At 54.0% G+C, this 65,423-nt stretch overlaps 3 long non-coding RNA genes across 3 annotated transcripts; 2 read left to right on the top strand and 1 right to left on the bottom strand.

The window, feature by feature from the left end:
* Positions 1 to 16,217: 16,217 nt before the first annotated feature.
* Positions 16,218 to 39,110, bottom strand: LOC110341715. Its single transcript, XR_005871658.1, has 2 exons — positions 38,892 to 39,110; positions 16,218 to 16,591 (listed from the first exon to the last, which is right to left on the bottom strand). It is a non-coding gene; the product is annotated as an uncharacterized LOC110341715 (long non-coding RNA).
* LOC110341716 lies at positions 36,586 to 40,266 on the top strand. Its single transcript, XR_005871657.1, has 2 exons — positions 36,586 to 36,826; positions 39,355 to 40,266. It is a non-coding gene; the product is annotated as an uncharacterized LOC110341716 (long non-coding RNA).
* Positions 40,267 to 50,017: 9,751 nt separating this feature from the next.
* Positions 50,018 to 54,734, top strand: LOC110341714. Its single transcript, XR_005871604.1, has 2 exons — positions 50,018 to 50,588; positions 52,162 to 54,734. It is a non-coding gene; the product is annotated as an uncharacterized LOC110341714 (long non-coding RNA).
* Positions 54,735 to 65,423: the final 10,689 nt, after the last annotated feature.

The following is a 65,423-nucleotide window of genomic DNA, read 5'->3' as shown; positions in this document are numbered from 1 at the left end:
TCAGGGTTCAAAAGATACAGCTCACCCCTCCCCCAGCTCTTATTCCATCCAACAGCAGGTGAACAAACCAGGCGACTTCCTACTAGTCTGTGCTATTAATACGCACGAGGGAAACACAGTGAGGGCCTGCTCAGCTGGGGTGGGGGTGGGGCGACAGTACCCAGGGGGGTGATGGAGGTCTGGGCAGCAGACTCAGGGAGAGGAAAGGCCCTGGGGGAGCTGTGAGTGGAGTCTGGAGAGGGAGCTGGGGGCACAGAACACGTACAACGGTGGTTCTCAATCCGTGGGTGGAGCCCTTTCACAGGGGTCACACATCAGACATCCTACATATCAAATATTTACATTACAGTCCGTAACAGCAGCGAAATCACAGTTATGAAGTAGCACTGAGAATAATTTTATGGTTGGGGTCACCACAGCATGAGGAACTGTATTAAGGGGTCACAGCATCAGGAAGGTTGAGAACCATTAATCTAGGGCCTTGAGTACTGACCCAGAGGGCAGAGTGGAAGGTTCGACACAGGGTCCTGTGTCTCTCTAGTCCAAGCATCGGCTGGCTTCCGGGTCCTAGGTGTTTGGGGATGGCTGGGTACAGTCACATCTATGCTTACCTGCAAAAACCTGGATCTCAGGCTGGGGCTTAAGTTGTCATGGGAAAGTAAAGAATGGGGACAGATGGGGGTGGCCCACCTAGGGTCATTCTTGACCACTGTGTCCCACAGGGATCTCCTGGGCCCTGAACAGAACACGAACAACCTCTAAGTTATTCTCACCAGGGAGCAGGGACCGGATGGGACAGAGCCAGTCTCCATCAAACTCTTGGCTATCAGGTGGTCACAACCTTTACCCCAAGCTGGGTCTGGACACCAGCGACTCTCACCGAGCTACTGTACCGGCATTCATTCCGTTGTGGTCATGTTGGGAAGAGGACAAAGAGATGCAGCAAATGGCCTGCCCTGAGGACGCTGACACTCAGTCACTGACTGCGCGTCCTGTGTGGACGCACCAAACCCGCAACAGAAAGACAGGAGGCCATTAGACCCTGGAACAGGGCTGATGCGTGGAGGGACACAGCTACCATGACATGGCCATCCCTAGGTAAGCAAGGGAAACAGCCCTTTAGAGTGGCCAGCAAACCCTCTTGCATTTTTATTTTATTTTTGAAGATTTATTTATTATATATGCCTCCAGTCCAGAAGAGGGCACCAGATCCCAATACCGATGGTTGTGAGCCACCATGTGGTTGCTGGGAATTGAACTCTGGACCTCTGCAAGAGCAGCCAGCAGTGCTCTAAACCGCTGAGCCATCTCTCCAGCCCCACCCCCTCTTGTATTTTTAGTCAACTCCCAGCATTCCTCAGCCAGGCAGCTTTTGCTGTACTTTCTTGGGATGTGTGTTGCCGGGATAGAAGATTCTGGAAACTTGCCCTACTGACCCAGGAATCTGGGGCTTGCCACATCCTGGGAACTTGGGCAGGAGAGGTGAAGGAGTTTCTCTAGGAAGCAGCTTCTGCCGCGGTCAGCGGTCCTTTATCAGCGCTGGGCCCTCTCCACAGCCTGGCGTGGGCCCTGCATTCCAGGGGCAAAAGGCCTGTCTGGCTTCCAGCTGGAACTGCCTGGGGGCGGATGGTACTGTGCTCTGCGCCCACCCAGTGGAAATGGGCCTGGCTGGGGACAGGCAGAGTCTGTGGCACCCTGGGAATGTGTCCCTTACCTCCTCGAGGGGGAGGCTGTGGAGACTTGCTTCAGAGATGGGCAGGGCGGACGGTCCTTCGATGAGAATGTGGCTGAGGGGCAGAGGGTAAGCAACGGGAGAGAGTAGAACGAAGCCCCACTTTCCCTAGGGCCCAGCAGCACCCCTACAAGCACCCCTCAACCCCACGTTCCTGGGGCACAGACACGCACAGCCCTGTTGGTAGGCAGGGCCAGGTCTTCCCTCGCTGTCCTGAGCATGGGATAGAATCATCCACCACGATGCAAGGTGTCCTTTCCTAAACAGGACATTCCTGAGTACCTCCATCACTCCCCCAGGGACGCTGTGCCATCTCTGCTCAGCCCACGGCATTGGGCTCACGGTGGTTTGCTGTGTAACCACGGTCACAGACCTGGGTGAGCCTTCCCCACCAAGGTTGCTGGCAAACAGAGTTAAACTGGTGTGTACGGCACGAGCCGCAGCCCAGCTCTCTGATTCCCAGGCAGGAGGCAGGGGAGAGGCTGCAAGCAGCACCTTTGGCCACCAACACCCTGTGCTGTGAACTCCTTCCCGGGTGAGAGGTCCTCTCCCTGGGAAGTCTGTTGGCAAGGGACTCAGTGTCTCAGCACAGTGTCTGTGAGAGGGGTGTGACCATAGCGCGGGTGTTCTGAGCAGGCCTGGGCTCTTATATGAGATTCTAACACTGCATTCTTAACAACGACCCAGGCCAAAATGAAGGTTGGGGTCAGTACTGCCCAGGCCTTAAGAGACATGCTGTCCCCAGATCATGAATCCCAGCAGACTTCTTGGGGCCACATGGGCTAGAGCGGGGACTCAGGCTTATCTGGCATCGATCACTGTGCAGACTGCCATGGGAGAGCTGATTTGTTGATCACAAATCAGGGTTCAGTTTCTAAATCAGGAGACGATTCACACTCTCCCCCTCCCTCAGCTGACATGCAGCACCAGGCTCTGTGCCGGCTCAAGCCCCCTGCTCTGGTTGTCGCCGTCTGAGATGGGCAGTTTGACGTCCAGAGAAAGTTGATAATTCGTGTATCCCTGGCTCACCTAGCCAATGTGGGAGATGTGGATTCTAATGCTGGGGTGGGGTGGGGGGGAGGAGGAGGGGACGACACTCGCACTCAGCACCCCTAGACAGGGTTGCCTGGGACTTGGATGTTCAGCGTGTCCCTGTCAGGGTAGGGTCAGACCCCCAGAGAAAAGAGGGTGGGATAGTCACAAGCACTGTTTGGGCTGTAGACAAGGAACTCATTCCTTGTTAATCTGCAATTTAAATCCAGCTGTATCCTGTCTCCCTCTCCTCCCCTGCTCGGCTCCCCTCCCTGTAGTGTGCCCCCTCCTCTTCCTTTATCGGTGGCTATACATAGGCCCTGATACCTGCTAGACAAGCCTTCTACCACCACATAAATCTCCCACCCCAGGACCTAGTCTCCCAGCTTCAGCCTGGCCAGGGTGTCCCCCCCAGGCCTCCTATCCCTAATGCCCCCATGCCATTCTCTGCCCCTCCCCCGCCCCTGTTTTTCAAGAAAGACTGTCCTGAAGCTTGCTCTGTAGACCAGGCTAGCCTGGAACTCACAGAGATCCACTTGATCTCTGCCCCCTGAGTGCTGGGATTGAAGGTGTGCGCCACCACCGCCCAGATATGGTTGTCCTTTTTGTGTCTCCCACCCCTTTTATTTTGAGATCAGGTCTTGTTAGTTGGCCAGGCTGGCCTTGGACTTGCTACGTACCCTAGGCAGGCCTTGAACTTTTGTCCCTGGCCCAGCATCTTATACTGTCATTTGCTGAAGTTGACCTCCCCACAGGAGTTTGGGGCAGGACTGTGTGGGCAGGTGCGTGTACATGTGTGTGGGCAGGTGCATGTACATGTGTGTGCGCAGGTACATGCACATGTGTGTGGGAGGCAAGTATGCCTGTGTGTTGTGCAGGTGAACGTGTGTGCATGTGTGTGGGCAGGTGCATGTACATGTGTGTGGGCAGGTACATGCACATGTGTGTGGGAGGCGAGTATGCCTGTGTGTTGTGCAGGTGCCCGTGTGTGCACGTGCTTGTGGAGGCCAGAGGTCGGCACTGGGTGTGTTCCTCTATCTTTCTCCACCTTAATTTTTGTGATAGCGACTCTCACTGAATCCACTGGGCTAGGCTGCTGGCTAGGGAGCTCCAGGGCTTTGTCTGTGTCCTAGTTAGGTTTCTATTGCTGTGATAAACTCCACAACCAAAAGCAGCAAGAGGGGGAAAGGCTTTATTTCAACTCTCAGGTCATAGTCCGTCACGGAAGGCGGGGCAGGACCCTGGAGGCAGGAGCTGCCGCAGAGGCCGTGGAGGGACCCTGCTCCTCCTGACTTGCTCAGTCTGCTCTCTTAGTCCACCCGGGACCACCTGCCCAGCATTGGCTTCTCCCACAGTGGGCTGGGCTCTCCCATATCAATCGCTAGTTAGGAAAATGCCCCCACAGACTTGCCCACAGACTAATCCTATGGAGGCATTTTCTCAGTTAAGCCAGCCCCAGCACAGTGCCACCAGCTGGAACACAGTTATTCAAAACACGAGCCCATGGGACACTTCAGACCCAACCCTTAATGGCCTGGCAGTCCGCCCTGTGCTTAAGCGGAAGTAGAAATGAAGTTTCTGTGGGAAATACTTTAATCTGTGACACTGGCTAAGATTGAATGGAGATGCCCTGTGGGTGAGAGGAAGCTGCTGGTCAGCTTGGCCCCCGTGTATTCCCCCCCACGCCCCCCTTTCCATCTCTTCCTCCCCCTTTTCCTCCCTGCTCCTTCTTCTTCCATTTCCTCCTCTCTCTTTCTCCTCCCTCTCCTCCCATCTCCTCCCCTCATCTCTCCTCCTCCCATCTCCTCCCCTCTCCTCCTCCCCTCTCCTCCTCCCCTCTCTCCTCCTCCCCTCTCCTCCTCTCCATCTCTCCTCCTCCCCTCTCCTCCCCTTTCCTCCCCATCTCTCCTCCTCCCCATCTCCTCCCATCTCTCCTCCTCCCCTCCCCTCCTTCCCTCTCCTCCTCCCCATCTCTCCTCCTCCCCTCTCTCCTCTCCTCCTCCTTTCTTTTCTTGTTTCTCATCTTCAGTTAAATCACGCAAAGATTTGGACTTCAGTTCCATTTTCAACGCTGTGTAGAGTGAGGACCTTGGGAGGGATGTTCTCCTCTTGGGCCTCAGTTTCCCATCTGAGAGAGCAGCAGTTTGGTTGGAGCTCTGGATATAATGCCAGGGATTTCCAAGCCACAGGAAGGTGCGTGTCCCCGGTGAGCTTTGTAAATAGGACAGTGACCAGGGTTTCCCCTTGTCCTGGGTCCACTGCAAACCCTGACCAGGGATTGGGGTGAAATTCTCAATAAATCTCCCACACCAGGGCCCGACCTCAGCCTCAGCTTGGCCAGGGCTGTCCCTCTCAAAACCCCGTCCCTGGCCCTGATCTCTGCCACCTAAAAGTCTCTACAAGAACTGGCTCCCTGTCTGGAGTGTCCTTTTCTCAGAGGCCCAGGAGCAGCTTCCTTGTCGTTCATGTGGGAGGTCATGTCACCCCAACCAGAGGCTCTGTGTGCCCTAGATGACATCCTCTACCAACCCTTAGGAACACTCAGTCAACCGTGAGCTATGCCCACCTCCAGTTTGCTCCCCGTCTCCCATTTCCTGTGCGGGACAGAGGGGTCCCACAGCTGCTCCAGCCGGGCACCTTGCACCCAGCCAAGTACAGAGCAGGCTTAATGCATGCTTATACCAGGACACGGGAACTGAGGGATGGGTGGAGCCTGCAGAAGCACCCTGGGGAGTCAGCATCCTCTCAATCCATGTCACCTGGTGGACTAGCTGGCACTTAGCCTCCGCCTCTGATGTTTCGCTCCCGGGGAGACACCTCTGTGGTTTCAGGGTCCCCAGCATCAGACCCTCACTTCATTTCTTACCAGTGGGGCCCTTCAATTCCTTGTTTCTTGCCACCACAGGCCTGCTCAGGCCTTTGAGTAGCGCACCATTCCTTCTCCCCGGCACCTGCCATTGTTGGGTGGGGGGGTGGCAGGCAGGGTGCACAGGTCACCTTCGGTGCAGGGCCAAGGCTGTGGTGAGGCGGTGCCTCACAGTGGAGGAGGGGCAGCGGTAACTGCCTGGGTTCATTACCATTTGACTTTGACTTAAGTTTGGTCATCACATGTTCAGAAACACTTCACTGTTGCTGGATTTCCCACAATCCCACACGGGGTTATGTGGCACCATGTGGGGTCAGGGCCCACAATGTAAGAAGGCGGCCCTGGGATTCTGCAGAATCTCCGCTGGGATTATCAGAAGACCACAGAGTAGGGGCCACTCACCTGAGGCTGCACAGCAGGGACGTGGCAGGGCTGGCTGCAAACTCTAGGTACACAGATCCTGACCTCAGCTCACTTCCCAGAAGTCCTTGCTGGAGGCAATGCCAGGACGCTGAGCGTCATAACTCTGTGTCTTTAGTGTGGAGCCCTTCTGCCTCCTCAGGACCCAGAACATGTTGAAAATGAAGAGGACCAGTTCCCGTGCCCGGCAAGATCGAATCCTAGCTTTGTGCAGCCTAAGGAAAATTCCCCAGTGTCTCTGAGATTCCGTTTCCCAGACATTCATGAGTTCTAGACACATCAGTGGGGCTGCAGGCTCCAGAAGGAGGGTCAATGTCTGGCCCTTCACGGAGGATGGAGCTCTGCTGCATTGAGGTGGGGGTCTCCAGAGTCACCTGTGTTAGGTACCAATTGTAAGGTTGGTTCTTGGTTCAAATCCTGATGCTACTGTTGGCAACTGGGTGAACTCAGCAGGATCACTTCCTTAGTACCATTTCAGATTATTTTCTCATTAGTTCATCAAATAATGAACATGTATGCTTGGCTCTGCTTCTTATCAGGCCATTTGTAGATGCTGGAGACTCGCTGGATGGACAAGGTCCTCCCTCTTCTGAGGACAGCCCAGGCCCTTCTCCACAACTCCAGCACCCAGAAATGGCTGATAATGGGTGACAGCTGAGGAGATGGGTCAGAGGGCAAGGGGCTTGCCGAGAGCCTTTGTAGAAAGTGAGCCCAGCACCAGAGAGGCGGAGACAGGAGGGTCCTGGTGCTCCGCTTGCTGGCAGCAGCTTAGCCTACTTGGCACATTCCAGACACGTGAGACACACTATCTCAATAAACAATGTGGATGGTGCCGGAGGAAGGACACCCAAGGCCGGCCTCCGGCTCCCACATGTTCATGCACACACATGCATGAGTATCCTCTTGCTCAGGGGGTCTAAGGGAATCTAAGTCCCTCCCATGGTCATGTTTAACCCAGTCTGCTGTAATCCTGATGGCACTTGTCCTCCTGCTTACAGCCCATTCTCCCTACCAGACTCTGGTGGCCTGGTTTGGCACCCAGCAGGGCTGGCTCTGTCCATCTTGCTGCTAGGTCTGAAACACTGAGGACAGTGCACATAGTAGGTGCTCAGAAAATACTTTTCATACTACGTGGTCAGGAAATCCTCGACTGGGAATTTGTGAATGGTCTATTCTGAATGTCCATCCATTCTTGGCAATGAAATAGAGGTTCGTGGAGAGGCAGTCCTACGCTCTTGGTGCCCAGTCTGCCCTGTCCTTAGCCTGTGCTGGAAGCCCAGTTCCCATGAGGGACAGACGACAAGGCACCCTATGTTCTTGGCAAAGACTTTCAGATTGGAGAATGCAGGGTCCTTTAGCTGCGGACTAGGCAGCGGGGCCTTATGGTGAAGAGCTGGAAGCCGGACATGGAGTGAACTCTCAGGCAAGTGGCACCCTCTCCCTGGGTCTCAGTTTCCACAGTCGTGAAGGGGACATTGTAATGGAATTCACTTCCTAGCTGAGTTCTCAACCTTGGCATTCCAATGTTGGGGGCTGGGGGGCTGTCTGTGGTGGGGCATCCCGTGTATTGTAAGGTGCTATGTGTGACCTGACCTGTGCCCTTGAGTTCCACAACATCTCCATAGCAGGGACCACCCAAACTGTTCCAGAGACAGTCAACAGTCTTGGAGGGCAAGATCAGCCCTGACGACACTGCAGCTATGTGGGAACATCGTCATGGCACATGGTGGGACTCGGCCAGCACTCGGGCTGTTTGAGGGACACTGCAGGCAGTTGGTTGCAACTCAATCTGAGAAACTGCATACATACTGGCAGCTCACTCAGCACACAGTAGGAACTCAGTAAAAGGGCGTTCTGAGGAGTAAGAGGAAGAGAGCAAAGGCTTATGGGGCAGTGTGAAAGCAGCAGAGTGACCTTTGCAAGTCCCCCATCTGTAGAGGATGTTCAGACACTTGGGAGGAGCCAGCTCCAATCCTCAGCCCTCTGGATTTAATAACTAAGCTGTGTAAGGGCGATGTGGCTGGAAGGCCAGAAGTGACCAGGCCTGGCCTTGTCTGGCTTTGGTGACGTGGTGGCCTTGAGATTGTGACCTTATTGAGCACATAAGCAGGGGGTTGTATGCCCCAAGACAGGTCAGACAGGCCAAGGTCTGCACCATGGCCTCAAGCTGAAGCCACATGGTCAGAAGAGCCGCTCCCCACCCTGCCGCCATGGGAAATCAGGGCCGTAGAAGGCACCACATTCCCCAAGTGGCCATTGTGCCCCTTTATCCCACAGCCTGTTCTTTATTGAACACCTGCTGTATGCAGGACCCTGCCAAAGCCTTTTCCATGGTGCCTCCCTCCTCATCACGACAGGGGCTCTGTCCCCTATCCAGATGCGAGAGGCTGTGCCACTGTCATCCGCAGGCCTGGACAAGGCTCCCAGCGGTGAACCACAGGCCACAGGGACACAGCTAGATAGAGTGTGGGGACTGTGGTCTCTCGGTTGTCCCGTCTTCCCTCTGTGCCCTCTGGGTTTCTCTGCTGTGCTGCTTGTGTTCTCAGTCTGGTTCTGCTGTCTCCCCGCCCCCCCCCCCCCACTGTCACCCACACTGTCTCTGCCTTCTTGTCTCTCAGCCCATTTCTTCTTCTGCCCCCGCCCCCTTGCTGGCTCCCTGGATGGCCCCACCTCTGCCTCTGCACTCAGCCTTTGTCCCCACGCCAGCACATTATGTCCCTGGTCAGAGCCTGACGTCAGGCAGGGCCTGGCCAGCATCCACGGAAGGACGCTGCCCGGCAGGTGGGCGGAGGAGCTCAGCTTCTGGGCCCCCCCAGCTGATTGTCCACCTTAGCCCCTGCCAGCCCTGGAGGGGCAGTGCTTAAAGGCTGCCTTGCCTGTAAGTGGAGCTTCAGGCTACTGGCTGCTGGCTTTTTCTTTCTGTTCTTGGCTGCTGCCAGGCCCACCAAGTTAGACTACACAGAGCCTGGTCCTGGCTGTGTGGCACTGGACAAGTCACACAGCCTCTCTGAGCCTCACTTCTGTGTAAAATGAGACTGTCAAGGCTCCTGCAGGGCAAGGTTGCTCTCACCAAGTGTCCTGCAGATCCTGAAGGCCTGGCAAGGAGGGGTTCAAAACCCTCCCTGTCTAAGCCTCGCTTCTCCAGGAGAACTAGGATAGGCTGGAGTCATAGTGACAAGATGCAGCTGGCCATTGGTCATTTGCCATTCGTGCATGCCTCAGGGGACCCAGGCAGAAGGGGCCCCTTTCCAAACTCCAAATAGTGTCCTGCTGAATGGGAAACCCTCCCAAGTCCAGCCTCTGGTCTCAGCCCTCCATAGGCTAAGTAAGTGGGGCCTTTATAAAGCCTTGTTCTTAAATTGTCTGTGTGTGTTTGTGTGTGTGCATGTGTGTGTCTGTGTGTGTGCATTCTGTTTGTGTGCGTGCGTGTGCATGTATGTGCATACATGCACAGTGAGCACAGAGGCCTGAAGAGCCCAGAAGAGGGCGTTGGGTCCCAGGAATGGAGGTGTAAGCCGTTGTGAGTCCCTGACCTGGGTCTGGGAACTGAACTTGGGTCCTCTGGAGGAGCCAGAAGCACTTTTAACTGTTGAGCCATCTCTCTGCCCCCAAATAAGTGCTTTTACAATGCAGTGATTCTTGCTCAGATCTCCATGCGTTTCCAAGGCAGCTGAGGTTCTACTGAAGACCACTCAGGGCCCCTGGACTTCCTCTTGGTAAAGTGGGCATCAGGCTCGGATTTGGGTGAAACCCAGCCAGTGGCTTTTTTTTCCAGCTCTGCCAGGGCGTGGGCACAGTGGGGGTGGAAAGGGAGCATGCAGCTGGGGGAGGGACAGAGCCGTGCTCTCCAAAGGCCCAGGTCTTAGTGTGGTTGGCCCGTGTACGCTGTAGACTTCCTTCCTCTGTCTTATTCTTATTTGAAGCATGAGAGAAACAAACAAGTCTCAGAAGACAACCTGGGCAGCTTAGAAACACACTGTGGTTTTCATGGAAATGTGGTTTAGTGATGTATATGTGCACATGCATTTGTGTGCTGTGTGTGTGTGTATGTACATGTGTGTGTTTATGAATATGTGAGTGTGTGTATATGTATGTGTGTACATGTGTGTGTGTTTATGTATTGTGGGTATATGTGTATGTATGAGTGTATGTATGTGTATACATGTGTGTATGTATGTACATTGTGTGTACATGTGTGTATGTGGATGTGAATGTATGTATGTGTAATATGTATGTATATATGTACGGGCAGGTGTTTATGTGTGTATATGTGTGCATGGTATGTGAGCATTTATGTGTGGGCTTTCCTGTGCACACCTGCCCAGAGACCAGAGAAGGACCTTGGGCATCCTGTTTAATCCCGTTCCACTTTGTTCCCTCTGGAGCAGGGCCTCCCATGTCCCACGGTGCCAGGACTAGAGGCAAGTGCATAGTCATGCCTTTTGCTTAACCTAGGTTCTGGAGATTTGAACTCAGGTCCTCGAGCTTGTTCAGCAAGTGCTTTTACCCATTGAGCCATGGAGTCAGCCCTCGGCTAGTGTTTTTCTTTGAGATGGTCCTGCAGTGTTCATTTGCATTTTTGATGACAGCAGAGCCTGGCTGGCTGCCTGTTAGCAGTCTTCCCTGAAACGCCTTTGCCTGCTGGTATTATTTGAGCTTGGTCAGGGGTCTGAAGGCTGTCCTGTGAGAGCTGTGTCTCCACCTGCCCGACTCTGTGTTTCCTTCTCACCAGTGAACAGTTCTCGGGTTCTTTCCCGGCTTCTACGTCATTGTCAGACACGTGATCTCCAGGATTCGACTCCATATTGCTGCTGTTTCTGAGGCCCTCCATGTGACAGTATAAAACCAAGAGGAGCATGGAGAGCACAGATCAGCTGTAGTCTTACTGTCCTTCCGCACGCTGGAGCTCACCCTGGCACGCCCCTTCCCTCACTAGATGAGGACATGTGATGTTTGTGTTTGGTGCAGTTGTTGTAGTCACAGGAGGCAGGGACGGCCACGACGCTGCCCACAGACACAACGGGTCCATAACAAGTGTTTTCTGAAGAAAGGAATGGATGGACGGGTACATTTTCTAAAGACACCCCCAACCTACAACTCTCTCAGCGCCCTGGCGTGGGTGCATCTTTCTGCATCTCTGCCCAGTGAGCTGCCTCTAGCCTCCCATTCTGATGCCCACGCTGGGGCCACCACAATAAACATCTCTTTGAAGTCGGCAGAGCCTCTTCTGCCCCACACTGGGAAGTGCCTTTTCAAACACAGACTGTTAATAAGTTCCTTATGGTCCTCTGTGCCCCAGCCTCCGGCCAGCTTGACAGTTTCCCCTGCTTCCACCGCCCATTGTTCCCTGGGACAAGATTTACTGTTAGGCTTGACATCATGTTTTTCCACAGAAGTCTGAGTAAAGAGCAGCCCTCCCACCCCAGCCCGGTTCATGGGAGTCTTGAACCTGTGTAGAACCCTGGCTGCCCCATCAAGGATGGCATGTGCCACACCTGTTCCTACCGCAGGGCCTTTGCACTGGCTGACCCGTTTGCCCAGAGCCTACTTCCGCTGGAGTGCTGCTGGGCTCACACCCTAACCTTCTCTGGGCCTTTCCTCAAATGCTACCTTCTCAGAGCGGATTTACCAGTCACTGTTCCAAATGGGCATCTTGGCATCTTCGGTTTGGTTATAGATATTCCTTCTGCCTGACCTTATAGCACAGGACGCTATAGTATGTTAATATTTGGGGACTTTTCTTTCTTTCTTTCATTTATTTTATTTTTGAGACAGGGTTTCTCTGTGTAACAGCCCTAGCTGTCCTGGAACTCACTCTGTAGACCAGGCTGGCCTTGAACTCACAGAGATCCGCCAGCCCCTGCCTGGGATTAAAGGCCTGTGCCACCACTACACCCAGCTGGGGACTTCCTTTGTATCCTGCCCTTTTCTCTCCTATGGAAGGAAGACCCAACAGACAAGGGCCAATCCTGGAGCCTTGAGGGAGATGCAAGTGGACTTCGGAAGGGAAATGGCCTCTGTCCACCTGCTTTAACTCCTGGGCGCCCATGCAGGCCAAGGCTCCTGCTGATTGAAGGCTGCCAACTGGTCCAGGCCCTGTCCCCTTAGCCTTGCAGTGCTAGGTGAACCATGAGGGTGACACAGACACGTCCCCCCCTCTCAGCACTGTCTCTGACTGCAGTGCAAGAGAGGTAACACTGGATGTTCAGGTACAGGGAAGGAGCTGGAACCTTCCCCAAATTCCTCTGCAGGCCCAGCCAGGCCTTTACCTGGAGACCTGACCTTTGCCCCACTTCCTGGCCTCCAGCACCTGGCCCACGCTAAGGGAGTTTCCCCAACCCCGAGAGATGCCAAAATACTCACTTTCCCAGCTGCTCTTGTGGCATGGGTACAGCGAGTCCTCTCACCAGAGACCCCAGCTATAGGAGGGTGGCAGAGAGGCCACCCAGCCCAGGGGGATGTGGGCTAAGTCTGGAGGCTGTGACCTGCCTTAACAGGACAATTCCAGAGAGAATCATAGTGAGAAGCAGCTAATTCAGTTTGGCCACATTGGGAAGAGCAAAAGTTTCAGAGGCCCAGGGGCCCCCAAATCCTCTCTGGGATCCCAGCCGGCCCGTCATTTACTTGTTTTCCTTCTAAGACAGGGTCTCCTGTAGTTCAGGCTGGCGTCATACTCGGCCTGCAGTTGAGGACAACCTTGGACTTCTTTCTGACCCTCCTCCTTGGTGCTGGCTTGAGGGTCGGAACCCTGCTGTCTGAGGTCGTGCTGGGCTTCCCTGTTCAGTCCGTCCAGGCTCTGCCCCCTCGGGCAGCCATTGTTTGGCTCCAGGCTCTGTGGTAAGTGGTCCTGACAAGTTGTCAGGACTGTGTGAACTTTCTCAGAGTCAAGCTTCCCTCATGCTGGCACCAGGGCCTCTCCCTCCACTGCGTGGGGTTCCTGGAAGTTCCAGCTGCCCTGAGACCTCTGCCTTGGGAGGGGAGTGACACAGCAACCCTATTTAGATCACATCCTCTCCCACTTGGACAATTACAGGAGCAGAAGACAGGACCCTGTGCCCCGTTGCTGGAGGTGTTCATGGCATGACCTCCCCGCGACCTGGCCTGGTAGCTGAGGCTCCTCAGGTAAGGGTGATGGCTTTTATCGCCTCTGAGGTGCTGACAGACACTGGGCCGTCATGGGAAGTGACTTCCCACGGAGGATCCTATATTCAGGAATTACTGAGAAGTGTACGCTGTGAGAGCTCACAGGAGACGGGAATCCATGTAAACTGAGGTCCCCTGACCGTCCGTGCTGGGAGCCTGGGTGCAAGGTGAACCGCCGTGGGTGCCGCTGGGGACAGGCGTGACAGCCTTGAGATGTCTGTGTCCTCTGGCTACCAGTCCTTCCGGGGTCCTGAGCAGAGGAAGTAATCGCTAAGGGCGATGATGATCACAGTGGAATTAATTAGAGCGGCCTGCCCACACCACACAGGAAACTGTTATGTTAAAGCCAAGTCTTCACAAATGTCAGCAGTAAAACAATTAGGATTGAGGTCACCACTCAGTCAGAAAACCCCAAATAACCAGATGTCATGTTCCCCGAACACGGCTCCTCCCTTACATAAAGTGGAGAAGTGGTTCCGGGGCTGGCAGAATAGCTTCCTGAGGTCATTAGGGAATGATGGCCCTTTTTCCTATTGTTCCTCCTTGGCCCAAGATAGCCACACAGACTCTAGTCATCACATTTGCCTTCCAGACAGCCAGAAGGAGGTGGCGAGGAAGAGACACCTCCTTTCTAAGGACAGGGCGTGGCAGTTATTCATAGTCTATTGGCTAGAACACAGTCACGAGTTCACTCATAGCTGCAAGGGAGGCTGGGAAGTGTAGTTTTTTTCTGGACTGTCCCATAGTCTAGCAAAAGCTTGGGATTCCTAGTGTGAAGGGAGACCAGAGCAACAGAGGCCTTGACACAACCAGTGACAATTAAAATGTCTACGAAGATCCTAATCACATGGCACCACTGTATATTTTGGGGAACAAAAGGGCTTGGGGGGTTCGTATAAATATGGTTGCAGCTTTCTAATACAATTTCAAAATGGGATCTGGAGAGCCGATGGCTCTGTCAGCAAGAGCATGAGCTGCTGCTCTAGCAGAGGACCCAGGTTCACTTCCCAGCACCCGCTTTGCAGATCCCAAACTGTCTGTAACTCCAGCTCCAGGGGATCAGAGCCCTCTTCTGTCCTCTGCAGACGCGAGATCCTCGTGCAGCGTGCAGACATGCAGACATGCAGCGCGCAGACAGGCATGCTGGTAAAACACCCAAAAACATAAAGAGAAGCTTTTAAATGATTCAAAATTCAAAAAGTGACCAAAGGGAAAACTGGCCTTTAAGGTGACACAATATTTGTTTTTCTTTCTGCTCCTGACTTTACAATCCTTCTTTTAATGATTTATAGGTTATTCTTTGGTGATGTTATAGACTTTCCCTAATCGGGTAAACTTAATTTCCCAAAGGAAAGGACTCACTGCCTCAAAAAAGAAAGGAAGAGAGATGGGGGTGGGCGACGGAGGGGAGGAAGGAAAGGAGGGAGGGAGGAAGAAATGGCAGGCAGTGATACGTCCTCTTAGATGTAGTTCACGATGTGAGCTCAGCCCTGCAGTGAGCCGAGACAGCCGTGTGGGAAAGGCAGAAATGGCATATCCTCCAGTCACAGACAGCAGGGTGTGGGTGTGCAGAGGCCCGCAGAAGGCGCTTAGGACGCCCCACAGGTCCCATCACTCTGTGACCCTGCCGCTCCTGTGGACTAGTGTCTGTGGCAGATGCTGGAAAGGCCTCCCCTCCCAGGAGCTGCTACTGGGGGTGGCACGTGCCAGCTGCGGCAGCCGCGCCCGGCACAGAGTGAGCTCTAAACCCAAGGGCTGAGCCTGGGCTGTTTTCTTCTCAGGGATCTTAGGCAATGTCTGGAGACCGAACTGGTCCACACTGGGTGAACCAGGGACGTTGCTGAGTGGCAGGGCAGACACTCCCTGGGCCAGGACCCCACAGGTGAGAGTGTGAGGTGGAACCCTGCTCAGACAGTGCTCTGGGCACGTTGCCCTCATCGTCGAGGTGGTCCATGTCTGAGAATGCATGTGGGCACTCCCTCAGGGTAGCATATCTGCTCTCGTCTTGCCTCTACAAACTGGCATAGACTCTGGCCTGTGGCCTTGTCCCCCTTGCCATCGCAGCCCTGTGTCAGAAGGCGAGGACTAGTCTCTGTCTGCACCAGGGAGCGGGAGGAAGTCTGGCCATGCGGGCTCTGCACCGAGTAGGTCCACTCACTTGGTGACAGTGATATTGCCATCTCTGGGTCAGAGGTGAGGAGAGGGGCCTAGAACCAACTGGAGACTGATCAGCCAGTCCCCAGCAACCTCCCTTGCTTCCCAAAATGGTCAGAGTCAGGGGGGAGCCAGATTCCCTGAACCCCGGAGTCACTGGGGAGACAGACTCCCTGAACTACAGATTCTGGACTCACACTGAGCTTGGGTGCAATCTTGCCCCCTCTTCCTCTGTTGTGTGACCTAGGCTCAGTGACTTTATGAGCTCTGTGAAAGGGTGGTGGCATTGGTCCCCACCACAGAGGATGGCCATGGAGAGGCTCAGAGCAGGCCCTGGGCATGGGGTACTCATTAGGTGTCTGTTGATTTATCTGAGTCCATAGAGGGACAATCCCAGCTGCTGAATCCTGAACACAGCAGCAGTCTGACCAAGGAAGCTTCTAGAGGTAGGGCCCAGTTCAAACCAAGTGATGAGCTAGGTCTGTTCTGCATCCCATTCCACCCCCAGGGTCCCTAGGCCCCTCTCTCCACCTCTGCAAGACAGGACAGTCCTGGTTCAGGGGCCCTACTGATCTACCAGTCCTGGGGAGGAGGGGGCAGGGCGTCGAGACCAGAACCCAGGACAAGGCCTGGGCAGTTGCCTGCCGGCCTTGGAGACTGTCCCACAGTGACCAAGGTCCACTGGTGACATTGAGGTTGTTTATGTGACTATGTTCCGTTTGTCTTGACAGTGCTGCTGACCATGAAAACAAGTCAGTGACATGACTTATGACCCTGGCTGAGGACGCCCGGGCACGGCAGGGGCCCTGGCTGGGGCCTGGACGCAGACTTGAAGGACAACATCGAGCACTTGAACCTCATGTAGACAGGTGAAAACATGATTCAGATCCTACAGATCTGTGCTCTTTCGTTTATTCACCCACTCATTGTTCATTCATTCATTCCCTGTGGCAGTGTTTCTGCCAGGCACTGAGGAAACAGGAGACACAACAGACTCATCATGCCTTCCTGGGACCAGAGGGGACGCAGACCCTAACTCACACAGTCACTCCATCTTGGAACACAGATAGCTGTGAGCTCCAGCATTCACCGAGTGCCCCTGTGTACCAGGGACGGTGCCGGTTGAGCATGGTGGTGTGGTGTCTCCCCCTAAGAGGTGGATGCCCAGGAGAGGAGGTGGAGCTTCGGATAGATGGTGGCTCTGAGAGCGGAGAGTGTGGTCCTTAGCAGGCAGGGAGGGCTTCCTGGAGGAGGAGGAATGATCAGGAGCTGGTTAAGTGAATGCCCTGGGTGAAAATCAGGACGCAGTCAGGGGGGTGTTAGGAGGAAGGGCTGAAGCCTTGGAGGGAGGAGGGGCTGAAGGAGACAAGGCTGCAGGGGTAGCCTGGGCAGCAGGGTACGGTGGGCTGCTCTATCATTTCTGCCCCTGTCTCTTGCTCTCTGCCTCTCTGTCAGCATCTGCCCACCTCTCGGTGGAGCCTCTTCCCTTGCCGGTTTCCTACTCCATTCTCCGGTGGGTGAGGTGTCAGCAAGTGGCACGGTACTGGGAAAGCCCAGGGCAGCAGGCAGGAAGCGAGGTCAGGCCACAAGGGCGGCGGAGCCCGGGGACAGGCCGTAACTGAATGTTCTGTTTTGGAAAGACAGGACTGGTCAGGGGCGAAGGTGGCTGACCAGGAAACCTGACACCCTGGCAGGGCTCTGCCCGCCCGGCCACCGCGCTGGCCCTCTGCCCTCTGCCCTCCCGAATCTTACCAGGAGAGGCGAGGGGGCGACAGAGGGAAGGAAGGGAAGCCGGTGGGACTGCACACTGTGGCCGGAACAGGAAAACCCTGCCTATCTCCAGAGGTTTCTCTATGCTGTCTCTCACCAACCAGTAAGCACTTAGTGAATGAATGCCTGACAGGGCGTATTGTGATTTAAAACCAAAGCTTCAGCCGGTCTACCCAAGGTAGGGGCAGCTTTTCAGACCCCTGGCTCCAGCGGCCTTGTTCAGGATCTCTGCCTCTCTATGTCTGAGGGGGAGAGACATAACCCCTCCCGCTTGGGTAAAGATTAATGATGTTTAATACTTGCATTATCTCAAACCATTCCAACACACAGGCAGTGCTCAATAAAACACAAGCCCGGGCTACTAGCAGTAGAGCAGGATCAGCCCAGGATCCTGGCTGTGACCTTGGTTAGGAGTGACTGGTACCTCACCGAGTGCCACTCTTTGTCCAGGCCTGGAAGTGACTCTAGTCTAGAAGTGAGCTGTGCAGAGGCAGAGTCCTCCGTCTTACAACAGCTTTCTTGGAGGGGAAACTGAGGCCCAGGGAGAGAAGGGGTCTCGGGGTCACCAGGGCCATACGCACTTTCTCCTTTGAGCTGGTCTTGTATCCCAGCACCCCGCCCCCCAGAAGAGCCAATGGCAGCCCCAGCCTTTATGAACTTTTGGTCTTTCTCTTGTCTTGGGCTAGGCAGCTGGAAGAAAAGGCCACATGGCTCTTGCCTTGAGTGTCCCCAACATGGTGGATGATCTCTTTAATCATTCATTCTTTCATGGAGGAGTGGACCACAGACAATTCAGGAAGTATGGAGAGGACCTGCAGGAGGGTTCTGGGCCCCCAAACCCAAATGCTCTGACTGTGTGACATAGCTGTGTGACAGTAAGCATGTAATCCCCCTCCCTGAGTTTTGGTTCCCACCTGCAGAGTCCACGCTGGGTTGTGTGCAGAACTCAGGGGCCAGATCTGGGCTGGGCGGGCGCTCAGAGTTCAGAGTGGCTGCTAGCATGGGGAAAAGACTCGAAGCCCCCTCCTATCCAAGACCACAGCCCACCCAGGCTCTGCAAGGCCAAGAGGGGCTCCTCCTAGTCAGTGTGGCGCTAGGAGCTTGAAGGACAGATCTGTGCCGTCTTTGTACTACAAAGTCCTAGACAGGTCTCCACGGCATTTTTCTTTTGTCCCTCAGTGGGGCACGGACAGGATCACCACTTGCCTGTGTGATCATGACTCCATGAGTGTCAGAGGCCAGGGTCCCTCCAGGTACTGTGGTGAGGCCTATGGACAGGTGTGCTGCTATCCAGGAACTAAGAAGGGATTGCTGGCTCAGTCACAGACTGACACATTTACAAGGGGCATTTACAAGGCCAGGGACAGGATGGGGGGCGGAGTCTCGACCTAAACCTGGAGGGAGTGTCAGGAAGTCAGGCCACAGGCTACCGTGGCTGTACAGGTCCTGGGAGGTGGAGAAAGAATTCTGGGCACCCCCTCTGCTCGGGCTGCTTGGCAAGATGAAGGCTCCCAGGCTGGTGAAATGCCTCAGTGGGTCAAGGTGCTTGCTGTATAAGCTTGGCAGACTGAGTGTGGTCCCAGGAACCCACAGGGTGGAAGGAGAGAACCAGCTCCTCAGAGTTATCCCCCACAAGGGTGCTGTGAAACACATGCACACACATCATACACACAGGCATTGTGCACACACATCATACACACACACACACACACACGCGCGCGCGCGCGCGCACACACACACACGCGCACACACACACATGCCATGGGCATACCATCTGTGCATATATATCATTCACACATACATCATGCGTGCACATGCACGTACTCTTGTTCTCTCTCTCACACTCACACACCCTTTCCCACACTAACGATCGAGTGCTCTTAGATGCCTTTTCAAGATGGAGGCTTCCCCAGTACTCCTCAGAACTGTGGAGCCGCCTAGGTTTCTTGGTTTCTGTCACCTGTGGCCCAGAAGCAAGTGACAGGTGACCCTGTGCCTGACTCCAGCCCTAACCTTGCCTTCTTCATATGCACTAGAGAGCTGCCTTCAGAAACCAGGTCAAGCCATACCTCACTCTGCCCAGAACTCCCCCTGGCTCCCCGCTACCGCAGAGACAGGACCCATGCTATGGGAAGGCTCTTACCCCTACCTCCCTTCTCCTGTGCACACGGCCCCTCTACAGCTGAGCTCCTCTCACTCCACCCCTCCCTAGAATTGCCTTCCCCCAGCAGGCTTTGCTGTCTGAAGCAGGAGGGATCTAGTTCACCTCCTCAGACATGTATCACCTTAGGTGCCAATGTCCCCAGCGGATGTCCCCATAGGCACAGGTGAGCACTGGAGGCCAGGAACAGAGGCAGCACTGCTCCTGAGTCTCAGTTTCCCCATTTGGGACAGTTCCCCTCCCCCCAAGGCCATTACAGTCCCATGAGCTCATGCTTCTGAAGTGCATGGCACCCAGTGGGAGCTGGGTCAGTTCTGGCTCCTTCCAAACCCAACTGCAGGCTTGCTGTCCCCACTGGTTATTTTTAACTATGACTCTGGGTGGCTGGGCACACTCTGGCTCCTAAGGCTACATGGCTAGGAGGCCTCTCAGCTCTGGCACCCTATGCTATGGGACTTTGGTTTGGGGACTGCAGGGAGGTCCAGCACCAGACCTGACTGCTGGCTTTGATTCGTTTCAGACCATGTCACCGCTGCTGCTTCTATGCTGGGTACTGGCGTATCCCAGACAGACTGGTCCCAACACCAGCTGGTGTCTGTGGAACTGGACTGGGCACTGTCCATGCCAGTCTGAGCCCTGAGTGTCACCTCCCAGACTCCACAGTATTTTTAAACGCCAGCCTTGGTTATCCTTGCCACATTCCAGCCGGGACTGGGTTGGGCTGCACCAGTTACTGTAGCCATGAGAACTCAGCCTAGTGAGCAGCAGGCATCTAATGGAATCCCAGGACCTGCAGGCCTACTGTGTGCTGGCGTCATGTGGAAGAAAGGCCCCCAGAGTCTGTCCCCAAGGCACTCACTCACTGTCTGACAGGGACAGTGTCCAGCCTGGAGACACGGGGTGAGATAACACCAACTGTCCACGTGGCTTCTTGACTTCTGCGATTGAGGGGACCATCATGAGACTCCAGGGAAGGTGGAGACTGTGGCAACTACCAGTTTCTGCCTGATTAACAGGCAGTAGTGGGCTGTGGCTGGAAGGTACTGGACCCAAAGCCCAGAGAATCTGCAAGCCTAGACCTGTGGTAGGGGGGTGTTTATTGCTTCTTTTCTTTTTCTTTTCATTTTTTGAGATAGTATCTTGCTAAGTTGCTGGGCTATCCTGGAACTCATGGTCCTCCTGCATCAGCCTCCCCAGTTCTGTGACTGCAGACACACACCACCATGCCTAGTTTAGGAGAGTTTGTGCAAAATGACCCTCTTGACTTTTAAATGCTGGGGCCTTCTTAAAAATGTTAACTCGTTTTTCATTTTTATCTGAAGTTTATATACATGAGCGGTTTGCCTGCATATATGTCTGTGTACTACATGCACACATGTTACCCAGGGAGGCCAGAAGAAGCTGTTGCATTCTCTGGAACCCGGGTCAGAGACAGTTGTGAGCCACCATGCTGGTTCTGGGAATTGAACCTGTTCTCTGGAAAATCAGCCAGTGCTCTTAACTGCCAAGCCCTCTCTCTGGCCACCTTTTCAAATGGTTAAAAAAAGAAAAAAGAAAAGACATCGCTGCTTGGGAATGCCACAGGAGAAGATAGAAACACCTCAGAGTGAGGCTCCAGCTCCCACTGGAGACTGTCCCCCTAGAGTTCCAACTGCCGGGCTCATGGCCACTCAGTTCCCCAGGCCCAAGGTTTCTGCCGGGGCAGAAGCTCCCTCCAGCCACCCACAGGACCAGTAGCTGCAGGCAGAGGGATTCATTTCTGCCTCAGTCACCAGAGACCTGTGACTCTAGTCTCCAGCCCTGCTCCTGTTGCTGATACACAGACCAACTCCATAGGGAGTGTGTGTGTGTGTGAGTGTGTGTGTGCGTGTGTGTGTGAGTGTGTGTGTGCGTGTGTGTGAGTGTGTGTGTGCGTGTGTGTGAGTGTGTGTGTGCGTGTGTGTGAGTGTGTGTGTGTGCGTGTGTGAGTGTGTGTGCGTGTGTGTGAGTGTGTGTGCGCGCATGTACCTCTGTGCTAGCTAGCACCCCCAGAACATGGAGAGCTTTGAGCTGTGACACTTGGTGATTCTCCACTGCAATCCTGCTGCTTTGGGGACTTCAGACTTCTTTCATCTGTAGCCTGCCTGGCAAACCCATTTTACCTCATGACCTCTCTAAAGGTTGCAAGTCCCCAACCAACAAGGATTCACCTGTATGTAAAATAGAGAAAATACATCTTTTACATGTTATTTAAAGTAGGAAGCACGTGTGTGCGTGTGCTTGTGTGTGCATGCGTGTGTGTGTGTGTGTGTCTGTGTGTGTGTGTAATGTGAATGGGGGGATGTGTCGTGTGTGTGTGTGTGTGTGTGCATGCTTGTGCGCCAGGGTGCGTTTGCGTGTGCATACACACACACACACACACACACACACACACACACACACACGCCGGGCAGAGGGCAACCTTGTGGAGTCAGTTCTTTCCTTCCACGGGGGATGAAGCCCAGAGTTTCTCTGTATTGTTTTGGAGGCTGTCCTGGAACTCGCTCTGTAGATCACGCTGGTCTGGAACTCACAGAGATCCTCCTGCTTCTGCCTCCCAAGTGCTGAGATTAAAGGAGTGCACCACCAACGCCAGGCTGAAACCCAGGTCTTTGACTTGTGTAGCAAGAGCCTTTATCTGATGATCCATGTAGCTACTCTCTCTCTCTCTCTCTCTCTCTCTCTCTCTCTCTCTCTCTCTCTCTGGTCTCATATGGGCCAGGCCTGCTTCAGACTCCCTATGTAACTAAGGTTGACCTTGAACCCCTGATCTCTGATCCTTCAGCCTCCACCTGAGGGTTGTGTACACCTCCACACCCCATTGAGCTGATGCTCAGGATGCTAGACAACACTCTATCAACAGAGCTACAGTCCCAGCCTTAATACTTGAGATGCTCTGAGAGGCGAGCAAGGTTCATGTGTGAAGTGGGCTTAGCCCAGAGTCTTATCCTGCACTCAGATTCTGTGCACCCTTTCACTCCTTTCTGGGACTTGGGAAATCGAGTGAAAAAACTAGACAGAGGCCTTAGTCCGTGCCTCAGGTCCAGGGGCCTCCGGAACCTCTACTTCTAGCCTGAGGGGTCTGCAAGCTGGTTGTCACACACAGCACTCAGGAACACAGTGCTTTCTGCCCTTAACATTAAATAAACCATAGTTAAAAACATGGATACCACTCCACAAACCCATCACATTCTTTTCTTTCAAAGTCTCTTGTTTTGTTTTGTTTTGTTTTGGAGACAGGGTTTCTCTGTGTAGCCCTGGCTGTCCTGGATCTCACTCTGTAGACCAAACTGGCTTCAAACTCAGAGATCAGCCTGCCTCTGCCTCCTGAGTGCAGGGATCAAAGGCGAGTGTCACCACTACCTGGCTCTTTCGGCTCCCTTAAGTTCCAGGCTGGGCTTGAATACACGGTCCTCCGGCAGCCCTGAGGGCGGGGTTCCACGTGAGCACCTCCTCTTCCCTTCTTTCCCGCTTCCTTCTGATCTATCTATTCCCACCACTGCTGTTCTTACCCACCCTCCCTAGACCCTTGAGTAATCCACATTTCCTGTTTTGTTCTATCAGGTGGAAACAACAGATTATTTTCATCACAGAAATCAGTAAATGTAAAATCCAGGGCACCCCTTGCCAAGACCAGTTGTTAAATGTTTAGCCACAAACCAGACGAAGACATTATGCAGAGAAACATGCAATGTGCCAACCAGTAGAAACTGACCACAGAGGAGAACAAAGCAAGGGAACGGGGGGGGGGGGGGGAGCCTTAGGGCAGCACTGAAGACCGGAAGGTCCTAGAAGGGGGAAAGGGACCTGGGCAAACAGTGGCAGAAGACTGAGGACAAAGGATAGCAAGAAGCTAGCCTGTTGGTTCCAGAACTGGAAGGATTTGGGTGGCCGGGCAGAGTGAGTGATGGGTGGGTAGCGCCGAGGAGGGGGAGGTGGGTTAGGGTTAGTTCATACAAGGTCTCACAGGCCACTGAGAGGAGCAGGATTGTTTTTTGTTTGTCTGAAATGGGGTGGGGACTCCTGCAGGGTTTGGAGCCAGTAGTGAGATGGCTTGACTTGTCTTTTCAAACATTTGTCCCCACTGTAGGTACAGTGGAGCAGAGCTAGAAGCCAGGGTGCCAGGCTTGAAGCCAACTGCCAGAACCTGAGCAGATAAGAAAACTGGGAAGCTGGCGTTGGTGCCGTGGTGGCTGTGAAGGTGGCAATGCCATGTAGGCTCAGGTTGTACTCCTCAGTCTGTGGAGATAAAGTCCTCAGATGCCTAAGTCCTTATGGGAGATCTGTTCTTCCTCCCAACACGCTAGAGGCTTCCACTCCAGATACAATGTAAACCCGCTACATTGTGTCACTTCCTCAATATCAAAGCAGAGTTGCTAGAGGTCCTTGCACAAGACACCCTCTTTCTGAATATTTCCATCCCTGGTTGGTGCGTGCGTGCGTGCATGCGTGTGTGCGTGCGTGCATACGTGCGTGCATGAGTGTAGTTATCTCACCCACTGGGGCCTGAGCACCTGCCTGGACATTAAGGAAAGGGCAAGACCTTGGGGTTCAGGAGCATCTGGGGACACAGGTGGAGACTGGGTCAGCTAGCCAGGTGTGCATTATGGGCTGGGGGCACAAGGTAGTTTATATTGCCATGGCAACGGGGGGGGCTATTCTTCTGGGAGGGGCTGTTGCAAGAAGGGATCCTGGAGTGTAAAGAGAAGCATCAGCATTGAAAACTGAGAGGGCAAAGACTCAGGAAATGGGGGAAAGCGTGATCTTTTGGAGGATGTTTTTGGGGTGTGCACACTAAGCACAGGCTCTTCTACTGATTTCTGCCTTGATCAGCCCAAGGGGGTGGACTATTTGGAGAAGAAAAACTTCAGGGCAGATCACCAAAGGTTACTTTGCTCAGCTAAGGAGGCCAGAGGGTGAGCTGGGCAAGCACAAGCGCCCCCTTGCCCTGCCTGCTGAGCGCCAGCCCCTCATCCATAGGTCGCCTCTTCACCCACAGTCCCTCGCAGCTTCCTAGAGACTTTCTGTTGATGAGCCAGGGAGACAAAGGTGGTGGTGGGTGTGTGGGGTACCGGGGTACCCTGCAACACTTGTTTGTCCTCGAGACTGCAAGGCCCAAGAATCTCATCCCGGGAGCCAGAGCTGGTAAACATGGCATGAACTCTAGTGCTCATAGAGCCAGTAGTCAGGTCTCGTGGGTTCAAAGTTCTGTGACCTGGCCCGGGAATGAGTACCTGCCTGGTCCCCCTAGAGAGCCTGAGCTCAAAGGCAGGTCCCTCACTCCGTGGCTGCTGTGTGACTGACTGAGGGCAGCCCTTTTCCTCTCCAAGCCTTAATTTTAAAAACGTGTGTGTGTGCTCAAGCACCACAGTGAGTGTACAAATGTCAAACGACAACTTGCGGGAGTCAGTTCTCTCCTTCCACAACACAGGTTCTGGGGTTTGAACTCAGGTCATCAGGTAGCATAGCGAGCTCCCTTATTCAAGGAGCCATCTTGCTGGCCCTCCAAGCCTTAAGTTTTTCTTTATTTTTGCTTTTGTTTTTTATTTTGTTTTGAGACGGAGTCTCACATGGCTGGCCATGAAACCATGATGTAGCCAAGTTAAGATTTTGATCCTGCTGATGCCAGGATTAGAGGCATGTGCCACCACCTCTGGTTTCCATGGTACTGGGAATAGAACCCAGGACTTCTGCAGGCTAGCTATAAGCACTGATTGAGCTACATCCCCAGCCCGAGTCTCAATTTCATCCCTGTGCAAAACGATAGCAATGGTACCTGTGAGACTGTGTCTCTGCCCCCTGGATGGCTAGGGGTGGAGAGACGGGAAAACCCATCAGTGCTGGCCAGGGTTGGCCCATGCTAAGCTCTCAACAGATGCTGTCAGCCAGGGCTCGCAGAGTGAATCTTAGTATTTGAACATTTGCTGTGTGCCAGGCTGAAATCTGTGTGCTAATCCAAGTCTTGTTCCCTCTTTATGAGTGAGGGAAACCAAGTCTCTGTGGGCTGATATAACATGCCGTGGTGAATCGCTAAGAGCAGACACAGTCGCCCAAGTTTGAAAGCTATTCTTATTATGTCTTATGTTCTGCTGGCTAGTTGGTGAGTCAAACTCCAGAATTTTGGGATGCAGTTGTCTGTGTGAACCTGTGCCTGTATGTATGGGTGAAACCCCAGCTCCCTTGGGTCATCCAGTTTAGGCTTCAGCCTCTGCATGGGCTGTAGACAGAGAATTCACAGTAGCTGCTCATTGGGAGGGAAGGGCATCGAGGCATAGCCAACCTGGGCCAGTTCCGGGCCCTCCTCTTGATTTGAGAGTCCAGCTGGGCACCATGTCCCATCCATAAACGTGCCCAAAATAGCTCACTGGGTCCCGCCAGGCAGGAGGACCAGGACATCCTGTTCCCCTCAACCCTGGCCAGAGTGACCGTGTACTTGGCATTCCTAGTCCAGGGTGCTGGAAGGGAGGGCAGAGCTCACACTGCCCAAGCCTGGCGGGAAGGAACCAGGTTCCCAGGCACCAGCAGCTGGCCCTCTGAGCTTGCTGCTGGTTGGGCACATGACTGTGGTGAACCCAGAAGCCTCCAGGGAGGTAGAAAGCAAGGCTCCAGAGTCAGGCAGGTATGAGTTCAAATCCCAGTTTAGGCTGGCATGGTGGACCTTGTTTTTATCTCTTGGGAGATAGAGGCAGGCAGATTGCTGTGGGTTTGAGGCCAGCCTGGGCTACATAGCAAGTTTCAGACCAAACAGAAACCAAAAACAAACAAACCCAAATCTCTCTCTCTCTCTCTCTCTCTCTCTCTCTCTCTGTCTGTCTTTCTGTCTCTGTCTCTGTCTCTCTCTGTCTTTCTGTCTCTGTCTCTCTCTGTCTTTCTGTCTCTGTCTGTCTCTCTCTGTCTTTCTGTCTCTGTCTCTGTCTCTCTCTGTCTCTCTGTCTCTGTCTCTCTGTCTCTCTCTCTGTCTCTGTCTCTGTCTCTCTCTGTCTCTGTCTCTCTCTCTCTGTCTGTCTGTCTGTCTGTCTCTCTCTGTCTTTCTGTCTCTGTCTCTGTCTCTCTCTGTCTTTCTGTCTCTGTCTCTGTCTCTCTCTGTCTTTCTGTCTCTGTCTCTCTCTGTCTTTCTGTCTCTGTCTCTCTCTGTCTTTCTGTCTCTGTCTCTCTGTCTCTCTCTCTGTCTCTGTCTCTGTCTCTCTCTGTCTCTCTCTCTCTCTCTGTCTCTCTGTCTCTCTCTCTCTCTCTCTCTCTCACACACACACACACACCAGATAAATGAAGAATGGCAAAGCCCAGCTTGGACATTCTCTAACTCAGTGACTTTTGGAAGGTCACTTGCCCTCTCTGAGTCTTGTTTTTCTCACCTCCCAAGAAAGTGGAGAAAGATTCCTGAGTTGGTGGCTGTGAGTGGGTGACTACATGTTCGAGAGACGGATGGAGATTTTGTGGGGTTTTGCTCCTTTCTGCCCACCCCCAAAGGTGAGCGTGTCATGGTGGATTCCAATGCCCAGGGGACATGAGAGGTGTTCTTGGGACATGTGAATGAAGGAAAGCATGAGTGAGAAACGCCAGTGGGTTTGAAAAGAGAAATTCCAGATGGCGTACGTCAAGATGGGGAAGAAGTTCAAGCAGGCAGGCGTTGAGGGCAAGGTTCAGACAGTGAAGAGGGTAATGAGAACCCTCTCTGGACATGGCAGGCACTACTTGGACCCCAAGAGCATGACAGCACGAGGAAATCCCATGGGCCCAAAGGGGTTGTGAGGGTGGGCTGAGGTCTCACAGTCGAGCGGCCGAGCCTGGGCTGCCCAGCTAAGTTCTACGGTGCACTCTCTCCTCAGCCCAAGCCACATCCATTGTTCCCTCCGGGGAATGTCCCAGGCTCTCCACCTTGCCCAGCATTTCCCTGTAGGCAACTCCTCCTCAGTCTCTGCTTGGATGGCCCTCCTCAGGCAGCCTCCCTGCTTCCCCCTGGCCCCTACCAGCTTATATTGTCCCTTACTGGTGTGCCAGTTTTCACCCCCCCATCTGTCACTATGCTTTTAGGGACAGGAGAGTGGTCTGTTCTTGGATACTTTGGGTATGTGAGGCAAAGCTAACCTCTGTCTTCAGAGAACAAGCCTGGGCCTGGAGACAGGCTTGCTTCCTGAGAGCTGGGAGTGGCTACACGTCTTGGCCCATCCAATACCTTCTTCAGCCTTCTGTGGCTGGCGGCTTCCATGCACTGAGCACCAGCTGGCCGCTTGGTTTGTTGTGGATACAGGGTCTCAAGCATTCCAGCCTGACCTTGAACTCACTATGCAACCTAAAATGACCTTCTGATCTCCCAGCATCTACCTCCTAGAGCTGGGATTGCAGGTACAAATCACTACACTCCAGGAATATGGACTGGGAGTGAAACCCAGGGGCTTTAGGCTTGCCAGGAAAGCAACCCACCCCCACCCCCAGCCCTCCCACCCCCGTCAAAGGAGCCACACTCCCAGCCCAAGCTGCTCCTAGAATGGTCCCAATTCATGGGTGGAAACGCTGAGGCTGGGATTCACAGTGTACATAGAGCTGAGAGAGCCCCACCCCCACGCCCCCAGGACTCCCCCACCCCAAGCCCCTGCCCATGCCTCTAGATGTCAATAGCCCCTTGAGGATCAGAGCACTCAGCCAGGCTCACAACTCCTACCCCGGCGGGTAGGTGAAGGATGTGCCTTCTGCTCCCACTGAACTCTGCCCTGAACTTACCACCTCTTGCCCTGAACCAGGCGGCTTCCTGACCTCACGCACCGCAGGGCCCTGGGTGCCCTCAGCAACAGCGTCTTCCTGGACTCCAGGCCCAGGCATGTCTGACTCCCCTCCTGAGGCTGCCCCGGGGCTCCCTGTGCTGTGGAGGGTGCACATGCCTACTGTGCACCAGGCCTCACTAGCAAGGCCCCGTTTACCCCTCAGGAACCCCGTGGGAGACACTGAGACAGTTGCGGGTGTGAGGGTGGTCAGAGTCAAAGGTACAGCTGGTAGGGCCGGAGCCAACACTGCCATGGTGCTTCTGGGTGCAGAAATGGCCTCCGTTGTAACCTCCTACCGGCTGAGTTTCTGACACACTCCTGCCTCCAGAAGCCCCACGCCAGGAATTCCTGTGGGGCTGGGTGCCCAGTTGCCCCTTTCCAAGTCCTGTGTGTTCTCTTTGGGTGGGCTTCCTGAGGAGGACATTTTCCCTTTCTCCTCCTGCCTTGGGTCTTTGCTGATAGGAAAACCAAAAAAAAGAAATTGAAGGCCCAGTTTAGGAGTCTGAGACTCTGGCTGGGATGAAGCTGGGCTAGAGGGTGGATTTAACTGGCTCTTGTCAGAGCCACCAGGGCCTGCAGGCAGGCGAGGAGGCTGGTGGGTGCCCTTTCTCCCTCCTCTGTGACCAAAGCAGATCAAAGGTCGGGCAGCCATCTGCTCACACACCTCCTTTCCACTCTCTTTCCTTTGCCTACGAGGAAGCTCATCCGAGCCCTGAGTGAGCAGGATGTCTGCCCACCACAGAGGAGGCTGGCCGTACAAGTCCTTCTCCCCAGCTCTGAGTCCCTGGTTCCTAGGCGTCATCTGACTCCTCAATGGGTTGGAATGAGGTCAAGGAGTTACAGTGACCAGGCTGCAGGAGAGCTGCAGGTGTCAGGGGGAGCTGGAAACGAGACGGATTGTACAACCCTTGAAAGGCCCCAGACTCAGCCACTGCCACCTTCAAACTGAGGGACTCTTAGGCAAGGATTTGGGGGCCACGTCAGACCGCCAGACAGTTTCACGTTGAATCTCTGCATGTTTTGTTTTGTTTACTGAGGTGGGGTCTTATGTAGCCCAGGCTGGTTCCCAACTTGATATACAGCCAAGGATGACCTTGAGCTATGAACTATCCATCTTCCCGTATCTTTTCCCTGCTGTCCTGCCTCCTGCTCCCCGCCCGGGCTGGAATTTTTGTTTTCAGTATACGAAGAGGATGGGCCCTATTCTTTCTTTAATTATCTATATTTTGGCTTTTTGAAACAGGACTTTTCTGTGTAACAGCCCTGGCTGTTCTGGAACTCGCTCTGTACACCAGGCTGGCCTCAAACTCACAGAGACCCACCTGCCTCTGCCTCCTGAGTGCTGGGTTAGAGGTGTGTGCCACCACCGCCCAGATTGTAGTTATTTTGAAATACAGCCTCTCTGTGTAGCTCTGGCTGACCTGTAACTCACTACATAGATCAGGTTGCCCTTGGACTCACAGAGATCCACCTGTCTCTGCCTCCCAAGTGCTGGGATCAAAGGTGTGCATACCACAGTTGACTCTAACTTTTTAAAAATGACTTAAAATTCTAAGCTGTTGGACCATGGGGGTTGGATACCATCCCACCTCCAATGGGCTGTGTTTGGCCAGGGCTTCCTTGGGGCACCCTGTGGTCAGAGTCCCTCCCCCATGAAGGAGCCTGCTATTGAAAGATAACCTGTCCCAGGCAGGGAGGTCTTGGCAGCCAGAAGCCACAGGGCAGACCAGGCTGCGAACCTAGAGGGTTCCGGGCTTGACCACGCTGTGGGGAGCAGGGTGCCCACTTCCTGCACACCAGGCCAGATAAGCCAGGCTGGCCTTCCTGCAGAGGCCCTGACCAGCTGTCTCAGTGATCAGGCATTCCAAAGAGCCCAAGGGGCTGCTGTCTAACAAGCGAAGTGAATTTTACAAAGAAGTTCACAATTGCTTGATAGAGGACCATCCATCAAGACCTGCCGGAGCTGAGCTGGGGAGCCGGGTTCCCACCCGCCACGATCTTAAACTCAAGGGACCAGAAGTGAAATTCACAAAGTTCATCCAGATGACATCAGTGTGACAAGGAGAAGGCAGGTGAGGGGTAGAGGGGTTTGGCAGGTGGTTCGGTTGGCAGAGTGTTTGCCTAGCATCCAAGAAGCCCTGGGTTCCATCCCCGTACCGTACAAATAGGCAGAGTGACTCACACCTGTTAACACAGGCAGAGGGGTCACGGGTTATCCTCAGCTACAAAGCCAAATGGATGCCACCCTGGACTTTACAGGCCACTGTCTCAAGTAGGATTGGGGGAAGAGGGCTGGAAGACTCTGAGAAGGTCTTGGAGAATCTTAGAACTCTCTACAAATCAGCCTAGGGTTTCTCTACCTCAGTTTCCCTTCTCTATGGTAGTGCTTAGTTTGCTCGTGTGTGTGTGTGTGTGTGTGTGTGTGTGTGTGTGTGTGTGTAACCCTTATCTGATGTCACAGGTTTTCAGACTGAAACCACAGACATAAATAAGCTATTCTTTGGAGGATGAGATAAGTGACCCAGGCAGGGGTCACAGCAAGATCCGGCATGAATACAGCCACTTGGCTCTGCAGAGGTAAAAGGACCAGGGTCCTTCTCTGATCCACAGTTGTCAGCACCCCATCCCCAGCCACAGAGCACACCCCCAGACGGCAAGCACTGGGCACAGGGCGGGGCAGTCATAAGCCCCATCAGCACCCCTGTCAACACCCATGATGCTGTGGGGAGGCGGCAGCCGGGAACCAGGAACCAGGGAAGGACCTGGCACCTTCTGCCTCTGCTTAACCTGAAAATCCTGTTTGGTTTTCCTGAGCTTTTTGAGACTGTCAGTCAACCTTGAGTCCTCTCTGTGAAGGGAGTGTCAAGAACCCTACTTCCTGCTTCTGGTCTACCTGGCACATAGCCTGCTATCCATGTCAGCCAGAGGGACTCTGTGGGAGCCTGTCGGGACACGTTGTCCCTGCGGCTCAAAGCCGTACCCCCGGCATGCCCTCCTCCGTCCTGCACACATCTTTCTCGAGCCCTCCCTGCCTCAGGGCCTTTGTACTTTCTCCCATCTGACTGCATTGCAGTCCTCCTCCTCCTCCTCCTCCTCTTCCTCTTCCTCCTTCTCCTCATCTGTGCGTGCGTTCATATGGTGAGTATGCTCGCCTGTGTGGACATGTGTGCCCCATGGCGTGTGTGTGGTCAGGGGACAGCTTCGGTGTCTGGCCTCACTTTCCACCTCATTTGAGACACGTTCTTTTGTTGTTCTCCAGGTTGACAGGCCCGAGAGTTTGTTGTTGTTGCTGTTTTGGGGGGGGTTCTCCTGTCTCTGACTCCCATCTTCCTGTAGGAGTGCTGGGATTACAGGGGTGCACCACCGTGCCTGGCTGTATATAGGTTCTTGGGATTTGAATTCAGGTCCTCAGACTTGCTCAGTGAACACTTCTCCCTCTGAGTCGTCTCCCCATCCCATAATACCGTCTAACCAGAGACCAGCTCTGATTTTCAAATAGCACAGTGGCGCTGTGCTGGAGGCTGCTGGCTCGCCTTGCTTTGTTCCTCTGAAGCATTTCTCCCACCACACTTTCAATATTTGTTTATTGCCTTTGCGCCCAATTCCCAGGGACTCAGGTTTCTCTGTACCCGGGGCCACCTGGCACACCATGTGAACACAGCCAGGCTGTCTGTTGCAGAGCTCAGCGCCCAGCACCAGGCTCAGGGCAATGAGAATCGTGAAGTATCTCACACTGAGGACTTAGGACGTCGACCAGCCAGCTTAGTGACAGTCACCTGGCTTCTGAGAGACATCACATACTGTAGGCAAGGTACACAGTCTTGATGCCGTGTCCCCTGAGGTGATTCTGGAAGTTGGATATGTAACACTTGGGCCCTGGGTTTGGCTCACGGTTAGTGTTTAGCCAAGGTCATTACTAATGACCACAGTAGCATGAGGGGACCATAAAGACCAGGGCACTTAGTGGCATCTGGTGTCTAGACCCAGAAGCCCCTTAGATGAGTGTGCTCATCCCTGGGAACTCAAAAGGAGGACTGAGGCTAAGACCTTGGGGGTCAGAATGGGAGAAAGGTTTGGGTTTTGTGGGGTACCCAGATGGACCCTGGGTAAATCTGATCAGCAGTTAGCCTCAGCAGCCTGGCTGGAGTGGGGCATGCGGTTCTGAGGACTGACGGGGCTAAGCGGTAGCTGAATAGTGGGGAATGGCTAAGGCACTCTGAAACCAAAGACTGAGAAAGGTTAGGGTGAGAGAGATTAGTGGGGAGCAAGACACCAGGACCCCATTGTGTGCAGAGAGAAGCCAGACACAGAAGATGCCATGGTGGTGACATCAGCTCTACACTCAGGCTCTGAGGTCCTTTCTCTGTAGAAGGGGACAGTGTCACTCACTCAGCCAGGCAGTTCACTCCTGGCCTAGAGTCCGTGCAATGCCATGCTCCGTGTCTCCTGCTGCCCCACCACAGACAGATGTGTCCACGGCACACGAGCCATTGGAGAAGGATGAGAAGCCCCTCGGAGCAAAGTCAAGCCCACCATACCCCGGCAACTGCTGGCTTCAGAATGGACAGTGAATAGAGGGGCGGAGCTCCTCAGGTGTGTGCTGAGGTTCACTTCATCTGCAGGAGAACCGAGGGTTGGGGGGGGCGGGGACTTATGGCAACGTCCTGCAGCCAGAGATGACGGGCATGCCTGGGAAGATGGAGATAGGCTGGTGGCAAGTGCAGGAGGGACTTGGGTGAATGGAGCTCTGTCGCACAGTGTGGCCTGCCTGCAGCCGTCCAGCTCAGAGTGTACCTCCAAGGGCAACACCTCCTCTGTTTGAGTCTGGTGTGGTGGTGCACGCCTTTAATCCCAGCACTCAGGAGGCAGAGGCACGAGGATCTCTGTGAGTTTGAGACCAGCCTGGTCTATAAGAGCAGCCTCCAAAGCCACAGAGAAACTCTGTCTCGAAAATGTTGGCTCCTGGTTCAAGGAAGGGACCGACAAGGTCAGGAGAGAAGCCCCGTGGGAGGATGGTGGGACGGAAGAGGAAGATAAAGGTCTGCAATGCCTGCATTGAGCTGCTCTCCCAGGAGCCCTAGCCCCGCACCTGTGCGGCAAGCTTAGGCCCACCAGCACACCTTCCTTCGGCCCTCTTGGATTTGGGGTGGTTGCATGGGTGATCTCAGCTGGGAGTGGTTATGATCCAGGCAGGGCCGGGAAGGCTTCCTGATGAGGAGACAAGTGTGGCAGGCCCATTGCTGCCCCTCACCTTTCTCCAAACTCTGACCAGGGTGGGGAATGACGGAAGGAAGTGCAGCACGGAGTTTCCCTGAGGGCAGAAGCCACACAGCGGGTTGACTGAGCCAAAGCTGGGGCAGACTGAGCAACTGCAGCCTCCACTCACCTGAAAGCCCCACACGCCTGTCCCTGAAGCTAGGGACAGTAGCACACGTGTTGGCAGCCAGGGTCTGTGTCCCCCACAACTGACAACTGAGGACTCTGGAAAGAGAAACCCTTCCTCCATGACAAAGCCATTTTGACTTGAAGTTTTCCTATGTAGCACTTGGCAGTTTCCAAGAACAGTGGAGTCCTGTGATGAACCAGCTTCCAGACATTGAATCAGCTGGACTTGGGCTTGAGAGACGCTGGGGAAGTTCCCTTCCTTCTGCTCTGAGAAATACACTAAGAGAGCCAAGCAGAGCCGGGCGGTGGTAGCGCATGGCTTTAGTCCTAGCACTTGGGAGGCAGAGGCAGGCGGATCTCTGTGAGTTTGTGTCAACTTAGTCTACAAAGCTACATAGAGAAACCCTGTCTCAGAAAGCCAGAGAGAGAGACAGAGAGATAGATAGAGAGAGAGAGAGAGAGAGGGAGAGAGGGATGGAGGGAGAGAGAGAGAGAGAGGAAGGGAGGGAGGGAGGGAGGGAGGGAGAGAGAGACAGAGACAGAGACAGAGAGAGAGAGAGAGAGAGAGAGAGAGAGAGAGAGAGAGAGAGAGAGAGGGAGGGAGGGAGGGAGGGAGGGAGAGGTCTGCTTTTGTTCCCTGTGAGGGGTTCCTGACTCACAGAGTTCTTAAGCATGTTTATTTTGCTGGAAGTTTCAGGGAGGAGGAAATGGGACCCGGGGCTGCTTGGCTCTGGGACGAGATTCTCTGTCTCATTTGTAGGTGGGTAAGGTTACTCAAAAGTCAAAGCTTTTCAAAAATCCCGCCTTAAGGTAAGCCAGCCCATTCTATCAGATGCCACCTGGTGTCTGAGCAGCAGAACAATAGGAAGAAGGTGACTGCATGAAGCAGGCCTCTCCTGCGGCAGGCATCTCTAGGCTGTTTGGAAATCACTGAGTCCAAGCAGGGCATTGCCGGCCTTACAGACAGACAGAGAGTGGTGGATACAGGCCCAGAACGAGAGAGCTGGAACTGGTGTCCCAGAGTGTTGGGGACAAAGAGAAAGTTCAGTAGCCACCTCTGCTTATCCTGCCACCAGGCCAGGGTCTTCCTACAGATGTCTGGGCATCATCAGAGGCAGTTTCCATGCGCACCATTGTCCTAGTTACTTTTCTATTACTGTGGCAAAGGGCCATGACCGAGGCAACTTATAAATGAGTTTGTTACTTTAGTCTCAGGCAGATTCTTAGGACATGGGCTGGAAACAGTCACATTCTTTGCCAAAATATAATGAGAATGGTCTCCACGGCCCACATTGCTCTAGTGCTGTAGTCTTCCAAGCTCCTACTAGAATGGCCCCTTAGTCTCTGCTTGTAGAGTTCAGCCTCTTTCCTGCTCCAAAGTCTTCCTCCCCAAAGCAACACGGCCAGGCCTGTCACAGCAACAGCCCACTCCCAGGCACCAACTTCTATTACTTATTGCTGGGGAAAGATGCCATGAGCAAAGCCACTTAAAGAAACAAGAATTTATTTGGGACTTATGGTTTCAAGGGTTAAAGTTCATGTGGCAGAGCAAAGGCATGGTGATAGGAACAGCTGAGAGCTCACATGTTGTTCTGAAAGCAGGAGGCAGAGAGCACACGGGAACGATGGCTTTTGAAACCCAAAGGCAGCCTCCAGTGACACACCTCCTCTAACAAGGCCACACCCCTAGCCCTTCCCAAACAGTTCCACCAACAGGGGACTACGTATTCAAACGCGTGAGCCTATGGGAGCCACTCTCATTCAAACCACCACACCCAGGCACACTCACACACACCCAGGCACACTCACACACACCCAGGCACACTCACACACCCAGGCACACTCACACACACCCAGGCACACTCACACACACCCAGGCACACTCACACACCCAGGCACACTCACACACCCAGGCACACTCACACACCCAGGCACACTCACACACACCCAGGCACACTCACACACCCAGGCACACTCACACACCCAGGCACACTCACACACCCAGGCACACTCACACACCCAGGCACACTCACACACCCAGGCACACTCAGACACTCCCAGGCACACTCACACCCAGGCATACTCACACACCCAGGCACACTCACACACACCCAGGCACACTCAGACACTTCCAGGCACACTCACACACACCCAGGCACACTCACACACACCCAGGCACACTCACACACCCAGGCACACTCAGACACTCCCAGGCACACTCACACACCCAGGCACACTCAGACACTCCCAGGCACACTCACACACCCAGGCACACTCACACACACCCAGGCACACTCACACCCCCAGGCACACTCACACACACCCAGGCACACTCAGACATTCCCAGGCACACTCTCACACACCCAGGCACACTCAGGTGTAATCAGACTTTCCTTTGGGCCACCAGCCCACAAATAATGACACAGAGACTTATTATTAATTATGAAAGCTCAGCCTTAGCTTAGGTTTGTCCCACTAGCTTTTATAACTTAAATTAACCCGTATTTTTATTAATCTACATTCTACCGTGTGGCGTCCTTTCTGCGTCCTACTCGTTCTGCTTCTCATGGTGTCTCCTGGCATCTCTCGAATGCTTAGATTCATCTCCTAGTTCTTCTCTGCCCATACTTCCTGCCTAGCTATTGACCATGCAGGTCTTTATTAAAACAATCACGGCAATACATCTTCATATAGTGTACAAATATCTCACAACACCCAGGCACACCCAGGAACATCTGGGCACATCCGGGCACACACGCACATAGTCACAGCTGCATCTCTCATCTCTTCTCATCTCTGACGAGTATCCTGCTTTCCCAGACAATATTTCAGCTTGGCCGCACCAGATTGGTACAGGGACTAACCTCAGTCTTCAATGACTATAAAAATGGAGACATCATTTATCTTAAACCATGGGGAGGGGGCTGTCCTGGGGTCTCTGCCTGTGACTGATGTGTCTCTGTGTCACCGAGTTTGGGTGACAGCCCTAGTTCATCAGGGCCCTGGCCCTTCCTCCCACCCACCCCCACGCCTGCAGCATGCTTTTTCTTTTGCCATCACTTAAAAATTTTTTTTGCCAATTTGCATTTTTCAAATACTTCTTCTGTGAACACGCTGTGTTTGTATCATAACTGAGAGAGTGTTTGCAGGGCCAGCACTCAGGCTCTGGCCAAGTTAGATAAACAGCCTCACGCACAGCACAAGCAGAATAAAAACTTCCGCCTCCGCTGCCCAGGCCTGCTTGGCCAGGAGGCGTCATTTCTGGAAAACTGTGGGCTGAGGCCCAGCCCCTGGCAGCAGCCATGTGTCCTGGGGCACAGGGCCAGCATCTCCGTCCGGCCAGAGGTTGGAATTATCCCCCCCACCTCTCACACGAAGGATGAAGGGTAAGTGGAAGGAGCCTCTGGCCCCTCCCAGCCTCTTCCCCCCTCCCACCCCACACTTCTACCATGGGCCTTTGCACACTGCTCAGGACCCCGATTCCTTTGCTTTGCAAGAGGCCCGGGACCAGGCTCAGCAGCGGAGGTGTCGAAGTGAAGGGGGAGCAGACTCAGGTGCCACCTTGTCACCCAGGGATCACAGAGACGGCGTCTCCCTACTTCTGCCCATTGGCAGCCTCCCGGGGCGTGCCCGGACCCTGGCTCTCACTGTGTGGGATTCGGGCATGGAGACCCAGCTCAGGCCCCCTGCCACAGGGTCCCTGCCACAGGGTCCGTTTTTCTTCACTGCTCTCATTTCAAAATCTTTTTGCCACCAGATTTCCGGAAGGGCAGGAACAAGGGCATGGCCTTTACAAATATGTCAGCATCGAGCACTGGGCAGAGTCAGTGAGGTGAATGGATGGATGGATGGATGGATGGATGGATGGATGGATGGATGGATGGATGGATGGACAGACAAGTGGCCAGAGGCAGAGGCAGAGGCAGGCTTCACTTCCAACCTGGATTTCCCTTCTCCAAAGTCAGTCTCTGTGTCCACAAGCAAGGAAAGCGGGAGCCCTTACTTATGTCACAGCCTGTCATGTGGGAACTCTGGGTCCCCAGAACAGGACAGGGCCACTTGCTCAGGCCTCGGGACTTCCATGGAGCCCTCGAAGGCCCCCCCCTCCTTAGTCTAGTTTATTTTTAGCGTGGAGCTGGGGCCTGGCTCTCTCCTTAGGAAAGGTCCTAAGGCTGAGGGAGGCATTTTGAAACCGGGTGGGAAAGTGGGTCAGGCCAGAGCTGGCACTGCTCCAGACGATAAGGCTGGGAAGTTTAATAACGTGAGCGGCCGATCCGTGACATAACTGAGAGGAAACGGCAATTAAGGGGCGATTGTGCAAGCGGGCGAGCCTCCTTCGCAGCTCATAAAAGGGAGGAGGGAGAGGCTGCACTGTCATTTGGGCTGCACACACCGCCTGTGGAGCTTAGGCAGTGACAATCCCTTCACTGGGGTGGTGGCCACCTCCTCTGACCCCTTCAGGACAGGGGGACCAGCAGGGACCCTGGAGGCTGAGAAGCTCCCTAGCCAGCCTGGCTCTGCTGGGGCTGCATGGAGAGTTGCCAAGGAGCCAGACTCTGGGGTGTCTGGGACACAGCTTCTGGGTGACACAAAGTCGCTTTGCTTAGCAGGTGAACTGAAGAGGACACCCCTGACCCTCCCGCCTCACCCTCCTGTACCCCAGGGTACTGTGGGTCTTCAACGCCTCATTTTTGTGTCTCTGGTCTTGCCAGCTAAGCCATCTGTTTTATCTTCCTCACTGGTCCTGTTCCTTCCTGAACGGCAAACGCTCACCACAGGACCTTTGCATTCGCCGTGTATGGCCTTGGCTAGAATGCTACTTCCGTCACACGCACTCGGCTCCCTAGTGCCGTTGTCTTTGCTCAAACGTCAGTCTCGCATCAAAACCACGACTGGCCAGTCCTCCTGGGGACAAAGGCCCACCTGGTGCTCCTCTACCTTTGTCTGAAGTGTTTGCCACCACACAACCCCATGCAATTGCTGGGGTCCCGCACGGGCCCTGCGGCACGTGAGCACCCTGTCAGGGGGACTTCTAAATATCCCATTCTAGGCTGCAGCCCCAGCACCAAGAACGTTTGAGGATATGAGGGTGCTTAGTAAGCCCTGGTGAATGAATGAGTGAGTGAACAAAAGGAGTGAAAGACTAGGTTAGTGAATAGAAGCACAAATGAATGAATGAATGAATGTGTGAATGAGCTAAGGAGTGAGTGCATACATGGATGTGAATAAATGGATGTATGGATGAGTGACTGCAGGAATGCATTAGTGAATGTATGAATGAGTGAGTCAGCAAAAAAGTGAATGAATGAGTGAAAAATGAATGACTGAGTGAATGCATGGATGAATGAATATTGCTGTTATTACTGACTGAATCAAGAGTCAGCCTCGGCCGCCTCAGGATTGAACCCCCTTAGAAGCCGATGGCAGCAGGAAGGAAGTGGGGTTACCAACCTGTTGGGGCAGCCAGATGCTCGCATCTGTCCGTCACCTGTGCTCTGCTAGGGTGCTGGCCCTCCCAGTTCCTGGACCTTTCTGGATAGAGTGCTCTTTGGTGTAATCCCGCGGCTGCCTGTCCAGGTCACACCTCTTCAGGAGTGGCTGCACACGCAGACCCACAGGCAGGGACACCCATGTCGTCCTCACACGCTCCTGCTCCCTCCCAGAGCTCCAGACCTGGGCTCACATTCACACACGATTAAACAAACACACCCAGCTTCTCCCGAACACGCCCCAGCAAATAAGACCTCATGCCCAAACATGTTGGCACACTCAACTACCCACTGTGGTCTTGCCTGAATGTACACACACACACACACACACACACACACACACACACACACACACACACACACGGCAGCACATTCCCCCATGCTCCCCAGCCACGCCTCCTGAGATGTCTGCCCTTCTTCTGCAGGGCACTGTCTCCATGAGGGACCCTGAGCATCTGGAACAGGGAGCCTCATCGCCGGTGCCCACCCTGACCCTGGCACATCTTTGACATGACCTCTGCACTCGGTCCAGCTCATCACAGAGGTGCGTGATACCCACGTCATCCTTGACTGGGCTGCCGCAGGGCATGTCTGCTGGCACTGTCCTGGGCACCTACCCACTTCCTCCCACCGTGGGCGGCAGCCTTGCTGACATCAGCCAGCTTAGGGCCTGCCTGGCACCTCTCAGAAAGGAAGGAAGCAATCTGTCCCTACCACAGGGAGCCAACAGGAGAGGTGACCAGACCCCTCATTCACCTGGACGGTGCATGGCCTGGGACGGGGAGGCTCTCAAAGGGGTTCATGGAGAACTTTCCTTTTTTTACCATCAGGGGACCCTAGCATTTCTGTCAAGAACACAGGACCAGGACCTGTGGTGTTCTGAGCATGCTAGGAGTTGTCACTTAGTCCTCAGAACAGCTGTCACCCCACGTGACAAGTGAGATTGGGTCAGAGTCCCCATGGCCCCAAGCTCCTGCCTCAGCCTGCCCTCTGTGCTGACTTGTCTCCTGGTATTTGTATGGGGGTTCATTTGTTTGGTCTCTGTGAGCCCCGGTATCCACAGTCCTCCTCCATACTTCCATTTGTTCTGGGTTCGGGGGACACCAGAGCAACGCTGCATCAGCCGCATTGGACAAGACTGAGACCTGGGTGTCACTGGGACAGTTGGCAAGGAAGGGCAGCGCGGGCTCCACCCGGGCCAGGGTCCGTCTCCAGTGTCCCTTGTACTGTAGGTGTCAAGGCAGGAGGGACACTGGGCTTGACTCTGAGTCTCTCGGGCAGGGAGACAGGTGGGAAAGAGTCTGTATGACGTCAATTAAAAACTTTTGCTTAAAGAATTTTTTTAGATTTTATTTATTTATCTATATCTTTCTTCTTCTTCTTCTTCCCTCCTCCTCCCCCTCCTCCCTCTCTCTCTCTCTCTCTCTCTCTCTCTCTCTCTCTCTCTCTCTCTCTCTCTCTCTGGCACACACACACACACACACACACACACACACACACACACACACACCACTCACCAAAACAGGGCTTCTGTGTGTATTCATGGCTGTCCTGGAATTCAAACTTGCTCCACAGACCAACCTGGCCTTGAACTCAGAGATCCACTTGTCCCTGCCTCCCAAGTGCTGGGATTAAAGGTGTGCACCACCACTGCCTAGCTAGACTTTGTTTATTTTTATTTCCTGTGTCTGGGTGTTTTGCTTGCATGTGTGTCTGTGCATCACAGGTACACGGTGTTCAGAGACCCGAAGAGGGCATTGGATCCCCAGGAACTGGAGTTACAGATGGTTGTGAGCCACCTTGTGAGTGCTGGGGCTGGATCCAGGACCTCTGCAAGAGCAACAAGTGCTCTTAATCTCTGAGCCATCTCTCCAGCCCCAAGCTTTTTTGCTTTTTAAGAAGAGTGGAAAAGCAGGACATGATGGTTCATGCCTGTAACCCCAGGTCAGGAGTATCAGTAGAGTTCTAGGCTAGCCTGGGCTACAGTGTGAGAACTGCCTAAGGTAACAAAAACAAAACAAAAAACTAAAGCTGAACTTAATGAATAAGACAAGCTATGCGGGCTTGCTCTGATGAATTCTGACTGAGAACCAAGCAGGGCGATTTCCTAAGTGGAGGCCCCAGCCAATCCCAGCGGACTGCACAAGCACATGTCAGTGAGGAGTCATCGGGAGTCCCACTGTCAACTCCACAGGCCTGTGAGATTCTTTGGCACATTCTCAGTCCCTTTGCCCCTTGCTGGGGCCACATGGAACACAGGTAAGGAGACTTCATACTTGTCCCTCAGCTTCCTATGGCTTCTGAACTCTTGCTACAGTGACTCCCTGGCTCCCTGAGAACCTGCTGCGGATCCATAACAGCCACCACTGGGGTCATTTTGGCACTTTGGGTCAGGTACCACAGTCCCCACATGGGCTGAGAAATTGTCAGCTCGGGGCAGATGAGTGAGAAACCCTCAGACAAAGCAGCCAAGGGACTCCAGGACCCCAAGATCAATGCACACACAGGCAGGGGACTCCAGGACCCCAAGATCAATGCACACACAGGCAGGGGACTCCAGGACCCCAAGATCAATGCACACACAGGCAGGGGACTCCAGGACCCCAAGATCAATGCACACACGGGCAGGGGACTGGGACTCCAGGACCCCAAGGTCAATGCACACATAGGCAGGCCCTCGACTTGAAGCAATAGAGCAAGAACTTCAGCCTGTGCATAGTAGGCACGTACTAAGTCTCTAGAACCTCCCACAGACTAACCAGCTCAGGCCTCTAATTACACTGTATCATCTCCTTCCACGACTGGGGAAACTAAGACACACAGGGGACAAGTTGCATCACCAGGAGAGGCAAAAGCCAAGCCGTGTTCTTGCTCTGTGGCCACTCCCGCTGCCATCCACCCCTGCCCACTCTTGGGACCATCTCCTCTCCACCTCAACTCTGGCCTGGTGACTACAGGATCAACAAGCCAAGGCCAAGAACAGGACTCTGCACCCAGCCCTCTGATGGGGGTGAGGGTGCTGCGTACAAGTTGGATGATTTGGATCAGTCGCTTAACCACTCTGGGTGTTGACTCTTCTCACCTGTGGAATCAAAGAAGGAGGCAGCGGTCACAAGCTAGGGGCATGTGCTGCATGTGCTGCATTGCTGCATGTGCTGCGCTGCTCCTGCGTCAGCTTCCTGCAGCCTCGGGGCCTTTGCACATGCCAGCCCTCTACGCAGACCCTTCCCGGAGCAACCACCACCCTTCTTCATGTCGGCTGGTCTTCACCCTTGGTGACTGCACCCAGAAGCTCTCCGGAGTCCCCTTTACACTTTCAGGGCCTCCATGGCTTGTCGCCTCCCCAAGCCATTCCCAAAAGAAAACACAGAGAACAAAGCAGACAGCCTCACTACTGCGCTGGTTTTCAGGGTGGTCCTTGCTGGAGCAAGATGGCCTCCCACGCCTCTCATGGTCACTAAGAGCAGACTGTGTGTGCCAAATGTGTGGTGGGGCTGGAGAAGGGACCATGTCTCTTAAGTCACTAGGTAAGGACACGAAAGCCAAGATCCTTCACTCCCGTGGCCTGGGTGCAGGCCGGCATCCTGGGGATGATAGGTGTCCATCGTCAGGGAAGACTCTTACTCTACACCCCTCCACCCCTGAGCTGGGAGGCTGGAGGCATCCGTCAGGCAGGCTGTGGCCCCCATCCAGCAGGAGGTGACTCACCAGCCCCATGATGACAGGTGACATCCCTCCTCTTCCCTGGGGGGGGGGGGGAACTTTGGCCTGGAGATAAAGGGAGCCGGCCTCCCACTTCTGGGAAAAGGACAGACAACAGGGACAGTGGCCAGGCCACCTCCTGGGGGAGGGGGCCATCGCATGTCCGTGCTGGAGGACAGAGACAGAGGCTGCTTCATGAGGTCAGCTGCGCTGACCAAGCCTCCCTTCCCGGTTCAAGGCTTCTCTTCTGGGAGGTGGAGCCTTCCCTCCAAATCTACTACCGTGGCTCTTTTGCAGCAGGTTGTGGTGCGGCATGTGGGCATGCTTAGGTCAGAAGGGACAGGGACTAATCAATGGGTGAACCGAGGTAGTTGTGTCCAGGAGGGTGCTGCCTGGGCAGTGGGCTGTGTGACTCACACACTCTCTCTCTCTCTCCCTCCCTTTCTCTCCAAGGTTTCACTATGTAGCCCTGGATAGCCTAAAACTCACTAAGTAGAGCAGTCTGGCCTTGAACTCACATCGATCTGCTTGCTTCTGCCTCCTGAGTGCTGGGGTAAGAGCTGGGCACCCTCATACCTAGATTTCCACTGTATTTCCAAAAGTCTTTACCCATGTGGCTGAGGATCTAGCTAAGACATTAGTGCACATACTGCTCTTCCACAACCAGAATTCGGCTCCCAGAACTCACTCTCACTGTGTAGTTCACAGCCTTCTGTAACTCCAGCTCCAGGGGATCCAACGCCCTCTGCTGGACCCCAGGGGCACCTGCATTCAGGTGGTGCCCACAAACTCAGATAGACACACATGCATATATGCTTACACAAATGCAAAAATAACAAGCACATCTTTAAAGAAACTTTTTTGAAAAAGTCTTTAGCTGTATATCCAGTGCTTGGATGCGATTCTGTCCTGGGGCCAGAGACATAGGAGCATGTGTTGGCCACATGGCAGGGACAGTGTTTGGCTGCAAGGAAAAAGGACAGGCCCCCAGAGGCCTATACAAGCACGCTCTCGTCACTCTTGGGTCTGAGAGGCCTGTGGATGTGCGGGGACGGGTCCCAGCTGGTGGACATGCTCAGGGTTGTCGCTGATGACCCACTTGGGTGGAGGGCCACTTCCCTGCTTGGGCTGCGCCCCTCTCCTGGCAGGGTTGCTGAGCAAGCCGGGTGTGCAGGGCGACATCCCAGCAGGGAGAGCTGGCCTCTTCAGAGTCCACCTGGGGGCTTTCTGCTCCCACCTTACTGACTGTCACACATGACATCCTCATGGCTAGGGGACACTGGGAAGGCAGCAGGGTCTCGTGCTGAGGGAGGGCAGTGGAGGACATACTGGTGTCTGCTTCGGGTTTCTCCCACATGCCTGGCTCTGCAGCTGGCTTCAGTCTTCACCCCATGACAGGCATCTGGAGTCAGGCCACATTGCTCGGTCAGCTCACCTCACATCGCAGCGAGCCGCACCCGGCTGTGCCAGCCTCCCCCCCCCCCCCCCGCCCCATCCCCCCTGCCTCTCCTCCACCCGCCCCCCACCCCTGTCCCTGGACAGTTGCTTTTTTTTCTTTTTTCCTGCCAGAATCTTGACTGTTAGCATACCAGCCCAGGGAGCGTTTTACAAAGCCCATTCCACACACAGCCTGGCACTTTCCTGCAAAGTGATGGTTGCCTGTCATGGAGCCCCAGAGCCCTTCCATCCTGGAGCACACCATTATAATCCTGTTTCCTCCCTGGTTGTGTGTGGTACTGATCCTCATGTGCCTTTTAAAATGATGCGGCCACTGTGTTCCTTGAGTTATTTGTTCCCTTTTCTGACTTTATTGTCCTTCTCTAATTTCAATAGAAATCCTGAACCCTCGGCTTCACTGAAGCCTAACTTTTATCTTATAATCAGCATCAGAGTCAAATCCTTCACTTCAACGGGCTGTGGGCACCCCAGGGGCCTCTCTGTGCTACATTCTAGGAGTAGTCTCCTAGGAGTAGTCTCCTTCCTCATCGAAACAGCCATGGATGTCTGTGTATAAGTGTAAGCATGTCCTGGGGGACAGAGCCACCCAGGCTGAAGGAGCTCTGATTGACAGATATGGACACCCAAGCTTCCAGGGCCAAGTTCAAGACCATTCCTTTTCCTTGCAGTCTATATTTTCCTCATTCTGAAACCTGGCCTCGAATCCAAAACCTGCCCTCCACCCCCACCTCTTAGGCCTCATCTGTCTGGGTCTTGATTTTCCCAGCTGTGAAATGGGAATGATGGTTCTGACTGGGCAGTGAGTCAGGAGGTGCAGTGAGGTGGGTGTGACCAATATGGAGAAGGATCCTTTGCTGTGACTGAGTGTCCTGCCGATGCTGGGCTCTGAATCCAGCGGAGGCAGCGGCCGGCAAGCCCTGTTTCCTCACGGCAACCCTCCAGGGGAAGAGCCTAGGGAGGGAAGGACACGGGCAGAGTCCTGTGCACCCGGGAGAGCATCTGAGCTGCACCCAGGACGGAGACACCTGCGTGGGCTTTAAGGGGCAGTAAAGACATTTCCAGACTGAGACCAGAGGTGGAGTGGCAGGGGCAGGGGACCCAGCAGACCAGGGGCACCTCCTGCAGGGTCCAGGCTGTATAACCCTGGGCAGGGCAGGAAGTGCTTTGGCCAGGGACCAGGCAGCTAGGGGCCCTCTGGGGACTCTGCCCTGACTCTGAGTGAGTTCCCGGGACACCCTGTCAGGAGGGTGCCGACAGGCCCCAGCGTTGGGGACTGCTGTCCGGATGAACGAACCGGCTGCCCTGGCCACCGGCACCCCGGTGAGCCTGAGTGTTGAGTGTAAGGTATCAGAGGCACCCAGGACACGCACGTGGATCCCATCTGGGGTCTGCCCTCTGCTTCTTCCACCGCCCTTCAGTAAACAGAAATGACTCTCACTTCCCACTGACTGGAATGGAGGTGTGACAGAGGGGCCAGAGCAGCCATTTTGAGCTGTGGCAGAGTGGATGGGCGGACGGAAGCTGGGTCTCCAGGAGAGGCACAGAGCAGAGCCCGGTGCAGGAGCAGATAGACCGTGAGGCTCTGGGGCACCCAAGGGAGGCGGGAGCTCTGAGCGTAGTTTGTGAGTGAGGATACAGGAGCTGTGACAGGATGGGTAGAGTCCCTCCAGAAAGCCACTCAAGCCCCTGGACTAACTTGAGGGTACAAGGAGCCACAGAGACTGTAGGCAGGGAAGTACAGTGGTTAGGTTTCTTGGAAAGACTGTCCAGACTACAGAGAGGTGCACAGACCCTTCCCCCCCCCTCCGACACACACCACCCTTTTCTTTCTTGCCCAAGTTGGCCTTTGCTGTCTATGCAGTCAGGCTGACACAGACTTTTTCCTGGGATTACAGTGGTGCACCACCATGCCTGGCATATGGGGTGCTGAGAATCAAATGCAGGGCTGAATGCATGTCAGGCAAATGCTCTACCAACTGGGCCACAGCCCGGCCCGTGTCCATTCCTTCCTTCAGTAAGATCAAAGCCACAATCACAAAACAAAACAAAACCCCGACTCCCACTCTGAGCCTGGCAGAGTCCTCAGTGAGGCAGGCTGAGCTGTATATACATTCACACAGACCAGTTCAATGGCAAGAGGCAGCGACTGCGGCTGTGGGGTCTAAATGAGTGTGTGCGGGGGAGGGGAGGATGCAGAAGGGGGAGGGGAGGATGCAGAAGGGGGAGGGGAGGATGCAGGAGGGGGAGGGGAAGATGCAGAAGGGGGAGGGGAGGATGCAGAGGAGCTTTTTTCTGAAAGAGAAGACAGGACGGAACAGGAAGGGGGTGGCACAGGTCATAGTAGGCCAAGTGGTAGCAGGGAGGCCACCAAGGTCCTCGGAAAGTGGCAATGGAGGTGGTGGTTCAGGCCCAGAGGGTAGGGACAGCAGGAAGTCTCCAGAGCTGTTGACCTCGGTAAGTTAAGTGACAGATGGGGTGGGTATGATCTTCAAGGGCTGTTGAATGTGAGGGTCCTATGGGCTCTCTGCACGAGAAACCTCAGGCTTGGATTCGGAATCCGACGCATTAAGGGACGGTCTGGCCTATGATGGCAGTGATCCTCCCGTATGGAGTTCTGTATGGGCCACGGTTGCTAGAGTTTGCCACATCTGGCCTTCATGCCCCAAATGATTGCCGGGAGTTATGCCCATGACCGACCCTGCCCACACCTTCTCTCCTAGCAGGAATCCGTTCTGTCAAGTGGGTGTCTGCCTGTGTGCTCAGAGAAGTGTCCCCTCTTCTCCCTCACCCCCAAGCAAGTTGCCATAGGCATAAGCCAGTTTGAGACAGTTTCCTGCCCCAGTGATGACTGACTTGGACTTAGACCTGTGATATAATGGGAAGTCTAGGGGGCAGCTCATAAAAAGGAGACGTGTGAGAAGGAATAGCCATCCCCATCTTTGGGGGTGTTGTCTGTGATGCCTGCAGCTCCGTGGTGATGCCTGCAGCTCCTTGATGAACTCATGAGAGCGTCCATACCATCTGAGGATGGGTGCAGGGAAAGCAGAAAGAACACGAGTCCTTGATTTTCATCACATCTCAAGACTGAAGGACCCTGTGAGAGAAACTACAGATCCTTAGTTCTTTGGAGGGAGAACTTTTGGTGGGGGTTTCTGGTCTGTGTAGCTGAGCCCTCTCTGTGAACCTCGAAGATGGTGCTTTTACAAGAGATCTGGTATTGAAAAGACTTTTCCCAAAGCTGGTGAGTTCCAGTGCTGGGATTTTAAGTTGAAAAGGCTGAAGCCACAGTCTCCTTTCAAAAGGCTGTATCTTAACACGTTTTTAGTAGGAGGCCATAACCCTGTTTTTATTTTTCCCTGGAAAACTGTCATTAGGGATGGTAGGAAACCCCAGAGTGGGCTGTGAGGCTTTGTGTGCAGTTAATGGCTTTGATTATATGTTCCTGCCTCCCCCCCCCCCTTCTGAGGAAGGCTGCCATTGGCTGCACAGTATAATCAAACCGTTTCTTATGTAAACAGTCTCAGGGCACTGGGCCAGTGGGAAGGTGAAAATGAAACTTGCTCCCAGCCAGGAAAACCATCTGCCGGGTGGCAGCAAAAGAGCCGGGGTGAATGACACAGGGTGGGCAGAGGCTGAGAGCAATGAGCCGGAACTGGGGGTGCTGCTAGGCGGCTGGTCACCAGAGCTGTTTCCCAACGCACATCGTGAAATGCTCCAGGGAACTTCAGGCACAATCTTCGAAAGCAAGGAAGGAAGGATGTTAAATTAGCGAAGTGTGGAACTCTCAGAAAGAGCTCATATCCTTAATATGCAAACAGTTCTTGCAATACAATAAGACAAGGTAAACATGAAACCAACTAGTCACCAAAGAAAAACTACTAAAGGCAGTGAACATATGAAGACAAGTTTTGCTCTGACAAGCCAAGGATACAAATAAAAGCTATCATGATGTTTTCCACCTATCAGATGGCACATATCAGACTGGACAGCTCAGGGCTGTGAGGAAGTAGGCCTCCCTTTCTATGCTGAGGGAAGGCACCGGGTCCCTGGGGGCAGACTGACCTCACACATAATAGTCAAAGGCCAGAAGCTCTAAAGTGTCATGAAAATGTTGGGGGCTGTTGGGCCTTTCAACTCAACATACAACAGTTCACAAACCCTCCAGGGACAAGAGCTGTCTGTATAGCTTTGTTCATGAAAGTAAAGCATCAGTGACCTGAAATACTAAATTATAGAGGTGATTAAGTAAACATATGTATCACAGATGAAAAATCAGACTACTAAACCAGCTAGGTGCAGCAGTAAACACCTGATTGGGTACTGGGGAGGCTGAGACAAGATGGTCACCATGAGTTCAAAATCAGCCTCGGCTACACAGTGCGATCCTATCTCTAAACAACAACAACGACAAGAAAAAACACTCAGAGTCATACTGTATTAAAAATAGTGGTTGGAGCTGTGTAGTAGTGGTGCACACCTTTAATCCCAGCACCTGGGAGACAGAGGCAGATCTTTGTGAGTTCAAAGCCAGCTTGGTCTACAAAGCAAGTTCCAGGACAGCCAGGCTTACCCAGAGAAACCCTGTCTCAAAAAACAAAACACAAAAAACAAAATAGTGGTTGGTCTGTAGCTCAGTGACCACATGCCTGCCTGAGTTCGGTCCCCTGCACCATGGCCAAAAGAGAAATAATAAATAAAATAATAAAGTGGCTTTAGAGACCCCACAACTCACGGAGTCTCAAGCCATCTGTGCAGGCTGAGAGGATAAACCCCAAAGTGGATGTGGAGAGGCCGTCACAAGTTCTCCTGGTGGAAGGACTTGGGGGTATTTGAAAGCTTTTTTTTATTAGTGTATGTGTGTGTTTACACGCATGTGGCGAGCCTTGGCGCATCTCTCTGGAGTTGGTTTTCCTTCCCCCTTCGGGTGGTGTCCCAGTTATCTTTAACTGGCAAACAGACACAGCTTAGAGTCTGAGAGGAGCCTAAGTGCACATCTGTGGGGCTGCTTGGAGGGATTGCCTTGATTGTTAGTTGACGCAGGAGGACCCAGCCCACCACAGGCGGCACCATTCCCTGCGCAGGTGGTCCTGGGTTTTATAAGAAAGCTGAACTATGCGTGAGCCCCAGAAGAGCCAGGAAGGGGCATCCTCCATTGGTTTCTGTTTCAAGTTCCTGCTGCGACTTCCCTCAGTGATGAGCTGTGACCTGGAAGTGAAAGTCAAATAAGCCCCTCCCTCCCCTAAGTTACTTTTGGTCATAGTGTGATGAGCAACTCGTGCTCTTAACCTCTGAGCTGTCTCTCCATCTGTAGAGAACACGTGAGTCTGGGGATGGAATTCAGGCTTTTAGGCTTGCGAAAGCTTGGCACGCATTCTGTTTTGATACAGGGTCTTCACGTGTTGCTCTCACGACAATCCTCCTGCCTCAGTCTCCCAAGTGCTAAGATGTCAGGCTTGTGCCACTAGAAGGTTCTTCATATCTTTAAACCCCATTGCCTACATTTTGGCACCGAGCACATGGGTTGGCTGGGTCACTTTAAGCCTTGGAGAATGGTGTGGAGTCTGGGTTTTTATCCACTAGATGCCAGAGACACCCTGCCCCCAACATAACCCCCAAATGTCCCTAGACATTGCCACATGCTCCTCTAGGGACAAAACAAGTCCGGGTTGGAGCCACTGTTTTAAATACTTTTCTGAGTTATTGAAGGCGGCTTAACAATAAGCATGCCATTGTCACCACAATCAGAAAAACAAACACTTTAAAGGGACTGTTGGCAAAGTCCCCTGTGGTTGGGCGACTTTACCCCAGTGGAGATCTGCGCTGCCCTGACTTCAGTGGGAAAGGCTTTGGCTCACATCCCCCTGGGCTGCTTTTGGTTCAGTGAATTCTCTCCTCTAGAGTCTGATGCAGAGATTGGGAGTGTTGACCCTCTCTCTGCCTTCTCCTGGTGACTGCTTCTGTTTGGGGGTGAACCACACTGCTCCCACATAGCTCCTCTTTGGGGGGAGTCGCTGCAGTCCTGCTCCACGCCTGAGCTGATTTTCTAAATGCGCCCCCACCCCCAGCCCCCAGCTACAAGAAACCGCTCAGTGTTTGGAGCTTTCAAAGCGTATTTGCATAGTGATAGCCTTTCCGGGTCTCCCCGTGGCCTTTGCTGTGCTCAGCGGAACATAGTGGAAGACTGAGAAGCGTTACACAATAGAAGAGCTTTCCCTGCGTGGCTAGGGCGTCTCCTGTGTATTGTCAGCCTGAGATGCGCTTTTCCTTCCCCCACGCTGGAGGTGGGATGCGGGCCCTGTGCAAGTCGGGCAGCGCTCTGCCGAAAGGCGTTTCACAGTCCTGAGTCGATTCTGTGCGTGCAAGCTGAGAAGCTGAGTCAGCTAGTCCACTTGCTTTCCCTCGGTCACCTCAGCAGCACATGCAACCAGGACGACAGAGGTCCAGTCTGCCTGGAAGACCCCACTGCTGGGCGAGCAGTCATGGGAGAATGACACACAAGGTAGGGTGACAGTGCTGTTATGACAGGTGTGGCCCTGGCTGGGACAGTGAGAGGAAATCCTGACAGCCATCCATGGTGACAGGCAGGGTGTGGGGACAGAGACAGTGGTATGTGTGGAGAGCCCAATGGCTTCCACCAGGGGCTGCCTGGAGGGAGGGAGGGATCCTGACCCTAAGCCTTCAGAGACCCCCACACTGATATCACAGGGGTGTCCCCTACCTCCCTGCCTGGGTGGGCCCAGCGCCCAGCATGGATGGAGAGGGGAGTGTGAAGCCTGCTGGGAGGGAACGTTTGTAGACCTAGCTTTCTCATTCAAAGGGTGAAAAGGCCAAGGTCACAGCACAGGTGACCCTGGTGACTAGCATCTTCCAACAGTGTTCATGTTGTATGAGTGACAATGACAGAGGTGAAAACAGTCCCTGACTGGAGCCTGGCAGGATCAGTGGTCAGATGGGAGTCTGAAGCTTGAAAACCACAAACCAGTGAGGGTGCCCTGGAGAGATCAGGGACGGCTTCCTGAGGAGACAGCACTAGACTTCCCAGGCAAAGCCAGGACGAAAGACATTTCAGAGAAGCAAACAAACAGCCTGTGCAAAGGCCCTGGGGCAGGCATCCGCGTGTGTCCACGAAGCCTGATGGGAATAAACCCAGAAAACAAGTTCTATATGGTTCAGTGGGAAATGAGTCCCAGAGACACCAAGCAACCCACCCCAGAACACACAGCCAGAAAGCAACTGAGGTGCGACTTGACCATACACACCCCTGTCAGTCCTTCATGAGAGCCAGCCGACAGCTTTGTCCAAAGGGATGCTTGTCTGCTTGAAGAACAGTCAGAGATGTTACTGGCAGCAGAGTCCTATAGCATTTGGGGAGCTCAGGGTGTTGGACAGTACCCACTAACCCCAGGGTATCAGCAGCCAGAACGACACAGGGTCTGAGTGCTAATGCAGGAAAGCTCAGGGGACACAGAGGCCAGGGGACCTTTGGCCCACAGAGATCTTATCTAGAATTGAACCCAGAGGTGGGACCAGAGAGAGAGCCTAGGTAAGGGGGAACCAGTGAGAACTCAGGGTGCTTGAGAAACCTTCTGGCCAGTGTGGACTGCATTCTGGGAGTGTCAGCATGGTATGTAAGAACAGCAGCTTTTTCTTGGAGGCAGGGTGGGGAGTCAGGGATGGCCTCCATAGCGGGTGACTATTGGGCCAAGATGGAGGTAGCCATGCGATATGAGGGCTGAGAAATCCAGGCTGAAATGGAGGTGCCCGGCAGGGTTTGGGGGACAGTGCAGGGACAGCGGAAGTTCCACCAAGGCAGGACATCATTGCCTGGGCACTGGGGGCACCCCCTGACCGCACAGAGCAGGGTCCAAGTAGGGTAGGAGTGAGGAGACAAGGAGATGCTACTCTTGGGGTGCCGGATGAGATGGGGACTAAAGGATGGCATTGGGTGCAGGCTTGGTGGCCTGGTGGCCTGGCTCAGTGGAGACAGAGCTCTGAAGAGCCTCTCAGAAACCGCAGCTCCCTAGGTCCTAACTTTGGTCCTCCAGCCCCCTTTTCTCCACTACTGCTCCCAGATCCTTCGGCAGACATCTCTGATGCCAAACGCCCCCACCATGCTTCTGTCTGGACACACCTGCCAGGGGCAACAGAATGACTGCCACCTTCTACAGGCTGCAGTGCAGGATGCCGGGAGGTCAGAAGGCGATGAACCACAAACATTCTGAGATGCCGCCGGTTCCTGCAGCATGCCCAGCAGGCCTGGGTTCAAGTCGAGCCTCAATGCTCCTGTGCAAGCAGCAGAGCCACACCTCTCTCAGGAGGCGGGGACTCAGAAAGAGGGACTGCAGGAAGGACCCAGGGAGGTCTCAGTGGACAGGAAGCACTATTACTCTCCCAGAACATCACCATCCACACACCCAGCTCCCAGAGGGTGACGGTGTACCGGTCCCACAAAGACAGCCTGAGACGCATTGCTGTCTGTCTCTGGTGTGGAAGGAGGCCCCAGCTAAAGGTAGCAGTGCACCGAGCTCACGGAGGCTGGACACTTGGAGCCTAGTCTACCGATCCCAGGAATGGATGCCCTCTATCCTCCCACAGTCTGCGAGACGTTAACTGTCTCACCCTTCTCATGCAAGGACAGAATCCTGCGCTGAGGCCTCACACGCCCTGGCAGAGGCCAGGACTGTCCTGAACCAGGCAGGGGGGTGGGCATGATCGCCCACAGACCCTCCATAGGCTGTCTCCACTCCACAGGTGAAGGCATAAAGGCCAGGAGAGGACACAGAGCAAGGACCTGGCACAGCAAAGGCTGGTGGTCCACAGGCCCGCACCATCCCACGCCAGGTAGCAGTCCGCTGATGGTAGCAGCCCGCTGAGCGTCCGCTACATATTTAAGTGAGGATGAAAAACGCCATTTGTCATTAATTAAGCGAGGCAGGACAGCAGCTGGGTTGGCTCAGGAAGGCGATGCCAGTCTGAGGTTGGTTCTGCATTTGGGGGACAGGCAGGGAGTCTGGAGGACAAGGCTGCTCCCCAGGTGCCTGTGGTGGGGCTGGACCTGGCCTTCCTGTCACCAGGAGGCCTTGCTTGCTCCAGCCTCAGGATCTTGGCATTGACGGCTCTTCCAGCCTGGACTGACGTCCCACACTTAGGAGTACCTGCAGGCCTCTGCCTCACCTTGGGCACTCACAGCCTGGATGTCTCCTGCCCCCCATCACTATTCTGTCACCGCTGTGGTCTCTCCACAGCAGGCCATCATGACCTTGTCTACTTATGCGGGGCTAGACACTGGAAAGAGATCTGTCAGAAGTGGAAAGTCAGCCCCTCCAAACACCCTAAACACAGAGTAGGCTCCCAACACACACACACACACACACACACACACACACACACACACACACACGTGTGACGCCATCTATAAGTCACTTTGACTCTTTTTTAGCCCACCTCTCTCTTTGGTCCATAGACGTAAACGTCATTTCACCAGGGAGGAAAACTGAGGCAGGGTGGAGGTCGCCTCTCACAAGCCTCCAACTCAAGGCACCTGCATGGACACCCTGAATCTTACCTCAGGGTCACAGAGTCCAGCTGCATGGCCAGATGCCTGGACACGAATCTAGGCTCTCCCTGGCTGAGGACCCTCTTGCAAGCAGGAGGCTAAGGCAGAAGTAGTGCCAGTTTGGGGCTAACCTGGCCTTCAGAGTGAAGGCCTGTCTCAAAAGCAATCAGTTTGGGGCTAACCTGGCCTTCAGAGTAAACCCCTGTCTCAAAAGCAATCGGTTGGAGGCTGGGGAAGTAGCTCAGTGGGTAAAGTGCTCACTGCACAAGCATGAAGGTCTGAGTTCAATCCCTACAGGTCACATAAAAAGCCAGGGACCATGGTGCACATCTGTAATCCCAGCTCTGCAGAGGCAGACAGCAGGGTCCTGGGACTCACTGGTCAGCGACTCTATCAGCTCTGTGAGCTCCAGGTCAGTGAGAGCCTGACTCAAAAACTACAATCTGGAGCAATAGGGACACTCAATGTCAGCCTCCGGCCTCCACATCCCTTCACACATGCATGCCCACATATGCACCCCTCCCACAAGCACAAATAAGTGAATAATGTGGAGATCTGGGGAAGAAGACACTGACATCAACCTTCACACGCATGAGCACATACATAAGAACATGTTCACAGGCTCGCATACACAAATTAGCTTTTAAAAATCAATTTTATTTAAAAAAAAAGACAACAAAACAACAAAAAATCCAAAGAGGTAAGTGCCGTTGTCCTTATTTTACAAGCGGGGAAACATAGGGATATGATGCCACTTCAGAACAGAACTGAGCCTGAATCCCAGGTCTATCTATGCCCAGAGGCCTTCCTGATGGGGAATTTGCAGAAACAGAGTGACAGCAGCCTGCCTCCAGCCTGAGACCCAACTCCTGTGAGAGGCTGTGCAGTGGAGACAGAGCGTGACTTCCCTAAGGCTCCTGGGCTGTGAGATCGTCATGGCGACAGCGGAACACAACAGCTAACATCCACAAAGCCGTTCAGTACCTCTCGTCAACTCAGTCTTCCAGAGATGTGGGAAGCAGAGGTCATCCAAACACCTGGATCCAGCTGTGCCTGAAGCAACCCATCTCTAAAATGTCTTTAATGTGACTCACTGAATTCTTTTTAGCTTGAATTGATCTGCGCTGGGGTTTGGTCCCTCGCAAGTAGAGTCGGGGAATCTTGACTAACCCACCTGCCTTCTGGCCTCTATCTAGGCTTCCATCTCGTCATCCTTCTGGAGCTGAGAGACACACCCATTAACTGTCCCATCCCTGTGCTGACTCACAGGTCCCCAGAGTTTCAGTCTTTCCTTCCCACATGGGTCTGCCACTTTCCCATACACCCTGCTTGGGACAGAGAGCGTGTGGGTGTGCGTGCGTGCGTGCCAATGTGTGAGCACGCCCTTGTTCCAGGAAGGTGCCCCGTGGGCTTTGCTTGGCTCAAGATCAGACCTCGTTATTAGGTGATGACAGCTAATATAGCCTGTCTCTGCCCCCGAAGCAGGTGGCCGCTCTGCATGAGCAGCCCTGCCAGGCAGGTTTATGGTCCCCAAGTCCTGAGAGGCTGACCAAGACAAGCATCGGAAAGCAGAAACTGCACCTGAGATCCAAAAAGGCATTGGATCACTTGGTGTGTGTGTGTGTGTGTGTGTGTGTGTGTGTGTGTATGATGTGTAACTGGTGTATGTAGGGTGTGTGGGGTGTGGTATGGTATATGTATGTGTGAGTATGTGGGATGTATGTATGTGTGGCATGTTGTGTTTGTTATAGTAGGTATGGGGGTGAGTGTGGTGTGTGGGCTGTGCTGTATGTGGTGTGTATTGTGTGTGTGTGTGTGTGTGTGCAGTGTGTCATGCATGGTGCATGTGGGGGGTGCTGCATGGATAAAGTCTACACATATTCACAGGATACACCTGTGTGGGTGCCCTGTGGGTGTCCACACATGTGTGGATTGCACACTGCCTTGCATCACCCACTTGTGTAGAGGCTGGGTGTAGAACAAAGGTCTAGAAGACCCATTTGGGATCAATAGGGATGGAAAGTGCATGTCGGCTGCATGGCTGCATGTGGGTGCATGTGGGTGCATGTGCATGCATGTCGGCTGCATGGCTGCATGTGGGTGCATGTGGGTGCATGTGGGTGCATGTGGGAGGCCCTGAATGGCACAGGTCCACGGGTGTGCTTCTGATTTGGGTGCCTCTCCCTGGGCTCCCTGCTGTGCACAGTGTGAGTACACTCCTAGTCTCTCCCTGTCCTTGTCCTGATTTTTCTAGTCTGCTTTGACCTCCAGCCCTACAGTCCCCACTCCTAGAAAGTGGTTTGGGGCAGGGCCTCCTCTGTCCAGAACCTCCCATAGTTCCCACCTCACTCAGACAAAGTAGAGGTTCCTGGGCAGCCCCATGAGTCCATGCCTGCCCTGACCCCTTCCTTGTACACCCCCTACCCCACAGCACTCTCCTCTTTCCCTGGCTTTTGCTGTGCTGGCCTCTGAGGCTCAGGACAGGCCTGCTGCTGCCTGCAGCCTCACAGCTCCCCGTCCCAGAGCCTAGGCCGCCCCATGGGCTTTCCACTGAAGGTCACTTCCCCAGCAAGCCCTTCCTTCCCTGTCCACATCAACACTGGGCTTGGGGGTCCTTGAACCCCCAGCATGACACCAATCCACTGTCTGCTGATGGGGGATGTCCTTCCGTAGGCTGTGAATATATGTTCCTCTTATTGGTTGATGAATAAATACTGATTGGCCAGTAGCCAGGCAGGAAGTATAGGTGGGGTTACCAGACTAGGAGAATTCTGGCAAGAGGAAGGCAGAGAGAAAGTAGCCGCCAAAAAGATACCATGTAACCACCAAAGGAGTGACATGCCAGAGCATTACAGGTAAGCCACAGCCTTGTGGCAATACATATTTTAACAGAAATGGGTTAATAATTAAGAGAGAGCTAACCAATAAGAAGCCTGAGCCATTGGCCAAATAGTTTATAGTCAATATAAGCCTCTGTGTGTTTCCTTGGGACTAAATGACTGCTGAACAGAACCTCTGTCTACAGTCTGCCCCTCCCACAGTTGCCATTCTGAGAGCACACAGTGTGTCTCCCTGGTACTGGCTCTGCTCAGCACACAGTAGGTGCTCAGGCAGTGACTGGTGAGGAGAAGGGCAGACTAGCCAGAGTTCAGGCTCCAGGCTCCCCTAGCCTTGCCTGCCCTCTGGGCACTAGCCCCTTCACGGTGCCTGCCTGACCTCCAGGGAAGGATTCTGTCCCTTGTCAACGCTGCCAGCTTCCCTGAAGCTTTTTTCCCTTTGGGTTCAGGTGGCAGGTGGCCGGGGTTTGCAGGCCTGTTCCCAGAGACCTGCCACCTGCTTTGGTTCATTCACATGGCTTCTCTTCCCCCCCCTCCCTGTCCTCCCCCCCTCCCCCACCCACCCAGAGGTGAGGTAGAGAGGGAAGGAAAACAGATCCTGCTGTAAGGCACACAGGATTCCAGAACTTTCTTGGATGGACCACAAACACCTGCTCTGTTCCCTTCCCACCTCTGTCTGGAAGTTACTAACTGAGCCCTTCCAACTTGCAATTCATCGTTTATTTTTAAGAGGACTAAAAGGGGAAGTGTGGGTGACGCCCTCCCCCACCCCAGGAGTTCTGGTCACTGCTGGGTGATGGTAGAGAGGCTATCTCTGAGTCAGTCCCTGGGGTCAGTGGAAGCTCAGTGCTGTCGTGGACACAGTGTACAGTCACGGCCGAAGCGTACCATCATATCCGAGCGTCACCACCATGAGAGCAGCAGACCGGTGGTGGGGCTTGCCAGAGAGAAGTTGTGGCCTCCAAGGGTCACATGCTGCCAAGAGCTGGCCAGGATTCAGGGCCTGTGTGCTCGGGAGTCACCCATGCCCACCGAGATCCTTTCGACTTCCCCTCATGCCCCAATTCAAGGCAGATCCACAGAGTGTCTGAAACAAGGGTCCATTCTGCAGTCCAGAATGCCCAGGAACTCACCATCCTCCTGCTTCAGTTTGCCAGTGCAAATGGGCTCTTTCTTAAATGCATTGCATTTGGTCCCGAAGGACCAGAAGGCTGAAGTCTGCCCTCCTCTGAGAGAACCTGATCACCATCGACTGACAGATTGGTTATTGACCTACCCTGATCGACAACGATCACTAAATGATGAGTTCCAGAAGGGTGGGGCCTTCCTGATTGTCCAACATCGAATACACAAGTGTTTGATGAGTGAGCTGGTAAGTTAAAAACAGAAGTCTGTGCAGGCTGGAGAGGTGGCAACTCGCAGCTGTCCATAGCTCCAGCTCCAGGGGATCCGTCACCCTCTCCTGACCTCTGCATGCGCATGCGCATGGTGCAGAGACATACATGCAGGCAAAGCGTCCATACACATGAAACAAAAATAAATGCAATCTAAAAAGCAAAACAGATTTTGAGCCAGGTATGGTAGCTCTCGCATTTTATCCTAGCCCTCAAGAGATCTCTGTGAGTTCAAGGTTAGAATGGTCTACACAGCCAGTTCCAAGCCAGCCAGGGCTACACACCGAGACCTTGTCTCAGAGCAAGCAAACAACAGAAGAAAACACAAAACAAAGAACAATCTACAGAATTCCAGGCTGGGGGTGTGGCTCAGCTGGCACGCTGCTGGTCTAGCATGCCAAAGATCCTGGGTTCCACCCCCAATATTACACAAACAGGACATGGTGGTTCATGTCAGTAATCTCAGCACTCAGAAGGCAGAGGCAGTATTGAGAGTTCAAGGCCAGCCTCAGTTGTTTAGAAAAACCCTAATTGACAAAAAGAATCACTGGTTTACCTTTCCAGCCTTCTCCTCCAAAGGCTCAGACTGGATGTGGCTGGATCGCTATAGCTCCCACCCTCCGCAGCAAACTCCCTGTGGGCTGATGTCCCCACCTGGGAGGCAGGGCCCAGCTCAGGACTTGAAAGGACAAAGACCATTCTTTTCTTTCCATCTGAGGACTGGGGCAGGGACCTGGAAACAAACCATCTCATGCGAACCACAGAGCACAAAGGGTCATGGTGTCCCCTGAGGAGTGACAAGGAGCAGAGAACGTTAGGGTCTGGGGAGGAGAGTCGTTAGAACAAGCTGGAAACATGCATGTGGTGTGGCCCAGTCCTGCCCCGGTCAGGGGGAGGACAGGTGGCCCAGACCCTGGTGCAGGTGCCAGGCTATTTTCCGAGGGTTGAGTGTCCCATGGCCTTGAGACACTGTGGGGCCTTGGGAAGGAGGCAGCACTGCTCGGGCTGAACGTGGCTTAGCTGACCACTGGCTCTGAGAAGGTCACCCAGGGCTGCCCACCCCCAAGGACTCTCAGGGACGCTCCTGGCAGCGCTTTTCGTGTCTCTACTTCCAGCTGGTCTCCCTTCTCGATTCTGTCAGTCTCTCTCTGGCCCAGTCACCCCCAGGGCCTGCGACAGCACCTTCCTCACCTGAGGCACGCAACAGGAGCTGCAGGTCCTTTGCTTCCTCACAATGGGGAGCACAGTCTCCACAGCAGGCTGGGGAATAAGGCAGTCGCTGCCATTCCCAGCTCACAGACGGGGAAACTGAGTCAGAGGAGGAGCTGGCAGGCGGCCTCCTCAGAGACCGGAACCGCCCAGCACACCCCCAGTCTGAAGATGTGAAGACCCCGGTGACCTGCCTCCCTGGTAGGGAGAGTGCATCTCTTTGACCTCAGTGGGAAATCTGTCTTGGGACGGGTGGAGACATTCAAGACCATCACAGTGCAGGGCAAGCTGTGTCACTCACATCTGGCTGGGAGAGGCCAGGGAGGTGAGGAAGCCAGGAATGACAGCTCTGGTTATGTATCCAGATGCAGAGGCTGAGAAATCCCCAGGTGCTTTCTGGAAGGAGGGCTCCTGCCATAGAGCTACCAGCTGGGGAGGAGCTCGGTATACAGAACCCTGCGGAGACTGGAGGAGGGACTGGGTTTCACTGAACAGCAGGCTCAGGCCCAAAGTGTGAAGAATCCCCCCCCCCCGTGTGTGTGTGTGTGTGTGTGTGTGTGTGTGTGTGTGTGTGTGTCTGTCTGTCTGTCTGTCTGTCTGTCTTTGTCTCTGTCTCTCTCAACCTGAAGAAGGAGACAATTCTTACTGACCACAGCAAGTGACTACACAGAGGTGGACAGACCACCCCAACAGTATGCTGCCAGTGTATTCCCACGGGGGGGGGGGGATGTCTCAAGAGATGGAGGTAGGGTAACAGTAAATGCTGTACCAGTCCTCTGTGTATCAGAATTCTGGGAACCACACGCACCAGAAACCCAGCCCAGAGTGAGCTTCAGATAGGGAAATCGAGGGGCCATAGATGGAGGTCTTGTCCCACAAGTCTGAAGACCTGAATTGAAGTTCCAGAAGCCACACAAGCAAAGCTGGGCATGGTGGCATGTGCCTACAATCCCAGCACTGGGGAGACAGAAATGGGGGACCTAGGGACTTCAGGTCAACCAGGCTAGTCATATCGGAGAATCTGGGGTTCCATGAGAGACCCTGTCTTAAAAACTAAGGAGAAAGGTAACTGAGGGAGACGCTTGACATTGACCTCTGGCCCAAATACACATGCATGCCTAACTGCACATACATGTTCACACACACACAAACACACCTGGGCACAAAATAAAAAATTAAAAATGAAAGACAGATGGAGAAAGAGAATGTATGGGTTTGTGTTTCTGAAGTGTCCAGATGATCTTGTTTCAGGCACAGCTAGATCCAGGAGCTTCTGAAAGTGCTTGTAGGCTGGGCTGACTTTCCTGCGTGGGTGGTGATCTCAGGCTCCTTCTCCCCTCAGTGGCACAGTGGCTACCCTGGCATTAGGACAGTCACAGCCTCAAGGGGCCTCTGTGCTCTTTTCAGGGGCTTGGAACTGGGCTCTGCTCAGCTCTATACCAGCCATGGTGGGCCATGGCCTGGGGCACTCTCAAATCTCAGGTCTCTGTTTTGCGTCTATTCAGGTGGTTCGAAAGTGTGCTGAAGGGGTGGTGTCACCTCAGGGAACAACATTGCCATCTCCAGAATACGGATGGGCTGAGACACGGACTCCAGCCAAAAGCCTCTCTGGGCCCAGAAATTAATTTGGTGCCTGCCTGACCTCTGGGGGAGAGGGGGAGAGAACAATCCAGCAGAAGGGGGGCAGAGAGGTGAAGTAGAGGGACAGGGTATGTTTCTGGGAATAAGAACCATCCCTTGACTGGCCGCATGGGGCCAAGGTTGCAGAGGCAGGAAAGGTGGATTTCAGATGGCTACGTGACCCAGCCAAGGCATCCCCCGTAATCAGATGGAAGCGGAGAGCCACCAGCATTTAGAGCACAGTGGCGATGGGATCTTAGGGAGGAAGGGGAGGCATCACAGGGACAGGTGGGAGGGCACCACTAACTGCCCTGTGTCTGCTGTGTCCCTGCATCCTAACTTCCGGCTAACTGCCCTGAGCTGGCCTCCTCAGATTCCCCAGGCTTCCCACTGTGGAAGCCTGCTCCCTGAGCTGTCTTTTCTTAAAGATTTATTTATTTATTTTTATTTTATGTGCATTGGTGTTTTGCCTGCATGTATGTCTGTGAAGGTGCCAGATCCCCTGAAATTGGGGCTATAGACCGTTGTAAACTGCCATGTGGATGCTGGGAATTGAACCCAGGTCCTCTGGAAAAGCAGTCAGTGCTCTAAACTGTTGAGCCATCTCTCCAGTCCCTCCCTGGACTGTCAGAACACACCTGAAGTCCACCTCTTCCCAGCCTTCTGGTCCCCACCACTCCCTCGGTTCCTACCCCATCACTCTCCCTAGACAACCTCAGGTCCTTTGTACAAGCACAGCCTTGCACCCGAGCTGAAGAGGCTGGTCCCTCGTGTGGCATTCGGTCAGTCTGTGATCCTGACCTCCCGTCACCGTGGACCCCGCCACCTGCAGATCAGGCCGAGCAACGCTGTCTGGGGCCTTTGACTACCTTCAAGGCCCCAGCAGGGCACAGAGGACAGAGGCTCAGGCTGCCGCTGCAGTGTCTGGGTGGGGTCCCTGCAGGTGTGCTAAGGTAGCCCTGTGCCTCAGCGGGCCATCAAGAAGTGAGTCTGGCCACCTCACCAGACCCTGTCACCTCTCCTGAGTCACGCACAGCACCCAGGTATGTGGCAGCCAGGAAGAGTAACAGGCCAGAAGGAAGGCGACAAGGGAACAGTGGGCCTGGCCGCCTGAGTGCCTCTGGGAACAGGGGTACCAAGTGAGGAGGAAACCCTGAAATAGAGACCAGAGAGCAAGGACACATGCTAACACTGGGAGGCCACTGAGGAACTGTCGTCAGGGCTCCTGAGGACACCTGTTCCATTCACAGGGCTCTGTCTGCTAATACTGGGAGGCCACTGAGGAACTGTCATCAGGGCTCCTGAGGACACCTGTTCCATTCACAGGGTTCTGTCTGCTGTCATGGGCAGTTGGACCATAGCCCCAGTGACACAGGATATCCCTAAAGCTGTGACAGTGGACATGGTCAGCATGGACATGTGGGTAAACTGAGTCATGGATCCCTCACAGGGTCGGTGCTGCCTCAGATCACCTGCTTGAGCCGAATTCTTGGCCCAGGAAGAGTCAGAAAAGGAGAGAGAGCCGGAGCTCTTCCCAGCCAGTCTCAGCTTCCACTCAACACAGCCGGGAGGCCCATCCCCAGGTGGACAGCCACACCCCAGGCCACACCCACTGTGTCACTTGACTGACACTTGTGATGGAATAGTCTTTTTGTTCACTGTGAAGACGTGTTGCTCTCGTTGGTTTAATAAAGAGCTAATGGCCAATATCTAGGAAGAGGTCACAGGACTTGCAGACAGGGAAAAAGGGTGGGGACATGAAGGAGGGCGGAGTCACTAGGAGATGCAGAGAGAAGATGAACAGGCTGTTAAAGAAAGATACCAAGCCACGTGGTAGAACACAGATAAGAAATATGGGTTAATTTTAAGTTGTAAGAGCTAGCTAGTAACAAGCTTAAGCTATCAGCCAAACATTTATAATTAATAATAAGTCTCCGTGTTGTTTACTGGGGGGCCAGTGGTCCCGATGAAAAACTCCGTCTACAGACACCTGTAGCGGACCTGGCCTTGCATAGCCAAGCACACAGGGCACTGCTCACCTTGTTGGTCATGGACACAGGTCAGAGCCAGCCTTCTCTCATCCACCCCTCGGGGCCTCAGTGACAATGGGAGCCATGCCACAGTCATGGCCAGGACGGTTTTGTTTTGTTTCCAAGACAAAGTTTCACTGTGTAGCCCTGGCTGTCAGGGAGCTCTCTCTGTAGAACAGAGGTCCTCCTGCCTCTGCCTTATTAAAGGTGAACACCACCACCGCCAGGAACTACCAAAGACAGTTTGGAGAGCACCGAAGCTACTGGACTTCTATCAGGGTGAGCGGTGGTCAGGTATTTTGGCGGTAGTGAAATCATCATTCCCATTTGGCAGGTGAGCTAACAGCACAGAGAGGCCAAGTGACTTACCTGGGTAACCCAGCCATTCAGCACAGGAGACAAAAGCTGAACCAGGACCTGTGACTTCAAAGGGCTCAGTCCTGTCTTTAGTGGTGGCCTCATCGGGACTTTGGGACAAGAAGACTTTTGGGTGGAAATGTTGAGCCAGCTCCTCTCCAGCCTTGGAGGGTATGAGCCTTCCCGGACTTTACAAAATGCTAAGCTGTCACTCATGTCCTGGAGGCAGATGTTGTGTAACGATATCATCTGAGATTGAAACATTCTATTCTGCTCAGAAACTGCCTGTGCAGGAAGGTAAACAACTTAAGATAGATTCAGGAAGTCCCTGAAACTGAGCAGATCCACTAGGCCCCTCCTGTCAAAGTGAGTAATGAAAGCTGAGAGAACCCCTTAGAAGGAATCCGAGCTAGAAAGACTCTGGGACCAGCTGAGCTGCTGGAAGAGCTTTAGACCAACTGAGGCACCTGGAGAGGACACTGTCCAACCTGTGGAGCTGCCTGCAGGCTGTGTGGTGTGCTCCAGGTTCCCAGCTTCGTGAGCTGTCACCCATGCTGGGGTGGGCTTTGGTGATGCAGCTGTGTCTGAGTCATTTCTGCTCCTGTAAGTGACCCCTCACCCATATTCCTGTTAGTAACCCCAATAAAACTCATTGGTTCACAAAGTTGGGTTTGGTAGTATCCATACTTTGTTCTGTCATGGGTCCCCTACCTGGGGTGAGCAGACAAGCGTGTTACATCTCCCCAGAAGTTTTGTCACACAACAGCAGGGTGTCTTGGCTTGCTGTGGACAGCTTGGCTATCCTGTGAGCTTTACTTCTCTCTCTGACCCACAGCTAGATGCCAGCCTCCCGTGACTGCATCTCACTTGGGGCTGTGCCTGTGGTGGCTCCAATGTCTTCTCTGCGTAGCCCCTAGTCTCTAAGGCGCTCCAGAGTCAGATGCAGGCAGAGGAGCACATGACGGACCGCACACGACCAAGACACAGAAACGCACGTGCGGCCCGCCATACACACATGCCAGCCCCAGACACAAAAGAGGCCCAAACCACAGGCCTGCTGAGACACACCTTCCACAGGTGTGCGAGACCTGCGTGGGCACACTGGGACAGACACACCGGAGCCACCGGCCAGACCCACACACACATCACCCCCAGGCACTGGAACCTCTCCTTGCCAAGCAACCTGGGCCATGGGCCACCACAGCCAGCCCTCCCAGAGGACAACGCCTCTCTCACACCAAGGTGTACACAGGAGCTATTGTCAGCCTGGCGAGGGCGGGAGGGCACCTCCTCACAGGCTCCCCGCAGGTTGGCCCCCAGCAGGGGAGGAAGTTGGCAGCATCTCCTGCCTGCCCAGGGTCTCCGTTTCAGAACACTCTCCCTCATCCGGTGCACCTCTGTCTCGCTGGCCGTCCCCTGCCCACTCCTTGGCACTTACTGACCCTTTACAAGGTCTGTGGAGCTGATGCGCGGGCTTTGTGCTGGAATGACCCAGTCTACATTCAAGGCCATGCTGTGTGACCTTGGGCTACTTGCTTCCCTACTCTGATCTGGCAGGTAGCTCAGGACAGTCAGAGCATAGGAAATATGAAGGTGTTGCCTGCAGCTAGGCCCTGGGAGGCTGGGCGTCCATCTCGGCACTTGGCCTTGGAAGCGGTCACCATGTTCTAGTGTTCTCAGAGGTGGCCACTCACTGGAGTGTTGGCAGACAGCAGGCACTCAATCCGTGTCGACCACGGTCGTGATGTTGAAGACCAGAGGCTTCCACACTGGGCTTTGTCCTTTTGTCCGTTCCAGGCCAAAGGCCTCCTGTTTGCCATGCAATGGATGCCTGAAGGCCTACTGTGTGCCTGCCACTGGTGCCAAGCAGCAGACCCTAAGCCATTCTATCCAGCCGGGCCACACTGGCGTGCTGATAAGGTGTTTGTTAACTGAATGACAGATGGCAATTCAGAGACCTCCTCTGCTGGTCCCAGGCAACCCAGGGAAGTCAGCTGAGTGGCCTGGAGTGGGATCAGCCCCTGGGGGACTGTGACATCACACCAGGACTCGAGTGTAAGCAGGGTTATCTGTGATTCCGAGCAGGACGTAGGGATGGAACCCACAGAGGGGCCCCTTGCCTGAGCACCCCTGAAGGGTCTCAGATGGCCCCTCCCAAGGCAGCTGAAGCCAGAGCCATCCTCACACTGAGTCCTTCGAGCAGACACTCCTGGAGGCCTGGCTTTTTTATTCCGTTCTCAGCCAGTCCTGTCTATATCTACCGGGACACAGGCCCGCCACCTACCCCATGGTGGCCACCCAGTGCCCTGCCAGACACCCGAAGCACCCTTG

Source organism: Mesocricetus auratus, unplaced genomic scaffold (genome assembly GCF_017639785.1).
Source record: "Mesocricetus auratus isolate SY011 unplaced genomic scaffold, BCM_Maur_2.0 Super-Scaffold_100028, whole genome shotgun sequence".
Lineage (NCBI taxonomy): Eukaryota > Metazoa > Chordata > Mammalia > Rodentia > Cricetidae > Mesocricetus > Mesocricetus auratus.
Note: the sequence above shows the minus strand (reverse complement) of the source record. Positions and strands in the feature narration are given on the sequence as shown.